Raw genomic sequence first — 60,948 nt, 5'->3', positions numbered from 1 at the left:
CAGCAAGGGTGGCCACAAAAGAAGGATTCTGTTCCAATGCCTTTCCACCCACAACAGCGGTTTGAGAGTGAACCGAGCGGCAGGTTGGAGAGGTTACAAGGCGACCAATCTACTTTCATGGATGACTGCTCTTGGGTTAGTTCATCGAGCTCGGTTATTGTTATGCATGTATTTAGTTCTATCTTTATTTGTTCTTCTCCTCGATTTTTTCGTTTCTCATCGCGAGGTTATTGGAGCGATCTACTACACTAAACACAATCTTCTATTTAGTACGAATCGAGTGTAAAGAATGGATTATAGGTTTAATTACCTTACCCTTACCAAGTCAAGCACCAGTCTTTGGATCACACGCAACCAACGAACCGAGGTATTACCGACTTCGGATCAAGTGAAAGGGGATCGCGACATTGTGTACTTCACCCAATCTGAGGGATGCATCATATCTTTACACCCACATAGCCGGATGCTTATCGGGGGTGAGGCTTTCTGTTTTTCCTATTTACTATTGTTATGCATGTATTTAGTTCTATCTTTCTTTGTCCTTCCGATTTTTTCGTTTCTCATCACAGGTTATTGGAGCGATGCAGAGCTTAACAACCGTGTTGTAAGGTCCGGTCCCTGCATGCTCGAGATGGAAAAACTACACTCTTCCTGAAAGTAAGCTTGAAAAACGATCTAACTTCGCTCGTGCTTCATTTGGAGCTCCGGGCAACCAAGTATGAGCACTCACAAATAGGCGGAGAAGATTCCTAATCAGACTCACTACCTTTAACGCATTTACGATTTCGCGTCGAGGCGGATAAAAAGAATTTGGAAGGCATAGGCTCCTATCTCTAGCTGAGTTTTTTTTCCTGATGTACAAGCTTCATTAATGGTAGGAGGAGTAAACATATTAGATTCCAGCATCGAGAAAAACCCCATTCTCAGAGACGTGGTTGTGGATATTTTCTGTATTCATGCTCATGAACTCGGCCAATTACAGTCAGCGATATTTTCTGTTTTGACTTTATTTACGATTCTTTAAAGGGACTTTTAGGTCATGATACAACTTCCGTCATGATACTTATGTTGGCCAACAACAACTTTTTACGTACCATTCCTAAGACGATCTCAAAAATTTATCGACTACTATTGTTAGACCTGTCACAAAACAAATTTTCTGGTAACACATTCCCAAGCTTTGGTCCAGATGCTTTACTTGCTTATGGACACGTCTCTTCCAAAAGATTGTCTGGTGAGGTTCCAGTAAACTTTAAATTAGAAACAAAGATACTTGCATTAGGTCAAAATGAGTTTTCAGCTCCGCTTACCTCGAATCTTAGCGACTGGCGAACTTCGAGCACCTCGATCTCCATAACAACAATATAATCGGAGAATAGCTAGAGTTCCTCTACCAAATGTCTAGCCTTCAAGTTCTTAATCTTAAAAATAATTCTCTTGAAGGTCGAATCACAAAGACGCCAAGGTGGAACCATATACAAGGGTCGAGCATCAATAGACGAAGGAAGAGTTGATTCCTTCCATGGGAGAGCACCCATTGTTAGCAGATTCTCTGCGAGAGGTCTCAGGACAGAATCCACACCTAAAGTTTTATCTTCCTTATGGTTGGATTTACAATGGGGCACTGGAATGACGAGTTATCAATTTAATCTAGAATACTTTTTTTTAGGTACCATTCCTAAGGCGATCTCAAAAATTTATCAACTACTATTGTTAGACACATGAAAACAAATTTTATGGTAACACATTCCCAAGCTTTGGTCCACATGCTTTACTTGCTTATGGAGACGTCTCTTCCAACAGATTGTCTGATGAGGTTCCAGTAAACTTTGCATTAGGAACAAAGATACTTGCATTAGGTCAAAATGAGTTTTCAGCTCCCTTACCTCAGAATCTTAGCAGCTTGAGCGAACTCGAGCACCTCGATCTCCATAACAACAATATAATCGGAGAATAGCCAGAGTTCCTCTACCAAATGTCTAGCCTTCAAGTTCTTAATCTTAATGGTTTGATATAGTCAGCTATGTAAGCTAGTCTTAACATTGAAAAAGATTAACGTTACGTAATTTATCTGTTTAACGAAGTCCCTAAACCTGTACCTATGAGCAGATACAGAACAAGAGGTGAAGATTGATAAGCACCCAAAACTGTATTATAAAAACCTGTAGAGACATAACATTTCGGTCAATTTTGTGCTTAATAATCATGAAATAATCGCATCTTCGTGCTTTTACGTGTTTGGAGCAACTAATGTAAAAATTATGATAAAGCCGAAGATTTAAGCACGGAATAGGGAGTATACACATGCCTTCCGATCAAGCCCATGTGAAGCCCAACAAATTCGGACTAAAGCCCAAAGACTCAAATAGTACGAGAATCCAATCGAAAAGCGATTACATGCGCGATGTAAGCATCAAACTTCGAAATATCTCTTGAACCAGGACTCCGAATGCGACGAGTGAGCTGCTCCGACGATCAGTGCGATGAACTCTACAAATAGGCGGGAAGTTGTAAAAATGCCAAAAGACCGGACTGCCACTAGACACTGTACGTGGACCCACTAGGCGGGCCCATAAGATTTGATGAGTCATCATGCAAGTCAAGACAAAGGTGCAAATAATTGGTGCAATTTTGACACCTTGCATGAAGTTAATGAGTTAGTTGGATTTAGGTGATGATTATCTAAAAAAATGAAAGGTGTCAAATGGGAGTTAGTTGTGGATAAGTGAAAAATAAATGAGAGGAGAGTGTTTCACGTGGGAGAATAGAAAAAGGCTCTCTTATGTAAAGGGGGGCTGATTTTGGGAGTTGGAAGCTTTTACTTCCTTGACTTTTACTTTTCATTTACATCCATGTATTTAATTTTGTTTTTTTAGTTCTTAGTTTTTAGAGAAAAGCTTGTAACTTGTTAATGGGGGAACTCTCTCTAGTTTTTAATAAACTCTTCTTCATTTAGGTAAACAGGTTGTAGTTTTCTTGTTTCATTCTCTTTCTTTTTCATTTCACATATCTTCTTGTAGTTTAATTCAATCCTAGGATCATGAGCTAAAACTCTCCCAAGGGGAGGGTTAATGATGCTCATGTGAGGATCATGCTACAAATTTAGGATTCCAAAATCACTACTTAAAAGACTTAGGTTCTATTTTTCATCCTGTCCCAAAATGACAGAGATTGACAATTATCTGATCAATTGTTGTAAAAGTAGAACTAGGAGTTGGAATGATATTTCAGAGATGAAATATCATTTCAATTCTACATGCTAGCATGATATGTTTAGAGATAGGTATATTATGTTAGGGATTTGAGATGGTAGTGACCTATTTCTAAAAGACTTGTAGCTAGGCCTTGCATGAGTAGGATTAATCCTTCCCTATCTCTCTCTCTCTTTCATTTAACTATAAACAAACTTACAAATTTTAGATAACTTGTGTAAAAAAAATCTATCTATAAAATCCTTCTCACTTAGTTCTCCAAAGTGTAGATTCCAAATTGTGATCATTTAAATTCTTGTCTTAGAAGTTGGAGCGAAATCCCTACTCGAACTAGACTGACATTCTCAAAGAAAAAAAAAAAACAATGAGTAAGGAATTATTGAGTTTTAGCACGTAGTAAGTCAACTTCTAAAAACACTGAAAAGTGCAAAGATCAAAGATCGAGCAGCTGCATTCCTCCAAATACATAAATTAAAACTGAAATCAAACTGTTAATGAATTTATCGATAACCCTGAAGATCGAAGAAATATGTTGTGTCTAGGCTTAAGCAAAAAGGCATGCCACTGCTTAATTAGTACATATGTCATCCCATATGTTAGAAAACATTGACATAATGTCTAAAGGGAACATTAATTCATTAGAACAAACATTTCTTGGCACAATATCTCCTCGGCAGTTTCTTTTCAATTGGAAGAGAAAATTATCTATATAATCATACATAGTGGAATCGTCTTTACTATAACCTTAAAATATATATTAGAGTTTGAGCTGTTCTAGCGAATCTCTGTACAAGTTTAAATTGTTGTTAACTCAGTTAGATTTGCACTAAATACGGGCCAAACTTGGATTGGTCCGGCCTTTACCATACTAAAATTAATTCTATTTTATATACTTATCCGTTTCTAATTCAGAGAAGTATTCCTTAATTCAACTTCTACCTACGTTCAGTTTCAAATTTAGATAAGTATTGCCTAATTAAACTTATACATACGGTACAAGTTCAAAGCAGGTATACTTCTAAAACTAGAACAACACCTTCAGAACTTATAAATACAACACAACCGATTAATATTATTTACAGAAAACTATAGAGCTACTACAGAGAAAAGGATACACATGACAATAATTTCTTTTTCAATCTTATTAGATTTTTTAATAGTATTAGTAAACTGTTGTTATTTTAATCCATGAACTTCGGCATAAATAATACATCTGTCCATGCATACATAGCAAAACAGTTGTATATTCATCATAATTGTGATAACAATTGTAATTCTAATAATTTGATATATTGTAAATGAACATTATGACTGGAAAATTCAATTTTTGGATGAGGTAAACGACAAATCGGCGGTTGGAAGGTTCGAAAGCACGATAAGCGAGAATGTGGGAAGTCTTGTTAATCTACAGGACAAGACACAATCATATGGTCTACACATGTTGCTACTTGACGAAAAAGGTAGAAACAGGACTCAAAAATTACTTCTTTTATATCAAAATAATTTTTGAATTTTAATCCACTTATATTACATTGTGCAGTCGAATCAAATTCATGCAAAGATTTCACTAGGAATCCAACACATGTTTGAAAAGAAACTGATAGAAGGAGACATATTTGTAATTGATAAATTTGAAGTCAAAGAAACAACCGGAAGATATCGTCCAGTAAGATCTAAGTACACTATTTCTTTGACAAAAGATACTATAGTATCTCCTTCGAAAGAAATTGGAACGACATTCAACAGATATAATTTTTCGTTTGTAGAATTTGAAGATCTTATGAAAACAAAGGATATCTCAGTTTTTCATACCAAAGGTGAGTTCTTTATACATACCATATTGTTTATTATAACTAATTTCTAACAATGTCTACAGATCAGATTTCATAGGAAAACTTATCAGAGTCGGGCCAAAGAAACCTCAAGGATTTAGGAAATCACAATACAAAAGCGAAAGGTAAACAAAATCTACATAAATTATTTTTTAACTTAATTTCTTACACAGCTAACTATGTAAATCGTGTCGGGAAGTGAGCTTACTATAGCTTTATGGGGTGACAACTCCGATGGTGGCAAATATCGACAATCAAGAAGAAGATATGATGCTCATCATCACATCATTATACCTAAAAATGATTGGAAGTAAGTATAATTATTAATCATCAATTATATAGAATGTTAAACATATATAATGGAAGTAAGTACAAATCTAATGTTTTGAATTTTCATATTTTACTGAGGGAATACAAACTTTGTTTAACATCTGCGACAAAGTTGTACTTGAATTTGGAACATTTTGGTCCGCGTCGACCGGATGAGAAACAGTGATATTAGTTAACAAAAGCATTACTATTCCTCACAAAAGCATTAACAAATATGACTTATCCCTAATTTGTTTTAAGTAGATATCAAATTAGAAATACAAGAGTTCAAATTGAACAAGCGTTGATGACGAGCCTACTTCAATGAAGGAACTAATGAATCAAGAGGAGTCTCAATTTTGAGACTAATTTCACTAGGAAAAGAAACACACAATTAGGTATACCAAGTAAATGCCTAAATAATACCGTGATGAAATTAATAAAAACTAAACTAATAAACATATATTTTGCAGGGAAAGCAATTCACTTGTAGGGCAAAGTTTGTGAAGATATTTGGAAACCAGTGGAGCTACAAATCATGCGAGAACTGCACTTATAAGCATGTTGACAAAGGATCGGAACCTTTTTGCACTAATTGTGAAACAACATACACGACTCCACAAGACAGGTAAAGAAATCACTAATAAATACTACATCTTCGGTTTTATAATTCATTACTAATTCCAACTTTAAAACATCAATAGGTACCTACTTAAACTATCTATACAAGATGAGAGGAGATCAAACGACTTTTGTTGTCTTTGGTAAAAGGCAGAAAAATAGTCGAGTTTCCTATCCAAAAAATAATGGAGCTGACTTCTGAGGCAAGTACATGACTAAATATGAAAAATTATTTTATAGAATGATACAAAGTTCGTAATTGAAACCGTACCTACATTTATTTTGTCAAAAAGCAGGGAAAAAGTACTGAAAAAATTAAGGAAAAGCTTGAAAAGAATGCGGGGAAGGAGTATATTTTCAAAGTTAAGCTGAATGAGTATAGTATAAAAGAAAAGTTCCCTTCATTCAGCGTTCCGAATATATTAGAACACGATGAAGACTTTGTTGAAGAAAATCGTCCATCAAAAAAACCCCGTAAAGATTCAGAAACAGAGGAAAATGAGGAAAACAAAGAGATCAAAGGATGAAAAATATCGCCTTAGGATGGAAGATTACTAGGAATTCTATTAGGATTTATTCATATTTCATCAACAACATCTGTACTTTGAGATACATTAATGATGTTTAGGTTTTAAACTATTTGAGCTATTTAGTAGTGTCTTTGGATTAATTTACTTTAATTCATTAATTCAATCTGAAATTTGTGAGTTCAATTTGAAATCTTTAGGATAATTTATTTGTCCAAGTTTGTGTACGCAAGTCCTACATCTTGCAATTGCTGCATGCCATGAAGTTGTGTCATGGGAAATTCTTAACATGATTTTCTGGAAGTTGTGTCATGAAAGTTGTGTCATGGCAAAATATGACTTTGTAATACCAGTTCCAGCTTGAAAATACAAAGTTTGAATACAATGATAAAACTATCGTCTCTCATCAGTCAATCGATTCTGAGCGAAGGAACAAGACAGTCCACTCACAGGTCAGTATATCTCTCGAGTCCAATTTACACAGCTATGTTACACAAGTCAGTACATTGCCAATAAATAATTCTAACAGAAACTGGTATCTGCAGTTCAGCGCCTCCTTTGGACAGTGGGTGATAGTTTCTCTAAAGGACCACATGGAAGCTTCTGCCCTGTCTTTTGCTCTATCCGACTTTTCAATTCCCTGAGAATGTGAATTTGGCTCAGCTTTGGCCTCATGACTAACATCACTTGCTCTCTATCGTTGTTTGTTGTCAGTCCTCCACTTCCTCAACTCCTGCTCAATTGCTAGCTTGCCTTCCTTGGTCATCTCATCCTTCTCCATTGCAATTCTCCTCTCTTCCAACTTTGTAGCCTTCTCTAGTTCCACTTCTTTTAATCTCTGTAGAGTTCTTAACTCAGATTCCTTGGCATCTTCTATCTGAGAGATGGCAGCTGCCACTTTTAGGTTTGTTTGCTCCTCCACGTTGTGAGCCTTTTTGCTCAGTGTGTAGTACTCCTCTAGAGTGTCACCCCGTTTGGTGCATTTTCATTACTCCCACTTCCAGCCAGTTCACTTTTTTGTAAGGTCCTGACTGCTGCTAAAGCTAACCTTTCTGATGCTAGGGAAGCTTCTATCTTCTTCTGAGTTGCATGTAATCTTTTATTCATGGTAAATGCACCTACCTTCAATAGCTCTCCGTCTTCCTTTGCCTTTAACATCGCTTCTCTTGAAGCCATCTCTTTCTCCAAATCCAAAGAAGAATACTCGACCTGCAAATTTTCCACTCTCCTTCCAAAAACTCTCCCACCAAAAATCTAATTGATTGCTACAGCTGCAACGGCAGCACTCACCACACTCGAACCCAAACCACTCCCTAACGGCAACCCTTTCTCAACAGAAAGCAAGCACTCTCTTCAAACACTGCTAGGTAAATTTGTAAAGGAACACAATCACTCTCTCAAGTATAGATCGAGAGTAAGACCAAATTGAAAGGAAACCTATTGTTAAGGCGATGTGTATCCAGAAGCAAAATTATGATCCCTCAAATTTAGTGTTTCTAACCTCAATAATGCCACTCTCTTTTCCAATCATTTGCATTTTGTTGCCATAACATATATAATATACAAGTATATTACACAATTGCGACAATTCAACAAAAATATTCTAACAAGTGTACCAGTCAAATAACTGAGGCCAAAAAAAGAATGCTCAACATTACTCAATTATATACTTTTCTAGAACATACAATGCAAATTAAACACTAATTAAGAAATTATAATCAAGAAAGCAAATTAATAATGCGAAAAAAGATACTAACCTGTGCAATCATTCTGTGTGAAACCTTTCTTAAGTAGACTACATCCGAAAACACATAACACTGAATCCATCGAAGCTGCATCATCATCATCATCGTCGTCTTAACTACTAATATTCTTCTCATAAAGTTTCAAATCTGGTTCTTGATTAAAAACTGCTGCCGTGGAAATATTCTTGGTTAAATCTTTGTCAATATCATAAACCCTTGAAAATAGATCACTATTGTTTTGCTCCTCTGTCACCAAGAATAGCATCACCATATTAGTTCATATATCTCAATAAAACTTAGTGCGTTATGGACCAAAATCAACAAAGTTAGATTATAACATTGTGAGATATCGGAAAATTGGGATCAGGTGTTAATGATTAGGCTCTCTATGGTATGTGTATGCAATATACATATACAGTTCACTGAATTTACCTGAAACTTTGGAGAAGGGAACACATTCCAAAACCTAAGTGTTTCATCTCCTGCTCCAGTGACAATGGTCTGAAAGAGGAAGATAGTTGAACATAAAAATCTTAAAGCCCCGAAAAAAAAATACAAAAAATGAGGTGAAGCTTGACTAAACCTCATCCAAGAAAAAAAAATATAAAGATAATGTAAAAGAAGGATAAGAGAAGGGGGAAAGAGTTACTAAATTACGACCATCCATCGTGATATGGCAAGATAGAGAACTCATGCGTATGGCGATAAGTGTCGCCAACTGAAATGGAGGATATATTAGTGCAAGAGATACGGACAACATAAACTTTTAGTTGTTTCAAAAGCTCAAGGGACAAAAAATCGAGTACCTTTGACATAGTTGGATATCTCCAAACTATTATTTGATTTTGGGAGTAGCCATGGGTGCTGACAAGTTCATTGACATTCTTGGACCACACAAGATTGCATACCTGTGTCATAAGTTACAAGAGTTAGAAACTGCGTGGGAAAAAGAGGTACCAATTCAAATTTGAATTGATATAGTATCCGATTAAAACATATGTTATAATTTGTTGGGCCAGGCCCAACAGTAATAGTATACTTATAGGTTTCTAAACCTGATAGCTTCTACCTAATTAAAAAAAAAAATCTAATTTAAAATAAGGTGATTTAGTGTTAGGTCGTCCCAATAATATGGGTATATGCATTGGACCCAAAGTTTTACGTTTCTTAGCTTTAGGTAACCCTATCGTTAGTTAACGATTCATTTACCAAGTTTGACCGTCTATTGTAGTGTGTATGGTGTTATGCCCTTTCAAAATGAAACAACGACCCCTCACATGTTTTGCACATGCCCACACTATAAAACTCAAAATTCAAATTTCAAAATACCCGACACGTGTCATAATCCATGCTCTTGATAGAGTGGAGGTTGCAAAAAAGGAGAAGCCCATTGTTCCAAAATATCAAAATTTAAGAGATATACAAAACTAAAAACGAAAATTGAACTTCCAATCACTTAGTAAAACATAATCTATTAACCTTAAAAAAACAATTTAACTACACATATCGAAAAACCAGGTAGCCTATTTTCTTCCTTTTCTCTATTATTTATAATTATTTATTGACTTCATTTTATTATGTATATTGCAGATAATCACGTATGAAAATTACAGCTTATGTTAAAAAAAAATGCTAAAGGAAATTCTAGAAGCAGGACTTAACATTCAACAAGATCCAGTCTACAACACAGAATTAGAGAGCGGACGATTCAAAAGCACTGTGATATTAAAGTTACCAAAAGATTTATTCTTTAACAGTGAAGACGTCATAGTTAAAGAAATTGATGGAAGCCCAACATATTACATTTGCAAAAGCGAGGATTCAAAGACTTTTCACGCAATCTGATTTTAAAAAGGATGAACGTGATATGGAAATTGAAGACTTCAATTTCAAAGAACTTATGAAGAAAAGAATAGAAGTTGAAGAGAAACATAATCAACTCGACATCCTCAAAAATATTATGCTAGATTGTTTGGTTGATGATAAACACAACAAAGATAAAATATATTATCTCGAAGAAAAAATTAAAGGAATGAAGGGCATGGAGAGTTCCATAATAAAGAAAAGAAAACCATGAGGATTAGTACTTTAATACCAAAACTTTATTATGTTGGTCACATAGTATTTTTTTAATGGCCGAGGTTTAACGCTTCTTATTTATGAAAGTTTGTCACTATAGAGTCCATTAATTTTTAGTTTAAATTTATAATATAAGCACGCTCACTTTTACAATTCTACTACTTCAAGTTATATTGTGTTCGATATCGAAAAAAGTATAAGTAATTTGTCACCTTTGGAGTAGGTATTCGTATCATAGCATTGTTTCGTTTGCTGACCTTCTAAAAGAAGTGAGTAATTGTAAATAAGTGGATGCCCTGAACATTCAACAATATAAATACTGGAAAGTGTCTTCCAAATATTAATTAGATAGTGGCACAATCGATTATGAAAATGGTGAAACCTAATGTCATCCCTCAACAATCTCTCTCCTCATAATCGAACGCACACCACACATCCACGTGTGTGGAAATCCTCACATAATCGAGGTTCTTTACAATCCTAATGGGGATTCCAGTGATCGTAGTAAATAGTCCAAATGATGTCCGTAAAAAGATCATCCAATGCTTCCTTCATTTCTTTAGACTTTGGGATGCGTAATGTCACCAACAAATTACTCATGTATAATCCCATCCGATGCTTCAATCAAGTCAGAGCTGTGGGTTCTTTATGACTCCTTTTTCTCTAATCAAGATTTCAATGGATCCGATTAGCACCAAAGAGTGCTCCACACACGCCTCAATAGGGATCATCGCTACAAGGTTTAAGGCTTCTTCCAAGTGTCCAGCACAACCAAGAAGATCTACCATTACTACGTCAAAAAAAACACCAATAAAATTAATATCTAGATTTTGGGCATATTCAGATTTTGGGCACTGCCTAGCAACATGACTCATTCGGACAGTCAAGACCCAGGTGGCCAATATTCCTGCAATTGTTGTATGCATTATCATTTGTGCAGTAAACACCTATATGGCCAGTCTTATAGCAGTTGTTGCAAACCCTAAGGTCACTAGCGGAATCTCTCGCAATGTGACCAGCCTTACCGAAAGTATGGCATATCACCTCATTTTGGAAGTCACTGCCCATGTGGTCAGGCTCACAACAATTCCAGCACAATGACTTGGTAGAACACTCAGCTGCAATGTGCTTGATAACAATGCCAAGGAAAGATAACATATCCATATTAAATTTTTTGGATGTAGATGGAGGAGGAAAACACAGGGTACAAAATCAAAATTATATGTTTCAAGTTTAAAATCCTTCTTGAGTGTGTGTGTGTATAAAAAAAAAGGTATAACTTGATAGTTCACTAAATTACTTTTAGATTACTTTTGCTTCGATAGCAAATATGACATGATAATTGTACTAGCAACTTTTTATGCATTGCATAGATAGGTTCGGATTCAAGACATAGAAATGCTCAAGTCTTGAAAAGTGTATGCCAAAGTTTCGGATTCAGAGCCATTAATTATATATGTGTACTATGTAGTCTTAAATTTTTTTTAATTTTGACAATAAGGAAGAATCAAGCTAAGTTGCACCAGTATGTCATTGTTTGCAAATTATTTACACATCTATTTTGAAAAATAATTATTGTTTAAAAAAATACCAAGGGCAACAAAACACATAATTATTATGTGAAAAAATCAGGTGCTATATTGTAGACATTGAAATGAGTAATTAATATAATTTTTCATTTCATAAATTTATCGATGGTTCTTAATATTTTTTAAAATAATTTAATATAACGGCACCCGTTCATAAGACGGGTTCGAAAACTAGTCTTTTATTAGTGTTTGTTTCAATTATAACTTAGTCCATGAGTTTTGATGTTTTGAGCTTAGCTTCAAATTGCCCAAAATTATTTGGATATGTAACTTGACAGCAGCCCAATCCGAACCAAATAACAAAACCGAAACCGAAACCAAACAATTAAATTGATTCGGTTTGCTGTTTCTATAGAAATCGGACCACAAACACTCCTGGTTAATAATCCAGCTTTACCGTGGCCCGTCATATTGAATGATACTAGCGCAGGAGTTTCATTCAGTAAACATGTGTATTTTAACGTGCCATATGCCGATCCGAAAGGGTCTTCTTGGCTAAGTCCACTTCAAAATTGGAACCGATAGAATTCCCATGGAAGTTCCATATGAGAGGCATCATCATCAGCAGTTTTCTAAAATCGTTGCAACACAGCAGCATATTTAGAAACAAAAAAAATGAGAAATCCTAGTTACGTTTCAACGGACAGAGAAGTCCGATTTTCTTACATTTTTAAAAGGATTTTTTATATATATACAATAATTTCCGGTTTTATCTTATTCGAAAAATTGGGGCGACTAAAGTTGTGCCCTTTCTATAATTTTGAGAGAAATGATTTCGATTTTAATAATTAAATGAGATTATAACATTGCATTGGAGGTCCGAATTGTCAAATAAATTACGACCTGACACATCAAAAAATGGGTTTTACCGGTGAGTTGATGCTCTAAGATACCAAGAAATAGGACATGTTATGGGTTGATGGCTTGAATTGTCGCCCGAGCATGATGTTGAATATATTGGGGATAGACAGTGACTAACGTTTCCCCGCTTGAATTGTAAGCCTTGTTGCGTGTAGACTTGTCATACCTTGGGCCCATAGACGACATAGTCTCATGGGAGGTATGTATGGTCGTTTTTATTCAATAAAACATGTGTGTGTGCCGCTCATGAAAACTTTCAACAATGACTCGATGAAAAAGAAAAATGCACAGATCGAACGAAGAATAAAGAGATGATATAGACACTCAATCTAGTGAAAATATTCCACATTAGTAACATTAGTAGGTCTAAGAAGTCCCCACATAAAGGCAAAAAGGATAAACTATTAAGTATTAACTGGTAATGATGAAAATTATGTAGTATTACTAGTATAACACATTAAACTAACACTAAAACTAAAGTTCTTTTTGACTTTAGTCATACCAAGTTAAAATACCTTATCGAAAAAAAAAAAAAAATACTGGGCAATGTCTGGTTCAAGGAAAAGAAAGAAAAAAAAAAGTGTTTTCATAGAAATTGAGCTCTCTAACTGTTTTGGTTCATCTGGGAAAATGAACAAATGGAAACAGATTCTTCAAATGGATTTAAAACGAAGAAAACTAAAGAAGTTGTTTTCTATCTTTGGTCCCCTCCCCTCCCCCTCCCCACCCCCACCCCCGAGAGCTGATACATGCTCCGCTGGTTTGAAAAGCAATTCAGCTAAGCTAAACTAATCCAGATTCTTATATAATCAATTCACGTAAAAACAAATCAAGAAGTCTAATTTCTTTTTGAATCAATTTTCAGCGAACCAAACACAGCCACTAAGTTAAGATAAGAGAACAACAGAAAAGAGAAATCAGACTTAAAGTCCTATTCTGAAGTGCAGTCCTCTGTTTAAGTCGTCTGCCCTTCTCCTACCCAGTCTTTGCTCTTACGGCTCTCATTTCTCTTGTGGTATAGTAGGTACACCCTTTTTGTACACTCCACAACAACGTCTACCTTAAGCACTTCCCTTCAGGGAAAATGAATATTACCAACACCCCTTTGGACCTGTCAACAAAATAATATTATCTTTTTGGTCATATAATTAAATTCATAACCATTGAGCTCATAAGAAATGCAAAAGAAAAAAAAAGGAAAAAAGAGGTTGGCATAATTAGTCCATCAGTTATCCCATGATGTGCACCGTGCTTCCAAGACAATATTTTCCACTGTGGCAATGCCACATCGTACTGAATCTCCCAAGCTAATTAAGGAGCCACCACTTATGCACAAAGGGTCAAAGAGATGTACTACTCCATAGTCCATACTGCGTTGTTTGTTGGTTCCTAAGCTTGTTGATGATCAATTCATGATGTTACAGTGGTGATGACATTTTCTTTTTGGTGCTAGCCCTTCCTTGTTTACAAATTAAGCATGTCTAGTGATGAGTTTTAAAAATTGTGTCAGTTACCATGTGTACGTAACAGTGTAAGCAACCGTAATAGTTAGTTGGAACTACCAATGTACCAACTTACAAAATAACTACATCTTTAAAGGAGGCCAGCCTAGCTATGATCCTTTATCAAGTTTTCCTATTATATATACTGATATCTTAATTCGTATGCAGCATATTTAGATTTCAGAGGTGTTTATCGATCAAGTGCGTTATGGAATTTATTGTAAGTTTGTAACAAGAACAAAGATGAACTCCTTTTAATTTGGTGATAAGATATAAGAAGTCGGTAGCCTATAATCTAGTCAATTCACCCAAATAAGCTTTTTGTATCTTTAGGCATAAAGAAAGCTTGGTAGGCCAACATTGTTCTAAGCACCTGCAATAGTAGAAAGAGTATCATCATTCTAAAGCAAAAGCAAAAGAAGAAAAAAAGACCAAGACAGGAGGTTCGCTGAGGAAGAGATCGATGCAAACACAGAACCAAACCATGGAGCAACAACGGACACAAGTTCAGAGAATTAAGAGCATGGACAGTATCAACTCCAGTGGGAACATGTCGTTTATGGAAGATAAGGATGAGGAGATATCGAAATCGGCCCTCGCTGCATTTCGAGCAAGGGAAGAAGAGATCGAAAGGAAGAAGATGGACGTGAGGGAGAAGGTTCATGCACGATTGGGTCGAGTGGAGGAAGAAACCAAGCGCTTGGCGGAGATCCGTGAAGTAAGTTGAAATTCTTTGTAGAATTCTATCATTTATGAATTCCAAATAGATACAATATGCCCAACTTATCCGTATCACTAGTCTAGCTTAAAATTTTCTGTTTATTTTTCTTTTGCATGGTTTACACTTTGTCCAACTGATTATTGTAATTGTATTAAAAAAACTAGTACATAATTTTATATATTGTTCTGATATAATTTAGATCCCAATTAGACATAATCCAACATGCCCACATCACTAAACATTAATAGTTCTACAGTCAAATTGAATCAGTGTGGTTTATGAATACGTATTACCATAATTAAGCAATTCCCCTTTAATGGATTTATCTCTTTTACATAGAAAATCATGAAAGCTTTGCTATGAAGTTTTGTACAATTGTAGGATACATCATTTAATGATACTTGGCTTAGAAGACAAGCTAGAAGGAACATTGTCTATATCTGTATCAATTTTCTTGACTTCGAAAATCAAGAACCACATTCTGATTCTCTGTACAATTGAGAATCAGGTTCCTCATGCTTCCAAAATCTTTTTGGAAAAAGGTATCCGAATTTCAACAATTCGAGGTGTGTTAGTTGGTCTTTCTTAACAAATGGTAACAATAAGATCATTATCTGAATTATGGTGATACATGATGAGTCTGCAATGCAATTATTCTGTTCAAGATGCATCATTCTGTTTCTCTTTACACATGGTATGTCATGCTTTTAGTATTCATAATACTATCTTTGTAATATTTGTTCTCCGCAAACTTTTCTAATTCCTTGTCATTAATTTTCACCAGTTTTGGCCTGTGGTTTCCAAATTCGGCTCTTGCCCAGTTATGGCCAAATCTGAACATCCTTAATGTCTTATACCAAGTGAACATTTTAGCCTGTGCACTAAAATGAAACATACTTGGATGGGAATATGGCTGAACCTAAAATATTTTTCTTCATGAAGTTCAGGTCATTAATTCGTTATGTATGTGTAGTTCTAGCTGTTGTTCAAAGATATTAAGGTACCTATGTCAGATCTGTTGACTAATTGATGTGCATGAGGCATGACTTTTGTTAATATTTTTCAACATTTTAGTTAGATCTAATGACAAATTTAATCTCTTACTTCACTTAAATGAAATTACAACGATTTTAGGAGCTAGAAGCCCTTGCAGACCCGATGAGGAAGGAAGTTTCAGTTGTGCGTAAGAAGATCGACACGATGAACAAAGAACTCAAACCACTAGGACAAAGCTGCCAGAAGAAGGTGAACTAGTTTAGTACTGTAGTCCTAGCTCTGTTGTTTCAATTCATTATCACTAGATCCTCTGAACCAAAACTTATTGAACGATGATTATCACAATTTATATTCTGTTTCGATGACACAGTATATCATGATTAGCACATAAAAGTGGGATTTTCATTTATCGCAGGAAAGGGAATACAAAGAAGCACTTGAGGCTTATAATGAAAAAAACAAGGAGAAAGCTCTGCTAGTCACCAGATTAATGGAGGTGATTACATCTATATATTCTCAACAATAGTATCAAGTGTTTTAACCTCATACTACATTCTAATTGTCGCTTCTAAGATCCCCCCTGTATGGTACTCTAAGCAGTTGGTAGCTGAAAGTGAGAGACTAAGAATGACAAAGCTGGAGGAACTGAGCAAGAATATTGAATCCCTACGCTAAGAAGCGCTAAATTGCTCTACTAATAAGGAACTGGCTTGCTTGGTTAATACAAAGATTCATCTTTTCCCTCTTCTCTGAGCCCTGAGTGTCTTATAGTTTGTGATTATGCTTTTTAGGTTGATGTATTTTATTATCTCTTGATGGAAAGTAATACTGATTTAGGATGGATTTACTCTCTAAACATGTTTGTAAATTTGACATGGTTTGACTTTGAAACCTCTCATTCCAATTTTCCTCTCTTCCTCTTTTGTTTTGTTAATAGTTGATACATTCATATATATTATACTAGTTTTTGAACCCATCCTACGAACGGGTTCCGTTATATTAAATTATTCTAAAAAATATTAGCAATTATGCAGAGCTATGAGATATATATGAAAATTATATTAATCGCTCATTCAAAATTCTTGCACCACTCTCAATAAAAAGAAAACACCAAATCTATCGATTTCTTTTAGTTGTTAGGTTTAATAATTAAAGTTTGATTGAAATTTTATGAGAATGCTCAATGTGGCCAAGATGATATTGAAACTACTTCAATAGCAAGACACTCTCAATCATAATAAAAGAATTATGATAAGCACTATTTAAAATGCAAAACTATACTTGTTGAGACATTATATTCCCCCTACAAATAATACAACTATATTTCGAGGTTAGTTCAATGTATTTGCATCAAGTTTCCAATTTTCTGTTAATTATTCATTGAGGTTAGTTAAATGTAGTTATTGCATCTAGTTTCCGATTTCCAATTAATTATTCTTTGAGGCTAGTTCAATGCAGTTGCATCAAGTTTTCGATTTCTCGTTAATTATTTATTGAGGTTAATTAAGTGCAGTTGCATCAAGTTTATGATTTCTCCTTAGTTATTAATTAAGGTTGATTTAGTGCAATTGCATCCAGTTTTCGATGTTTCATTAATTAGTTTTTTAGATTAATTCATTGCATTTCCATCCAGGTTCCAATTTCTCATTAATTACTCTTTCAGATTAGATCAATACATATGCATCCAATTTCTGATTTCAAGTTAATTATTTTTTGAGGTTAGTTCGATGTTCAATGTATTTGCATCTAGTTTCAAATTTCTGGTTATTTATGCTTTGAAGTTAGTTCAACCAGTTACATCTGATTTATGATTTCTAATTAACTATTTTTTGAGGTTATTTCAATGCATTTGTATCAAATTTCTGATTTCCCGTTAAATATTCCTCAAGATATTGCATCCAATTTCTGATTTACCATTAGTTAATCTTTGATTTTAGTTTAATGCAATTACATCCAATTTCTGATTTTCCGTTAATTATTCTGAGGTTAGCTCAATGTAGTTGCATCTAATTTTCAATTTCTAGTTAATTGTTCTTTGAGGTTAGTTCAATGCATTTGCATAAAGTATTTTCCGATTTTCGGTTAATTATTTTTTGAAGTTAGTTCAATGTAGTTGCATCAAATGTTTGATTTCTCGTTAATTATTCATTGAGATTAGTTCAGTGCAGTTGCATCCATTTTTCGATGTTTCGTTAATTAGACTTTGAGATTAGTTTATTGCATTTGCATAAAGTTTATGACTTCCCGTTAATAACTCTTTGAGGTTAGTTCAATATATCTGCATCTAGTTTTTTATTATTTATGCTTTGAGGTTAGTTCGATGCAATTACATCAGATTTCTGATTTTTCATTAACTATTCTTTAACGTTATTTCAATGCATTTGCATATAGTTTCTGATTTCCCGCCAATTATTCTATGGGGTTAGTTCAACGCAGTTACATTCGGTTTTTGATTTTATGTTAATTATTTTTTGAGATTAGTTAAGTGCATTTGCATCTAGTTTTCGATTTTCCGTTAATTATTATTTGAAGTTTGTTTGATGTATTTGCATACCGTTTCCAATTTTCCATTAAATATTTTTCAAAGATTTGCATCCAATTTCTAATTTCTCGTTAGTTATTCTCTGACGTTTGTTTAATGCAATTACATCCAGTTTCCGATTTTTAGTTAATTACTTTTTGAGTCTGGTTTATTGTATTTGCATAAAGTTTCAAATTTCATTTTAATTATCTAATGTGGTGTGTAATATCACTACAACAAAAGGGGTCTTTTGCAGCACACTCTTTTGCAATGCTAAAAACTTGTTGCTAAAGGTCACCTATTGCAACGCCATATGGGGCTGCTAAAAGTTTGTCGTGCTATTTGCTTTAGGGTACATGGATTTATTTATTGTGACGTCTCTAGTGTGGCAATTAGTTATAATTATATTTTCAGAAAAAAAAGAAAATGCAATTTATTTGGAGAGTTTTATCATTTACAACACTATTGTTGCGGCTAAAGTTAATTTTATCATTTGCAACGCCTTATTCGTTGAAACAAATCTTGTAAATGTAAATGTTGTATTTAGTGTAGTCTTTATTGGCGACGAGAGTAGTATTGCTATTGGGCTTTTTATGGGCGGGAGGTTTTTTTTCGGAATTCGGATGCAAAAACTTTCATGGGTGAGCCTATTTTTAATGTTGGCACTCTAACGAAAAAGTAAAAACGAAAAATGAAAACCCTGAAAGGGTTTTTCTCTTACTGATGCCGCCCCACCCCCCACAATGACCCCATTCCCACCACCACCAACCCATTCCCACCGGCAACGAATCTAACCACCGTGGTAAACTATCTGTCTCTCTCTCTTTTTATAACACATTTTTTACTCTTCTGATAATTTATTTTTTCTGTTACCCCGCCCATCGGTCAAGCTTCGATCTTCAGATTGCTTGGTTGCTTCTCTTATTCGGCTTAATTGATTTTGTTTCTCTTTGGGTTAACGTTTCTGGTTGGTTCTTTTATTTTACAGGTTAGAGATGGAGAAATCAATCAAACAGCTACGAAACTTGTAAGCCCTTGAAAATCTTGTATCTTACTTACGTTTAACTATGTGGAACTTTTTTTATACAATTGAAATGCAGTCAGATTTGGTTGAGCTTCGTGTCTATGAAGCATATGTTCGTTTTACATGCGACGGGATTGGGACAATTTGGGTTTGTTTCATTGCCATCCTCTAAATTTAATGCAAAAAGAATGTAGGAGCTTCCATTTGAATATTGTTTGCACACCAAGATAGATTTGCAAACACCATCTCACATTGTCTAGTAAATATTTATGTCTTTCAGGTTCTCGATGAGTAGAGTTTGAAGGAAACTTTTGGCTTAGACAATCGAGTGTTATATGTACGCAAAACAGAAAGCAATGGAGACCATTAAAAATTCATTAGAGACACAAAAATATTTGAATGGGTATTATTTTGGTATGACTTGTAGAACTTATAGTATGATGATACAATAACATGGTTACTAACTAAGCTTAGGTTCTCTGTTTTTATCTTCTTATTTTATGTTGAATCAAAGAGTTGAAATGTCCAGACTGGCTAGCTGAACACTGTAAACCACTTTGGTGCTACATTAGACAATGGATCTATGATCATGCTTTAATCTTAGTGCCAATTTCTGCGCTGGTGTGCCACTTCAAATGAAACTTTCAATAATTTCTTTGCAGTGGATATATGTCACATTCTATTCACACTTCTGAGATTTACATCTTGTAGGAATTATCTGATATTCTTAATTCGGATGATTCGCCGAAGTCGATATCTTTCAAGGAGAGCATAACAACTTTACGAGCAGGTATTTTACTTCTTTAGTTTCGTTCCCATTCATTGTATAAGGATTTATACCATATATTATGATCACCAAAAAGTTATGTTTCCTTTTTGTTTCTATAAGAGAATAGTTACATACGAAATTCTTATTTAGCAAATTGTCATATAGGCTGTAGCACTCAAGATTAATCCCATATGGAGTCAGTGTATTGACTTAAAAACCATACTTAGATACTATGAAGTGCGCACATGTTAACTTCTTGTGAGTATTATCTAAGTAAAACTCTATTGGTTCTATTGGTTCTTAGTTGTTTTGTTCTTCTCATCTTATTTATTTTATTGATACCATTTTATGTTTTCTGCCATGGGCAGAATATTGTAGACTGTAAAAGGCTGGGAACTTGACCAAATGTGGCAGGTTGTAGTCGTGTTTCTACATCCCATGTCCATATAGGTTTGACATATGGCAAATCTATTTTCATATGCATTGCTTACTTAAGTGTATTTTAGCTTTGTTTTCTTGGATATATGAGTTTACTTATGTTTTTTTTAATTTGTTTTTACCAGAGTGGTTGATTGGTTGCTGGTAGATTTACGAAAGAACTTGGGTTGATGCTATTCAAATCGGCAGACTTTGGGTGTTTGTGAATTTTGCTAAAAACAAGTTTTGGGATATTTGTCTAAATTAACTTGATAGTTGTGAAGATTATTGAGATGATATATTGGAAAAGACCTTTTTGGATGCTTGAATTACTTTTGTAATGGGTGATTTTAATTAATGAAATTTATTTTGATATGATTCTTGTGATGAAGTGTTGGTATATAAGACTTATTGTTAGCAACATAAATTGTATTTGGCAGGAGTAAAAAAAAAAAAAAAAAAAAAAACACTACACTATTTGCTAGGTAAAGTCATTGCTAGTAAAGGCAAGAAGCTGTTTAATCTAAAATTCCAAGAACTAGTCACAGTTGGCGCTTAATCAATTGCAATGGCAAAAAGCCAAAAAGTGCAACTAAAGCTCAATCTTTTGCAACGCTGAAGTGTGTAGCATGCAACGCCAATTGGTGTAGCTATGGGCACACCTTTTGCGACGCTCAGAGTGTTGGGAAAACCAAGTTATTGCAACGCCTTGCGTGGCAAATAGTTTGAAATGGCTTGGGAATTTATTTATTTTTGAAAATATAAGTAGCCACGGAAAAAAGTTGTACCAATGCTCCTAGGCATTGCAAAAGCTAAAATGTTTTTGCAACGCCATATAGTGTGTCACAGTTGAACTTTTGTGTCGCACTTTTTTGCAACGCCTTTGCGTCGCTTAGTTTGGCATTGTAATTAATCAATTGCAACGCATTTTAATACATTTAGTGACGGGGTATGGCGCTGCAAATGAGCCTTTCTGTTGTAGTGATATTAACTTCAAACAGGACATAAAAATAAATTATATTTGATTTACTATGTGGGATCATCAAAAATTATCCAGTTCCCGATTTTCCGTTAATTATTTTTTAAATTATACATGACTCACTATGTGAGATCTTCAAAGATTATCTACGAACGTGTGATGTTATATTAATTATTTTGAAAAATATTTGCAACTATATATGCAGAACTATTATATATGAATATTATATTGATCACTCATCCAAATTTCTTATAACGTGAAAACCCCACTATCCATTAAAAAAAAGAACTCACCCTTGATAAAACCCTTCAACTTTATTTTGTTGTTTAATAATAGAAGTTTGATTGAAGTTTTGTGAGATTGCCTAATAAGGTGAAGTTCATATTGAAGCTACTTAAATAGCAAGACGTTCCCAATCATACGAAAAGAGATAAGATAAACACTATTTTAAATGCAAAACTATACTTATCGAGACATTCCTACAACATATAACACAACTATGTTTTGAGGTTAGTTTAATGCATTTGCATCTAGTTTCTGATTTTCAATTCCGTTATTTATTTTTTTATGTTAGTTCAATGCAGTTGCATCTAGTTTCCGATTTCCCGTTATTTATTTTTTGAGGTTAGTTCAATGCATTTGCATCTAATTTCCAATTTCCTATTAATTGTTCTTCGAGGTCAGTTTAATGCATTTGTATTCAATTTCTGATTTCCCGTTAATTATTCTTTGAGATTATTTTAATGCATTTGCATCTAGTTTTTTATTTTTTATTTATTATTCAATAAGATTGCATTTGCATCTAGTTTCCGATTTTATGTTAATTATTGTTTGAGGTTACTTTAATTAATTTGTATCCAGTTTTCGATTTTTCGTTAATTATTTCTTGAGGTTAGTTCAATGCATTTGCATCCAGTTTATTTTTTGATATTAGTTCAATGCAGTTGCATCTGGTTTTCGATTTCCCATTAATTATTATTTAAAATTAGTTCTACGTATTTGCATCATGTTCCCAATTTATAGTTAATTTTTCTTTGATGTTAGTTCAATGCAGTTGCATCCAGTTTCTGATTTCCTATTAATTTAATCATTGAGGGTTAGTTCAATGCATTTCCAACCAGTTTTCGATTTCCTGACAATTATTTTTTTATGTTAATTCGTTGTATTTGCATCCAAGTTTTGATTTCCCGTTAATTATTATTTGAAGTTAGTTTAATGCAGTTGTATCCATAGTCCGATTTCTCATTAATTACTTTTTAAGATTAGTTTAATATTTGCATTTGCATCAAGTTTTCGATTTTCCGTTAAATACTATTTAAGGTTAGTTCGGTGCATTTGAATCCAGTTTTCGGTTTCCCATTAATTGTTCTTTGAACTTAGTTTCATGTAGTATTATATATATTTTAAAATATTTGTCATTATTGGTTTGCCGTTATTTTTTATTTTTTTTTATACATGTGAACTTGTATTAGAATGAATGCAAAATTTTCTATTATATGTTTTGTGATGTTATTTTTTGTATAATTTAATTTTCCACTGTAATTTGTTTTGGTTTGGTATATATATATTAAAATTGGAAATTACATTATAGTGTTGAATTTTTTTTTATAAATTCAGAAATTTAATTGGAATATGTCGTAATTATTGTGGTTTTTGAAATCCTTAACGATAACTAAATGTCTAAATCCCAAAGTGGATGATGATGCATTAAATCTATCCAACTTTATTTGTTTAGGCCCATATAGGCATATAGTGCATACAATACAATTTTATTTGTTGTCCACTTAGTTTTGAGTGTATACTGTTACTTATTTTATGATTAGTTTACTTTTGTTTTTCCTTTTTTGTCCCAGTCACATGTGTGGTTAACACATATAGAAAGTAAATGTTCAGGCAACTCAATTCATTTTTTCCTTCGTTATTTCATTGTCTTTTTCTATAAAGAAACTTTGTTATGTTAAACTTTACCAAGATTAGTGTGGAAACTATTCTTTGTGGCGTAAGTGTTTTAGGAAAATCGTTTTCGGTGGAAACTATTGTTTTTAGCAATTTAGTTTTTTGTCTCCTATTTTTTCGTAATTAGCTATAGTGTTTAGGAAAAGTTGGAGAATTTGTGAAACTCTAGATGAGATTGTTTCCTTCTTTATATCATTTTTTTTTTCTAATTAGTAATAGAGTTTAGAAAAAACTGGAGTCTCTATGAGTGCTCCAATTGTCTGATTTTTCCATATTAATCTCCTACTTTTTCATAATTAGTCAAAGAGTTTTACAAATATTGGAGACTCTGTGAATGCTCAAAAAATAGAGCCAAGAGGGTACAACTATAATATATATGTAAGGATCTAGGTCACATATTTTTCTCACGAGTTGTACTTTTGAGCAGATTGGTATAGATTTGTAGGTCGCTGATTCGTTAGGGTATTAAGTTAAGTATCATGATTGACAGAAAGTATAGTTGTACTGAAGCTAAGAACAGAAGATCCCATTTCTCAGTAACAGGAGTAGGCAGCATATTTCACCACTTTTCGTTGTATTCAGGAGTAGGCGGTGTGAGGGAGTAATATCTACATCCAATGGATATCAGACATGTGTCCAACACATACATAGCTATCAGCCGATCTTATTCGCTTACATTTGCAGGTTGCGTGGACTCGACCCGCGATCCCAGATTGCCTGACAGCAACTCGAACTAATGGCACGATCTCTCCGTAAAGATCGCCTCACCAGTTCGATTTAGGCAACAACCTCCAGAAGGTCCACACTAGCTCATACTTCAATGGATAGTAACGTATGCCCCAGCTGGCGTCATCAAGATCGGAGCTTTAGATGCGCATGCCATTACTTCACCATAACTCCCCATCATGGCTCATTAAATGACATCAAGTCCTGAACTTGACCTGACGTGTGAGAGGAGGAAGCGCGAGCATCTTGCCTATATTAAGAGAAGAGGAACTACGTCTGACTTGATTCAAGTTTGGCTAAAGAACTTGATACGTAGGCAGTTCACATCTAACCTGTTAAATTATGCTAGGAGATTCATATAGTGGTTAGCTGGTTAGGTTAAAGAGATGAAGTGGAGAAGAAGAAAGATGGAGGCACAAGAAGAAGGTAGGATTTAGAGTATGTTTAATCTAACCTACGATTTATATATTTATATTGGGTGATAGGTTTCACCGAAATAGAAACTACTAAATAAGATACGGTCTCACACTTATAGAATGTGTGAGACTATACATACTTCAACACCCCCATTCAAGTTGGAGCATAGATATCACTCATGCCCAACTTGTTACCAATATAATTCAAAACTGGACGAATAACTAGTTTGGTGAAGATATCAGCTAACTGATCTCGAGATGCCACATAAGGAGTACTTATCTCATTTGTTTCAACCTTATGTCTGACATAATTACAATCTACCTCTATGTGCTTAGTTCGCTCATGAAATACTGGATTAGAAGCGATATGAATGGCTGCCTAATTGTCACAATGAAGAGGGATCAGTAGCTATACCTTGAAACCTAACTCACGTAGTAGATTATGAATCCACATTAACTCACCAGTCCCCTGAGCCATAGCTCTATACTCAGCATCTGCACTAAACTTTGACACAACTGTTTGCTTTTTACTCTTCCATGTCACCAAATTTCCATAAAGGAAGGTACAATACCCAGTGGTGGATCGTCTATCTGAAACTGATCCTGCATAATCAGCATCTGAATATCCAACAACATCAAAATTTCCATTAGAACGATATACCAATCCACGACCAGGAGAACCTTTCAAATACCGCACAATACGAATAACTACCTGGTAATGAGGAATCTGTGGTGCATGCATATACTGAGATACTACACTGACTGCAAACGAGATATCTGGGCGAGTGATAGTAGCATAGATCAGCTTTCCCACCAGTCTACGATATCCCTCAATATCGGCATACAACTCTCCAACATTTGACTGGAGTTTGTCGTTCGAATCCATAGGAGTCTCTACTGGGCGAGCTCCTAAATTACCTGTCTCACTGAGCAGGTCTAATACATACTTTCTTTGTGAGAGATGAATTTCACCAGGGAACCTTCTAACTTCAATGCCTAATAAATACTTCAGTTCTCCTAGATCTTTGGTCTGGAACTGTCTTGAGAGATTGACTTTAAGTCGAGCAATAATACCCTGTTTGTCAGACCCTATGACAATGATATCATCAACATACACAACTACGACAATAATTCTTTATTGGGTCTTTCGGTAAAACACGGAATGATCATATTCACACCTAGTCATTCCATTAGCCATCAAAACCAAGCTAAAGTTCGCAAATCAAGCTCTAGGAGATTGCTTTAGCCCATAAAGAGACTTCTTTAACCGACAGGCTTTCCCCCCTTGAGCAACAAAACCAGGAGGTTGTACCATATAGATTTCCTCCAGGAGATCTCCATGTAAAAAGGCATTCTTCACATCTAACTGAAACAGAGGCCAGTGATGATGAACATCAATAGAAATAACAATACGCATAGAGGCTAACTTTGCAACAGGAGAAAACATCTTGGAGTAATCAATATATACCATAAGTCTGGGTAAAGCCTTTTGCAACCAGGAGAGCCTTTAAATGAGAAATAGTACCATCCGGATTATACTTTTAGTGAAAAACCACTTACAAGCAATCACTTTCTTCCTAGAAGGAAAATCTGTAAGGACCCAAGTGTCATTAGAACACAAGGCACTCAACTCCTCGTCCATTGCTTTCTTCCAGCCAGGATGGGATAGAGCTTCCCTGTAGTCAGAAGGGACAAAGACAGACAACAAGGACGTAGAAAAAGACTTGACAGATGGTGGTAAATGATCAGTAGAAACATACTGAGAAATAGAATACTGGGCATACTTACTAGGAAGACGCATATTGGCAGGTGGACGTTCAAGTTTCAGTAGGGCAATAGGAACATCGAGGTCAGACGGAATGGCAATAGGATCCACAGACATAGTGGGAAGAGGTGAAGGCAGCGGAGCATTTGAACTTTCGGCCTCAAACTCGCGAACATCAGCTGCAGGCAAGGGGCACGCACGCGCTCCGTCTTCTTCAGCTCTAGGCAAGGGGCGTGCACGCACTCCGTCTTCTTCAGCTACAGGTAAGGGGTGCGCACGCGCTCCTGTAAGGGCATCTATAGGGTGTGCACGTGCTCCGTCTGTTGGCTCTCCAACATCAGTAGCGAAAACCTGATCATTAGCTCCCCCATGAACACCAATAGTCACAAAAAGATTAACAACACTAGATGGCAGAACACAATCCTCAAATGGTTCAGAGGACACCTTCCCTACTGAAGAGTAAAACAGGACATCTTCAAAAAAAGTAACATCAGCACAGATAAAGGATTTGCGCAAATGAGGACTATAACACTTGTACCCTTTCTGTGTATGTGAATACCCAAGGAAAACACACTTACTAGCACGAGAGTCCAATTTATCATGACTCGGTTGAAGATTATGAACAAAGCATACAAGGGGGAAGATAGAAAGAATGTTGACCAGGAAAAAGAACAGAGTGTGCAGTGGTGTTTTTCCACCTAACACTGAAGAGGGCATACGATTAATTAAGTATGAGGCAGTAAGAACTGCCTCTCCCCAATAAAACTTTGGGAGATTTGTTTGAAACATTAAGCATCGGGCAACTTCAAGAATGGGTCTGTTCTTTCTCTCAACAACCCCATTTTGTTGAGGTGTATCCACACATGAGGTTTGATGTGTAATGCTATGGTCATCTAAAAAACACTTGAATATGGTAGAGGTATAGTCTTTGGCATTATCAGTTCGAAAAACATGCATGTGTGCAGAATACTGATTAGTAATCTCAGCATAGAATTTTTGAAAGACAGAGAATACTTGAGAATGATTTCCATAATATATACCCAACAAACATGAGAGAAATTATTGATAAAAGTAATAAAGTACTTGGCTCCAAAAAAGCCAGTGGTTCTACAAGGACCCCATATATCTGAATGAACTAACTGAAAAGGAGCACTAGAACACTTATTTAACCTATTTTTGTAACTAACACGACGATGTTTAGCTAACTCACAAACCTCACAACTTAAAGACTAAATACTAGAAGAAATACTGGGAACTAAACACGCAAACTAGCCAGAGAAAGATGACCAAGACGTCTATGCCATTGAACAGGAGAGACCGAGACTGTGAGAGCCTGCTTCTGGTGAGAGTGCCTATAAACATCTTGAAAGTAATAGATGTTGCCGTGATCATACCCACCACCAACTAGTGTCTTTGTCTGTAGATCCTGAAACACAACATGAGTGGAAGAAAACATGACATTACAGTGAAGAGATTGGGTGAGACGATGAACAGACAATATATTAAAGGGGAAATTTTGAATAAGCAAGATAGAGACAAGTGACACATAATGAGTTAACTGAATAGTACCCTGACCAAGAATATTAGCCTTAGCCCCATTTGCTAATATGACAGATGATGGTGTATGAGTATACTCAAGATTAGAAAATAGCTGGGGATTACCTGTCATATGATCAGAAGCTCCTGAGTCAATGACCTAAGAGTTGTTACCACTTATAAGAAAACATGTTTTACCTGAGTCAGCTAGGGTTGTAGTGGGTTGGTTGGATGAACTCGATGAATTGACTGAAATAGCTTGTATCCGCTTCATCAGGGCTGCAAGGTCTTCTTGAACTTGTTGAAAGTCGGTCACTTTCTGATCAACTACTGTGGCATTGTTAGCTTTGTGCAAAGGTGGGCGACCAGTTATATCCTAACAAAAATCAGAACTATGATTTGTGCGCCCACAATGCTCACAAGGATCAAAACCACCCATACTACGACCATGGCCACTCCCTTGGTTGCGACCACCTCCACGTCCACGAATGGCTCTACCCCTTCTACCTCCATTACCACGACCAGAGGAGGGATTGTTATAATTATTGCTGCTTTGAGGGATCAATAAAGGCATACTGTCATTGTGCTTTGGAGGAGGTGCAGTGATACGAGAAAGACGAGAATATGCTTCAGACAGAGTAGGGACCTTAGATTCAGCTTGAACTTGGGCTTTCACATTAGCAAACTCGGGAAGTAGCCCAGATAGGAATTTTGAGACTCGAAATTCCTCTTGTTGTTTCTTCAACTGATTTATGTTTGTAGTAAGTGAGTGATAAATATTCAGTTCTTCCCACTTGCTATGAAGATAATTATAATACTCACAGATAGACATATCGCCTTGAGTTAGATCAAAGATGTTCTCATACAACTGAAAGATACGTGAAGTATTCTGAGATTGAGAGTATGATTCTTGTAGATACTCCCAAATCTCCTTAGAGGTTTTGAAAAACCACACAATATTACAAACATCCTTCTCTATAGTATTCCACAGAAAATTCTTAACCAAGGCATCATCTTTCGTCCATGTTGTCTACTTTATCATCTGGGGAATCTATCAAATGACTTTCCTTACCTTTTCTAGTAAGATAAACATTAACTGCTTCTGCCCATTGAAGGTAATTGGCAACATCTTCTAATTTGATAGAGGTCATACTAACAGAGAACACAGACGTATTACCAAATTCATCGGATTTTAAAACAACTTCAGTCATTGTAAAGAGAAGGAAAACTCACTGTATGGAAAGGAAGATAGACTGTGAGATCTGAGGGCCTAGAGCTGGTGGGTATTTATCACACCCCAAATTTCGGCGAATTAATTCGAAAAACATTATTTGTTCCCCGACTCTTGATCTCAGGGTGTGATGCACTCTCCACTTCCAAAACCTATAAACGGTTTTAAATATCACGGATAATTAAAAACCAATAAAAATTTTAACTTAAACAAAAGTCCTCTTCATTACAAAAATTTACAAATGAAAATACAAATAACCTTGTCTAAATTGAAAATCTATATCATCTCAAGGGAAAACAAAGCCTATCTTGAAATGCGACGCTAACGCAAACTACAAGCAGCAACCAATCTTCTTCAACACTAAACCTGTCAAGACTTATCAACTATGTTCATTTAATGAACACACCCGATAAGCAAACATGCAAATCGGGTCAGCATTATAAAAATGCTGGTGTGAGTAGCTCTAAAACACAACGTATTCATATACAAATAAATACACAATCCATAAGGCCGTTAGTTCCTCCACCGAGGCGCCTTAACTTTCAACGACTAATACAACATCCTTAAGTACAATAACTAAGGCAGGTAGTTCCTCCACTGAGGCGCCTTAACTTCCCACTAACCACACAACAAACTATACGCATAATAAATAAGGCATGTAGTTCCTCCATCGAGGCGCCTTAGGTTCGAACTAAACAAATAACCAACCAAGCATATTCTATACTTACCTCATTTCATGCTCAATTACAAAGTGGGTCATCTCTGCCCAAGTAATTAGTTGGACCCACCCTTCTGCAAAGCCATATACAATCATATATTTAAAGGTATATCATTAACCAACATATTACCATAATTATATTAATTAAGGTTTTCTTTGCGTGTCCCTAAAATCACGTCGTATCTATGTCTTACCTAGTTTCCCTGGCTACCACAATCGCTTCCCCAACATGTATGTACATCCACATGCCTCCCCTTACATAATGAACCACTCCGGCGTGCGTAACTACCGAAAGGGATGTCGCACACCAGGTAACCCTCACACGAAAGCCATTATGTAAGTACTGCCACTATTCGGTATAAAATATCGCGCGTCTCATTCTATTTTGCGAATGGAATAATCAAGCCACTATTCGGCTATGCCAGAAGGGCCATTCAGCTTTACTGAAACGCCAGAAGGGCCAATCACATTACTTACGCCAGAAGGGCCATTCAGATTCACTGAAACGCCAGAAGGGCCAATCCAATTGAACACGCCCACACAGGGCAAATCACATGAGTTGTGGTAGCTAGGTTATAGGATTTTCATTACGTAATTTATTCAGGTGTCATACATTTATGACTCATAATAATTCCACTATATCACGTGCATGTCAAATACCTTATTGCACTAAGCCACAATATTTAAAAAATATCTCAATTATATCTCATAACTACTTTCATTCTGTCACGTGCCAATATATTATTGCACTAAGTCATAATCCCGTGGGAAAATATCCACACCTACTATACTACCTCATAGTAGCATCTCACATATAAAATAATGGAGCGTTTATACATTTATGCCTCCAAAACTATTGCATTTAATATATATATCCCAACATATTATATAAGGTCACAATATCAACGTCAAATCTTAATTAGATAATGACAACCAAATTTATACAAGCTTCCACAACATTTTAGCATTTGATTTGTCCATACAATTTAGAACATAAAATGTAGTACAATTAAACAGTTCACAGTCCACAATCAAAGTCCGTATATAATTTAATACTCATAAAAACATATATATCAAATTCTTATTATCAGAATTTCCCTCCAGTTACGTGCCAATATTTATATGCTTTACACACTACTTACGTCAAATCTTAATTAGATAATGACAAACAAGGTTATACAATGTTCGACAATATTTTATTACTACATTTGTCCATATTCTTAAATATGTGAAAAATCTAGAAAAAGTCAACCTTCCACAGTCAACGGTCAAAGACAATGATCAACGGTCAAAGTCAAAGTCAAAGTCAATACGTCATTGTCAAAGTCAACACGTCATGGTCAAAGTCAAACTGTCATTGTCAAAGTCAAAGTCAACACATCATTGTCGAAGTCAACACATCATGGTCGAAGTCAAACTGTCATTGTCAAAGTCAAACTGTCGTTTCCATGTTCGACAAGTTCAGGCCGGGTCATAGCCATGGTTCATGGCTAAGGTCAAAGGTGCATGGCTCATGGGCTCATGACTAAGGAAACGGTTCGGACCCAACTAGCCGAGCCCAAACCTTAGAACCCGAAAGTCTGAACATTTAAAGACCTAATTTGGATCTCCATCAAGTCCTAGGGACTGGCCCCAAACAATATTAGAAACTAGCCCAAAAACTTTAAACTGAACTGGTCCACAAATTAAAACAAAATTGGGCCCAACAACTAATAAGCGAAGGCCCAAAAACCGAAACCCATTGGCTTTGGCCCAAGCCCAAGCCCAAACCGATCAACAGTTCTTCTTCTCCCTCCACCAGCAGCCACCAATTTGGCCACCGCCAGTTCCGATCGTCCGCCCCTTTCAACCCCACGGTTTTGATCCAAATCGAAAACCTTATAACTTTACTAAAAACAAAATCCCCAAATCATTTGACCCCCCATCTTCCTCAAAACTAGATCTGATTTTTTGCCGCCATTAACGACTTCTCAAAGCTTCAATCTTACCTCTTTTACAGCCCTCACACACCCTACCTTACCCCACTACAACCACTCCTCAATCCACCAACACAAACAACCGAAACACAGTTTAAACTATTGTACTGGAGTGTTTGGGCGAGCTGCCATTAATGAACCATTTGGGAGCTTCGACAGCACCATTAACACCCTTCAAAAGCTCCCCACAGCACCAAACCTAAATTCCCCCCAACGCCACAACATCCTAACCATCCCAACAACGAGTTCCAACCAAACAATCGGGACGTTTTCTCGGTTTCGATTTGCCGACGCCATTACTACCGGATACAAAGCTTCGACAGCCTCATCCAATTTCAACCTTCCAACCTCCCACTACAACCCAACATCATTTCACCAAAACAAACAACATAATAAAAGGCAGTACAGTTCATGGAGCTCGCGCCTCCATTAACAAAGCTTCGAAGCTTGAACCATTCCAACAGTTTTAATGAAAGGCATCAACAGTTCAATAACATTCCGATATTTAACAAAGTTTAATAAATACGACACGCACGACGTCGAATAAAACAGGATAACGAACAATATCAATAGGCATAAATCTTAGGCAGTATACACCGATACCCGAAAAACTATAAATCCGGTGAAATAGCAAAAATAGCAACTCACTTGTATTAACAGCTCCTACGAATTCCTCCGAGTCCGAGTCGTCGCGCTCCAACGCTCGAGCAAACAAGCCGCCTCCATTTTTATTATTTTATTCTCTAAAAACCCTATTCTCTAGAATAATGTGATTATATACTTGAGTTTGAAACCCAAGCCCAACGCAAACTCGGGCCCAGAAACCAGGCCCACATATCCCAAATCCAATCCAATCAAATATTAAATAAATAATTAAATTAATAAATAAATAAATAAATACGTATTTTAAATACGGGCGTTACACGCGCCTTGGCAAAGAAGAAATTGAGCGTGTGCGTGCTTGCAACTAGAAACTGCGAGATACAGACCCAGAGCACGTGTGCGCTTTGGCAAAGGAGAAACGGAGCGCGTGCATGCCTGCACTTAGAAACTGAGAGATACAGAGAGATGGCGATACCATGCCTTCCCCCTCTGAAAACTTGACGAACTCTTCTTTATCAATACTGAGAGATTGTGGAAGCGAAACAATACTAAGACGGCAATTGATACTAAAATTACAACCTTGAAATTGCGGATCTTTCTCCTAGCATTATCTAAACAGAGTCGGCTCCGATACCATGTTAAATTATGCTAGGAGATTCATATAGTGTTTAGCTAATTAGGTTAAAGAGATGAAGTGGAGAAGAAGAAGGATGGAGGCACAAGAAGAAGGTAGGGTTTAGAGTATGTTTACTCTAACCTACGACTCATATATTTATATTGGGTGATAGGCTTCACCAAAATAGAAACTACTAAATAAGATACGGTCTCACACTTATAGAATGTGTGACACTCTACATACTTCAACATAACCGAACTCAGTCAAAATCATATACAACTCACACTCCCCTCACCAATCAAGGCCTGTAAAGATTCACACCGGCACTGTCTGTGGCTCGATTTCTTGAGAAAACCACAGTTCATACTATAACATCCCTATTTTTATTTCCCTTTGTAATTAAATATATGAAGTTAAGTAATAATAATAAGAAAAGAAGATAAAAATAAAAGAAGAGAGAGAAAACGTGGGGAGAGAGAGAAAAAGGGTTTAGTTACAACCGAACCCTCTTTTGCTCCCTCTTGGATATTTTCAGAGGTTTCAAAAAAAAAAAAAAAAGAAAAGAAAAGAAAAGGAAAGTTAAGAAAATAAAAAGAGATGTAAACAGTGAAAAGAGAGAGATAGAGTGCTACTGCCTTGAGAGTGGTAAAGAGAAGATTTCGAAGAAGAGAGACTATCTTAAAGCCGATTTTCGAGTTCGCCTGATTTTGAGTTTGTTACGTAAACTAACGTTTTCGTTTTTCGATTAATTTCGGTGAGTAGTCTAAACTTGCTTATTTCTTTTGAAATTTTATTGTTTGATTATCACATAATTTGTAGTAGTTATGCATTTTATTTAATGGATTTGAAGATTAAAAATGTATTAATTAATTTTATCAAATTCATATATTATATGTTATATGTTATTTAGCAAGGTTGACAATTTGACATACTGTGCTTCTATCGCAAGGTTCACAGTTGCTAGATAAAGATTTTTCACGGATTGTTAAGTGGTCTTTGGTAGTCTGCAAGATGTTGATTGCTTTGAATGGTTTATTAGAACCTTTGGATTGTTTAAAAGGTTGTCTAAAGCTACGTTAAAAACCTTATAGATTACTATTTTAACTAAAGGGTATTGTTTGATTTTGATGCATGAGATAAGTACAGACGCCAAGATTCCCTTGTTGATATATGTGTTTTGATGGGTATTTTCCATGTTAGTTCCTGTTAGCAAATTTCACATGCTAGTTTCTGGTGGTGGGTTCTCTAACTTATTTTTTGTTATATATATATATACTAGGTGTAACCCGTGCCGTCAGCACGGAGTAATATAGTCATTTGTAGTATATCAATTTCAATTGAAGAATTTGCACTAAATAAGTTAGTGGATATAATTAATTGACTGTGAGATAGTTAAATTAGTCAAAATTAATTTGTCGTAAAGTTGTCAGAGACAAACTATACGTTGAAATTAGTAAATTTGTTGAGATTATAGAACATGATGCTAAGCAATACAAAATTGTTTGAAGTGATGAACTCAGTAGGATGAGAGAAGGCTTTAAGAAATTTTGAAGTTTTGAGGATAAAGAAGTTTCCTATTTTTTTTCTCGTTTGAAATGTATGTTATGTGGATCATTCGAGATTTTGTATAATTATTACATTTTTTTTTTAATGGAGTAATCTAAATTGGTTGAACTTGTGCAGTATTAATAAAACAATGCTGGGTAGACATTTTTTTTAATATTTTTTAATGGAGGTTACACAATGTTGGATGTATAGTTAGATGAACCTGTTGTTAGGAGTACATTAATTCTCTTAGAAGATGTGGATCTTGTCCATGGCTGAATGCAGGTATTTGTAAGTCTGGAACAACATATTGGGTCGACTGTATTTGGGAGTTTTTCTTTGTCATAAAGGTACCCAAAGGAAAACAAAAATTGAAAGTCCCATTCGAGTTGAAAAGGCAACAACAATGTTGAAAAAACAATAAAATTATATTCCTTTGTTTTTCGGAAAAAACGAAACAAAAATGTATAGCTTGGTAGAGTTTGCATAAGATCTATTGAAATTCAGTGCCGATGTTGATGTAGTGAGGCTATATGGAGTAAAAATCAGTTCGATAACCGGGTTGTTTACCATTTATGGCTGTTAATGTGAAGGTCAGTAATAGCTTTAATTGAATGAGGTACAGTAGAAGTATGATGAGCAAGAGCTTTTGAAAGTGTACAATGAGGAAACTATATTTTATGCTAGAGAGGTCTTCAAGATCCAATTCAATTGCGGTAGTTTAAAAATAATTTGAGTGAGAATATGTGAGTGGCAACGTCTGAATTATTAAGTGTAGATTATATTATTCCCACGACATCAAGTATCAAAACCTTACAAAAAGAAGCACTTTAAAAAATCAATGGGAACTCTCATAGCCCTTTTTGTTTAATAAAAATATGAAGACCAGCTCAAGAGCACTCTAATTAACACCTTATAAGGGAGTAAATAGTTGTGGTTGGGTTTTTTGCTACCGTTGAACATATATCAAGTAACCTTGAAATGCATATTTGGGATTGCAGAGCCCACATGGAATACAACAAAATGCATATTTGTTATTATACATCCATACTTTGAAAACATGTTTCTTAACTCTAATTTCTCAACAAAACTGACTAAGAGCAGTATCATCACGTGTGTTCTCCAACCTAATATATCAGCAAACTATATCATTATATTCTGCCGCATCTTTGTGAACTTTGTTCTAAACCGTTTGCTCTTCACACTATTATAATCACCACTCCCACCGAATTCTTCTAACATTTGATCATCATGTTCTTCTAACAGTGGTGCTTGATTACTTCCAACTGGACCAGAGAGCTCTTGAGGGTGAAAATTATATTCCTATGGCACCCACACACGACACATTTAAGATAAAAATATCTATTTTCAACAATACGACCACCATGACTTATAGGTATGTAGTGACTAGTGACCACATCCATCTTTAGCATGCCTGCCAATTGAAGCAACATGATTTCTCATGCACTCTTTATAACTCACAACATTGAGTTATGATGTAACAATCGATCCACTGTTGTTTGACACGGTTGTTGTATTCGTGAACGGAACTACGCTTAATTCTAGAACCCCCTCTTTCATGATCTTCAAAGATAAATGAAAATTTTTTGCTGGGAAAAAAAAGTGTCTATGATGAAATGAAATATCCTCATTTTATAGCCGCAACGTGCTAGGGTTTTAAAAGTTGAACCCACATTACTTTATTATAGTGATATATCTACCAACAATTCTAATTATTTATGTACATCAACGATCTAATTTTTTAACACAGAAACGTCAATCTGTCAAACAAATATTTTATTTTCACGGGGCACATAAAGAGAAATTTTTGTCTATAGCCTTTAAGTGCTATGTATGGGTCCCACTTTGTCAATTGCTAGAGGAAAAAACTTCATTGAGTGCTTCACTTTTTCCCCTATATGGGCCCTATTATACGCTTACTCGAGCCCAACGCAATCCTAACTCTAGTCAAACAGAATGAAGTTGAAGTTTCTTTCATTGCGTCAGATTACATTGAAACCCAAATTTCAAATAATGAAATATGTATTATTGTTTAAGTAAATTATGTTAACTTAACGTTACATGAGAAAAGTAAATAAAAATTAATAGTTAATAGTAATTAAATAATAACAAAATAAAATATCCCCTTTATTATGACATGTTTTTTTGGGTTGGTTTAATATAGAATTTAGATGTAGAGAATTGAATGTGTGCATCCGTTAAAAAATGTCATGGATCAGAGACTCGTGGTTCCATTTTATTAAAATATTTTGGTCCCTTGGGGTGACATAGTGGTCATAGATATTAAATGCACTTTGACGCCGTAACCTTCTTAAATTTCGCCAAAGACATTCAACATTCTTCTGACCTTAAAAACACCTCTTCTACTCTAGCATCTACCGAGTTCCATCTATTAGAACAATATTTTCTTCTAACTATTCTACATAATTAAGTGTATTTTTTAAAATCTTTTGATAATCGAAAAAATTAGGTGTTTTTATATTTTGTTTTCAAAGTCTTAATGCAAGAGATAGGATGATACACTATTTTGAAATGCTACTGTGATGTTGGCTAAGTTCAGTCAGACATGGCATATATCAATGTATGGAGAAAAATGATATACCGATTGAGCTGCGCCAATATCTTGGTAATCTTTCTTCACAAACTTTATTTTTTCTTGGAAATGTAATTTGGAAAATAGAACGCGATAATTTGTAAGTTAGTTGAAAGCTGAATCACATTGACGTAGAAATATGACGTGGTTTTATAGTAACTAACACGTACGATTCCAGGAGAGCTTTAATTATTTCTGACATGCGTTAAACGAATGGATGTTAACATGTAAGTTTTGAAGAGGCATTTTACAGTAGTTGCAATAAGTTAGCAAGCAAAATGTTTATATCCACAGAATAATATAAGAAAATTATCAATAATAATAAAAAAAATATATTTTTAACTAAATCTATTAACATGATACAATTTATGTATTTAAAAAAAATTAAAATAAAACCGACGTTCGTTGAACATTCACATACATTTATTTAGGTCTAGACACCTAATACTACCTTTCATAATAGTAAAACAACACAAATAAATGTAGTTAATATGACGACACTTTTTGCATCTTCGATCTCCTTTTCATAAATATCAACTTCGTAGTATATGGTTGAAGTTAACTGTTTATTTAAACAAATAGTTACCAATATAAAATTATTAATGTGTCTAATTGTTCACATAAAAAAACAAATAAACATATAAAAAATCACACAATACAACAAATAAAGGAACAACATAATAATCTTGTATAATAAGCACTCATGATTGTAATCAAAGGAATTACTTTAAACAATTGGGAAAAAAAATAAAACAACTTATTCATTTTTTTTTAGCAACTATGAAGACCTATAATATCCAAATTTGTTATATATATATTGGAGGTCTTTGAAAAACGATATACCAGAAATATTGTTTTTTATTGGAAATATCCATATTTATTGATTACCAATGTAGATATTTTTTTGCACTGACATTTATTAGAAGATATTTTATATATTGCAACATTATATTGCTATAGTCCAAAATTATCATAAATACTCAAAAAAAAAAAAAAAACTTTAAAAAATAGTTTAAGTTAAACGATATATATTGAAAACTCGGTATATATAATGGATTTGAAATGATTTAATATTCAGCACTAATTTAATGCATTTATTCATATTATGTAGATGATTTTCCTATATATGCTAAGTATATTAATAAATAGTTAAAGAAATTACATTAAACATTTGGAACAAGCTAAGACATACGATTCATTATTACTATTGTTTTTCATTTGTTTGTTTTGGTTTTTGTTTTTTTTTTAAAAATTGTTTTTGTAACTATAAAGCCTTAAAATATCCAAGTTAAAATTGGCCCGAAATAGGAAATATATAAATAAGACAAAGGAGCGAAAATAATGATGCATAAATTGAGAAAAATTAGATCATGAAGGAGAAGTAAATAGTAACCTGATGGGGCTGAGAGTTGCTTGTAGTCGAGGAGATGCGAGAAATAAACCTAGTTGTTCAGGAGCTTTTAAAGAAAATCAGGAATTGGAGAGAGCATCTGAGCAAAGATGGGAGGGAGAGAACAAGCGTAGAAAACAAAGTAGATAATATATTTTTCTTTGGGTGTTATTGGGCCTTCTTATGTTCTGCCTATAATCAAGTTAAATATTTTAGATTTAACTTTTGCAATTAGCTTAACCATTTAAGAGTTTAAGCTAGCTTTTATTTTGAACAAAAAAAAAAACATTTGTAATCATTCACTGTTAAATTCAATAAATATATGAAATGTTAGATATATGTCATTGCATCAAAATTTTCTTAACAATAAGGTATATATACCAACTAATTATATACGAAAATAATCCAGCTTTATGAAGTTGTTTTTGTTGGTTTATATTTGTTGAAAGAATAAACTAACTGCGAAAGATGTAAGGGTCAAATGCACATCCACTGTTGTTGTAATGAAAGCTCTGTAGATGCGTAATAAACACCATTATGTCTTTTTCAATTGTCTAGAATTGAAGCAGAGAAATCAATTGTATAAACCCCAACTTACCATTTTTTTAACGGATATAATCAATTGTTTTCAATAAACTAACAAAATTATAATTTTGGATAAGTAAGAAAAATGGTGGTGTAATTAAAAAATGTAAAATAATAACATAATATTCAATTTTGTCAATTAACTTATTACTTTTGATTTTTGGATATGGAAAAGAAAAATGCCTAAAAAGAAATTTAACTCATAAACTTAATAGGTTGTATAGTTGTTAATGGGTGGCAAAATTCTTTGAACAATTAATGGTAAAAAGTGAGTTTTTTCTGGAAGGGATGCTTTTCCAGCTTCGATTTTCATTACCGTCTTAATGAGCAAAGGAACAGAGTCCTTTGTATGTTTAACACCGCTTTTCATGGTTGCCACATTCGAAACTCCAAACTAACGATAAAAAAAAAAAGATGGGTTTTATAAAGTTGAGTATTTGATGAAGGGGTGGTGGAAATAATTATTGGGTAGGGGGGAAGGATCCAAGGATACATGTGGGGTTGCTGTGAATAGGATATGCTAATTATGCTTCGAATGTTGAGAGTGGAAGGAAATATACACTTGGTTGTGACCGAATATAATATGGTTTTTCTTGAATTATTTGCTAACTTTGTATAGAGAGTAATGCAAGGAGACATACATTTGTAACCGAGACCAATCGATAAGTTCTGCAACAATACTGTTTTGAGTCACATGTCGTGTATTCAATACACAACACAAAATCAAAGATAATAATAACTATTTGACACTATTTTGCACAGAGCGGGATTTAGGGGTTGATTTTTGTATATTAATTAAAATTTAACAAATTGAACTAAATTAGTTAGTATAAACAGTTGGTTGATTATAAGACGGTTAAGTGTGTCGAGGGGTGTGTTTTTTTTTTTAATAGAGTCCCTTTTTTTTGTTTAATATGGGGTTATATTTACTTTCACTTGGATGACGTGGGAAATTTGATACCGCACGATAATATGTTTTGAATTTTAAACGATCAACATATTTGATGTGTTTGGGATGAGGTAGTGGGGAGGCAGAATTAGTTAGGTATGTAATTGATGTTAATGATAAAATATATCAGAATCAAAGAACTTTAAATAGTCGTCCGACTGAATTGTCTATTAAATTAAATATAGAATGTTAAAAGCAAACGTGATATATATAAATGTTTTGTTAAGAAATTGTTGGGGCCAAACACTATTTGCCTATATTTTATTTATTTAATAATAACAAAGTTGGGTATCCTTTTCATTCTGAAGGTTGGTTCACATATTATTTATATGTGTTGTGCGTCAGGAAAATTGTATTATTTTCGAGTTGTCTTGGCAGTTCTAAAATGGATCTTCCAGATGTAGTAAGGTCGGTTTCTCTTGACAACGATGAAGTTATGGGTAATGTTGGTGCGTTGGCTGATGGCACTGTTATTGTTCAAACCGATGTAGTAACATCTGCTGTTATGGAGAAAGGCAAGTGTAAATATATTGATGAGTCTAATAAGCGAAAGGCCGTTGAAGAGGTTCTCACACGTTTTCAGCGTACCTGCGTCGGTAGTAGGTGTGGTCGAAGTAGTGTATCTACTTCAGAATCAAACATCAATCAAGAGAGGATGTTATTTACTAATGGAGTTGGTGTGGGGCGTGGAGCAAGCGCTAATAATGTTATTTTGAAATTTGTTGATGCTCTTAGTGGATTGAACCTTGTAAGTTTAATTTAAATGCCTATTTTGTTTTAAATATTTTTCCGATGAGAAATGATTTTATTTTTCGTTAATTACCAATTTTATTTAGGTGCAACTGATTCTTCATGGTGTAGGTCGTCTTTATAAATAATCGTCAGATTTTCAAAGTGACTGGCTTGTTACTTTAAAGACTGAAAACGAAATGCTAGATGTCGAAACCAATGTTTGTAGCACCATTACGAAAGAAATTGAAGAAACGACCATGAAAGATACCGAAGAAGAGGCAACACTGAGGGTTGAAGATGCTCATTTGGAGAAAATGAATCGTCGCATGGCAAGTTAGAGGAAGCACTAACTCATTATCATATGCGTGTGGAGGAGATGGAAGAAGTTTTGACGACTATGAAAGCTGAGACTGAGGCATATGAGTATGATCTCAGATGGTATGATGAATATTGCTCACGGGGGGAAGAGCAGATTCATAAATTGGAGTCAGAGATAGGGTGGTTAGAGGCTGAGATAGTCCATCTTAAGGGACAATATGATCTCTCAGTTGCTCGGCTGGGGAACAAAGATATCGAGGTTGTTACAGGCTTGAAGTAATTGGAAAAATTAAAGGCAAGCAGGAATCGTACCATTGTGACATACAACCGGCTGTTTGAGTTGTATTGGAAAAATATGGGGATGGATCCAGACGGTTTTGCCCCAATTATTGTCAAAGGTAAAAATGATTAATGACTATTTGTTAACAGTTGCTATGATGTTTTTGTTAGTCACATGTTTTTATCATTTTGTAAGTTTGGAATTTTATTGTCAAAATCTTGGTTTCCATATATGCATGTGGATTGAGTTAGAACCAATGAAATTTCTATATATCAAGGACCACTTAATACGTTGAGATGTATGACTTTGATAATTTTTAGAGCATAATGTGCAATGTTTGAAGCACTTTTCGTTCAAAAACATATATTGTATAAGTCTGTAACATAATAATGTGTGTTGGTGTTTTAAATTTGGGCACCGTAACAGTGATGTCTTGTACTATAGCTAATAAGGAAGATTCGTCAACTATCCAAAGAGCAAATAGTAGTTAAAATATTTCATTCCAAAAAATATATTTTATCATTTGTGTTACAATTCAACTTTGTCAACACACTGTTCATTTGGTTGCAAACTATGGTCACGTGGGGTTATGATGCGACGTTTGTAAATTATGTATTGTTAAACCTAACATTCACTTTATAAAGGAGTGAATGTTAGGTTTATAAAGGACCTTGTCAAAGATGAAGAAGCAGATATAAAGCAAAAAAGTAATGAGGAGTGGATGATGGGGGGTGACAAATGTACAACATACTTTTCAATGCCATCAAAGAAAGGAAAGCCAGAGGGGGGATTTGGAGTATACAGAATGAGCAAGGTATCGCAGTAGCTGGGCACAGTGAGGCTTCTGAGATCATAGTGCAGTATTACAAGACTCTTCTTGGATCTGGTTCTGGCCCAATCAGTGATAGTAGCTACTACAATTCATTGAAAGTTAAAGGAGTGATTCAGAATGAACAGAAGAAGCGGACATTTCTAAAGAAGAGATCAAAGTTGCCCTTTTTGAGATGAAGGATAATTCTGCTCTAGGACCAGATGGATTTAATTCATTCTTTTTCAAAAGTTGCTGGGAAACAGTAGGTATGGATTTTATTAAAGCTATTAGAAATGCTTTCCATACATGCAACATGCCTAGAGGAATTAACTCTACCTTTCTCTGTCTTATCCCTAAGACTTTAAATCCCACTAAGGTAGAGGACTTCAGACCCATTGCCCTCTGTAACATTATTTATAAATGTGTATCCAAAGTGATTACAAATAGGCTCATGAAGGTGATAGATTATCTGGTCTTTTCTAATCAATCTGCTTTTATCCCTGGTAGAATGATCCAAGATAATATTCTGCTTTCTCATGAATTACTCTGAGGTTACGACAGGAAATATGGCACCCCGAGATGCTCCATAAAGCTTGATATCAAAAAAGCCTATGACACGGTGAGCTGGGATGCAATTAGAGCCATGCTTATCACATTCCATATTCCAGCTTCTATGCAGAAATGGATTGAGATGTGCATTTCTACTCCATCATTTTTTGTGTTAATTAATGGTGCTCCAAAAGGGTTTTTTCAAAGCAACAGAGGTCTAAGACAAGGAGATCCTCTGTCTCTGTACATCTTTGTTATGGTGATGGAAATCCTGACATGCATTCTGAAGGAGAGATTGGAGTAAAAAATGATCAAATACCACTCCAAATGCCTAAAAAGCCAATTGTCACATTTTCCATTTGCAGATGATGTTTTGATTTTTTGTAGGGGTGACATTGATTCCATCTCAGTTTTAAGGGATGGGTTGAATGAGTTTGGTATGGCCACTGGGTTACAGATCAACACTTATAAAACCTCGTTGTTAACCGGAGCAGTAAATCAGCAAGATGGAATAGCTTTAGCCCAAATTCTGGGTGTATAGCTAATCAAACCCCTAGTGAGGTACTTGGGGTTACCTCTCATTTCGGCAAGAATGGGCATTAGAGAATGCCAACTGCTCATAGAAAAGGTCACAACCAGAATCACTAACTAGAAATCAAGATTTCTGTCACATGCCGGGAGACTTCAACTAATTCACTCGGTGCTGATGGCCTTTCACGCATACTGGTCAAGAACATTCATCCTCCCTAAAACTTGTTTAGAGAGTGTTGAAAGAATTTGTGCTCAGTTTCTTTGGAGGGGTGCGACTATGAAAAGGACAATTCATCAAGCTAGTTTCAGTACAATCAGCAAACTCAAGGATGAAAGAGGGCTTGGTATTATGAATCTACAATGTTGGAATCGAGGAGCTTATTGTGGGTTGGTACATAAGATAGCTTCGAGGGATAACAATGTTTGGGTTCAGTGGACTTGGATACAACACATCAAGGATAATTATTTTTGGACTATGAAGGTTCCAAAAGATTGCTCCTGGACATGGCGACATGTGCTTCAAGCGAGGACTGATGCCAGAAAATTGATCACATACAGCATCGCAAATGGTGAGAATACTCTTTTGTGGCACGACATATGGTGTGGTAACTCTCCTCTGCTGGAAAATCCCTTGGCTATGGCTGAATGGTAGTTTCCACTTGATACCAAAGTAAGCCATATTAGAAATGGTCCAGGTCATAGAGGTGTCATTAGAAATAATGAAGGAAGGGTATTGGCTGCGTTCTGTGGAAGTGGAGGACTTGCGTCAGTTTTATTCCAAGAACTAAAAGCGATAGAGGTATGTATAGAGAGATGTTTGGCAGAAGGCTTTTTAGAAGTTGAAATTGAATCAGACTCCTTAAGAGCCATCAAAGCGATAAATAAAGAAGAGAAACCACCTTGGTACTGTCGAGATGTGATGGCAGCGATTGAAAGGAAGAAAGATGGATTCAGATTCATAACCTTTACTCATGTGTTTCGTGAAGTGAATAGGGTAGCGGATTATTTTGCTAGTTTGCATGGAAATGGTGAATTTTCTACGGTTCACTTTGCACATCCATTAGATTTTCCCAATGCGTGGAAATTGTAAAAGAGGATGCGAGTGGTAACATCTATGTAAGGAAAAGTTAATTTAATGCAGGTGGGGGTCTGCCTAACCCTAGCTTATTTGGAAAAAAAAAAAAATAAGCCATATTATTGAGAATGGAGTTTGGGTGGATGCGGTGCACAACATCCAGAGCAGACAACTGAAAGAACTAATTTTTGGGGTCTACATAAATAGGAATCTTGATCAAGATAGAGTCATTTGGACTCCACACCAATCAGGTCAGTTTACTTCCAATAGCGCGTACATGGCTCTAAGATCAATCTCTCCTAAGGTGAAATGGAGCAAAGTAGTTTAGGGAAAATGGGTGATTCCCAAGCACTCATTCACTTGCTGGCAACTCCTTTCGAATAGTTTGTCCACACAAGATTGTCTGATACAAAAGAAAATTCTCACCCAATCATCATGCTGCTTATGTAATCGAAGTAGGGAATTCTCTAAACATCTCTTTTTCGAATGTGAGTATTCCAAGGAATTGTTTTGCAGCATCAAGAGGTTGATCGGTTTCACAACTGACGATAGGAATTCAAACCGTGAATGGTCATCAATTATCAGGTTATGTCAAAGATCGGGATCTTTGGCTGAAGTGTACAAGGTATACATTTGTGCTGGTGTTGATGCTATTTGGAAGGAGAGGAATGCGAGACGATTTCAAAACACTAAAAGACCAGTGGCAGTGGTGTTAGGAAAGCTATGCAGAGAATTAAAAAGCTATTTGCAGGTCACCCTTCGAGATTTGATAGATTCTCCTGACTTAAGGAGGGTTATCGCAAGCATTGGCATACATGTACAATTTAAAGAGCCAGTCCAAAAGTTTTATGCATGGAAGTGTCCTGAAGAAGGAAAGGTTAAACTAAATGCAGATGGATCAGTGGTTGCAAAAGGGTGCGGACATGGAGGCATCATTCGAGATGATCATGGTAATGTGGTTTCTGCTTATATTGGGAGTGGTGGACCAGACTCAGTATTACATCAAGAGCTAAAGGCAATTGAAGTGGGGATTGTTCAATGCGCTAGATTGTAGCTCAAACATGTCCAAGTTGAATCTGATTCCAAGAGAGCAATACAACTTATCAACAAGCTGGAGAAGCCACCCTGGTATTGTGAGGATGTTGTCAAGGCTATACATAACCATATGTATGCATTTGAAGATGTGTATTTTCATCATATTTTTAGGGAGTGTAATAGGGCAGTTGACTCTTTTCATTTAAAGAGTTGTACCTTTTGTATCTTTTTAAGTCCACCACTAGATTCTCACTTGAGTGTAATAGTGAAGGAAGACGCTTCTGGAAAATTGCACAACAGAGTATAGGGTTTTTTAATACAGGTAAGGGTATGCCCAACCCTAGCTTATTCTCGGAAAAAAAAACATTCACTTTATAGAAATTGTTTTTATGTTATGGTTACTTTAGTTGAATTATATATTGATTGCTATTAAGATAATACTTAAGTATGACAATTTTTTTAGATTATAGACAAAATTACTTTATGAAGTTCTACAAATTGGAGATAACTTTTATTTTTGAACAACTTATAATAGGGCATAATACAATTTAACGGCAATGAAAATACAGTACATTGGAAGGATGATTTATTTTTGTGCAGCCAACAATTGGGCATAATATTATTTTATAGTTCAAAAACCACATTCTAGTTGTGTGCAATAGCAACATTGTTGGTTGACGCCTTGCTTTATTGGTAGATTCTCCTTTGATGCATCCATAACGTCTCCTTTCTGCTTATGGGAAAAACGATACATTAGGAATTTGGTTAGCGGCAAAAATGAAATATGTATTACACATACCAAGTGGCTCAATTGTATCAGATTAATTTGATTTTCCATCATCAAATCCCGTTGTGCTTCTGGATCCATATGAGGATGGCTGCACAGTGCTCTAAAAGTTTTACATATATAAGTGTTAGATTACATAAAAGTTTAGAAAATTAGGATTAATTTGGGACTTACGTTTTCGACCTCGGGCAACACTTTTGAAAGAGTTAGGTATTTGTTTTTCTGTCGTTTGTTGAAGTCTATGACTTTGATTTGAAATGTAGTTTTATATCCTGCTATTTTGTCAAAAACTTGCAACGCTTTTTCTGTACCATTTTCCTACACAATTATATATATAGTTGTTTAATTGATGGGGGAGTATAAATTATGCATAGGAAGCATATGAAAAAAATGATTGTATCTCCAAATCCATATTCATCAGTTCTTGTGCGGGTAGTTGCAATAGTAATGTTGCCTCACGATCCAGTGCAATAACTCGTGCAGAACATGTATCATCTTCTATTTCCATCATTAGTTGATACCTACAAACATTATATAATTTAAAATATGTAAGTTAACTTGTCAAGAAATATTTGGTCTGTAACGGATTTAACCTTTTATTTGGGTCGACAGCGCCGTGTTTTGCACATTCGTAGTTGTTCTCCTCAGTTATTTTTCTTTGGCAATGTGGACATGCATCGTAATACCACCCATAGTCATGAAGCATGTTGGAAATTGTTGCTTTGCAAGTAAACTCCATCACCTGTGAGTATACATACGTGAAGGTTATATGTAGGGTGTTCAATAATTGAGATGGAAGAACTGGAAATAATTTTTTTTAAAAGCATTATACTTGTGAGGAAATTTCGTTTGTTGCTGCAAGAATTTCAGACAAACTTTTTCTGTTTATGTCTGACACTTCTTCAATGTTTTGTAGGTCCCTTTCTGTGGTATCTCGTAATCTAATTGCATTTCGAATTGGACTGTTGATAAAAAAATTGTTTTTAACAATGTTTGTTGTTCACATATTTGGATGTTTTTGTAAAACTTTTTTTTAGTTGAGTGTTACTTGTTTAGAACATCCAACACTTCTGGAATTTGAAGATTTAGATAAATTCTTGTAGCAGCTGTCGACAAAATTGTGTATTCAGCTGCATCATAGTGTTTTTTTTAAAATTATTATATTGAAAATGGTTCAAATATAAGGAATAATGTCAAATTTTTTTTCTTAAATAATCATATACCATTAAAACTTTTAACAGTTGCAGACGACGTCACGATGAGGACTGTCTTATTGACATGATTGTTGATCGTTTAGTCATCGAATTGTACCGCACAATTTCCCTATAAGGTCACTTTCAGGACATAACCCCTATAAAATTTCGAAAATCAATTGCGTATATCAAAAGTAAGGGCATTTAAAAGTAAGTGATATATTTTAACTCACTCTTCATCTTGGAGCTCCATTTCTCTTAATTCAGTTTCTTTTCCATTTTTCTTCATTATATTTTGTAGTTCACTACATGCGTAGAGACGCCCGACGCATCTAGAAAACAATATTTACAAAAGACAAACAAACGTATGTAAAAGGATTTGAAGTAAGAGTTAATGAATTTTTTGTAAATAGTCGGGTATGTTGTTACCTATGAGGTACTTGTTATCAACTCTCGTTGACAATTGACTGAAATTGCTAAATGAAAATCCAAATTTTGGAAATTCTATGCATCCGGATTCTACAATTTTTGGCATTGTATTGTGCTCCATTTGAAGTAAATGATATAGCCATGAGATGTTAGGCCATATATTCCTTTGAATTTGGATGGAGAAAATCGTTCAATTTGATAAATCTTCATCTCTACTAACTGCCGACTGAATTTTGATATCAATTGTTTAGGCACTCTTGCATGTATTTGATGTCCTTGTTATACACAACAATCTTAGTGACTAAAAAATTGTTATGAATCATCTAAGAACTATAAAAGTTTGGTGATATGTGATATATACTTATGTGTTGGTCGATGAGTAACATGTCTAAAGACTTTAATTCATCTGTGGAGTAATTAGTTACTTCCCATATTCTACTCACCCTAACAATAATTTTCCAACTTCCATCAGTGGCAGTTATATCATTAATGCAATGTCGTGGAACCGTTGCCATTTGTGCGGTCACTTGAGGTTTATACCGTCTGTATAAGCGTGGGGGAAATGTGCTGAAATTGCAGAAATGATGATATGTAATTGTTTAAACAGATAGTGAGAGTCATTGGAAGGCTAAATCTTTTCCACAAAAGAAGTTTTTTATATTTACCACTTTGACCCTCTTATTTTTTATTCAATTATACAACATAAATCACAAATAGACTCAGTTAATTCAATTAATTAATGGCAAGGTCAAAAAAAAAAAAAAAAAAAAAATCTCGCAATTGACTTCTTAAACTATCCTCAGCCAAATATGCAAATAGTCATCTAAGAAACATTATGTTTTCCAAAGTCAATTTCATTATTAATTCTAAAAAACCCCACTTACACCAAAGACACAACATTAAATTGCATTTAAAAAATGGAGACATAGTCAACACGACTCAACTGGGTGTGATCATCAAAAGGAGAAAAAGTAGTCTTCAAAATTTGCTATTTTTATTTTTATGAATATATGTGTATTAAAAGCTAAAGAAATGAAAGCAAGTGGACAAAAAATAAACACTTCTTTCGATGTTCTCTAATTCTCTTGTTTGTCGATCTGGTTGTTTCTCACTATTCTCTCATTAACCACTTTATTTATGTCAGCATCTTTTGCGTTCGTAGAATCGATAATCCATAAATGGAATTTGTTTCAATAATTGCATAAGCAATTAAACCTAAAAAACAAAATTCGTAAGTTCTAAAATGGGGTTTTGCATATATACCTTTAATTATCTATAGAATGATATGGAAATCTTGCTTTTTGAATTATATGGGAACCTTGGTAGGAGGGATAAGGCAATATTTATAGCCGGATAAAACTGCAGCGAGAAATCGAGTTGGAAAAAGTGGGGTCTAATGTGGAAGATGTTCCAAATGACACAGGGCAACTTCTGTCTTCTTTCCTGTCAACCACTTTGTAAGTGGGAACAAAGTAACTGAAAAGTTTATCTTCTCCGTATATAATGTAAAATCAGGAAGCCTATGCACCTTTCTTTTCACTACCGATTGTTCTGCCCTACAGTCTAATATATACCATGTTCCAAATGACGTAGGGGACCGCCTATCTTCTTTCTTGTCAACCACTCTCCAAGGGGGAACAAAGAAATTAAAAAAATTATCTTCTACATATACAATGCAATATCAAAAAGCCCGTGCGCTTTTCTTTGTACAATCTATTGTTCTCCCGGACAACTATCATTGCAGAAAAATGAGGGCACTACGTGCTTAACTTATAATTAATCTCAAATTCATTTGTGTCTCTCAACTAATATTCAATTTGCTATTTATATAGTTAACCAAATTTTGTCATCCGAAGATTTGAATTACCTTATTTGTAAATGTTGAGTTTGCCAGACAATGGGTTATTTCATAACAGTGTCATTTTTTTTTATGTGTATTATATTGATTTGTACTCTTTTCTTTTCATATCAATAGTGGGCTCAACTTTTTCGTATAGTTAGTTTGACTATTAACTTTAGAATTTGAATTCTTTTGATGTTTTCTACTTCTCTTGTTTCTCGATCTGGTTGCTTCTAATTATCCTCTCATTAACCACTTTATTTATGTCAGCATACTACTACAGAAAAACCCATATACCATGTTATTTACAGTGGTAAAAAGCCTTTTAGCCACTGTTTTCATACCGTGGTAACAACCACCCTGACAAATACTTCTAACAAAACTGTGGGGAAAAATATCTCTTATATACCACGGTTTTTAGTAAAACAGTGGTATTAGAATTTACAAACCGTGGTTAATAGCCCGAAAAGTCTGCTATATTCGATGTGAACCGTGGGAAATATGATGATATATACCACGGTTGGATACAAACCGTGGGTTATATAAACTGATATATACCACGGTGGGAGAAATAAATATGATATATACCACAGTTGGATACTTGGATACAAACCGTGGGTTATATAAACTGATATATACCACGGTTGGATACAAACCGTGGGAAATAAATATGATATATACGACGGTTGGATACAAACCGTGGTTTATAGTTTTTTTTTTTTTTTTTTTTTTTTTTTTTTTTTTTTTTTTTTTTTTAAAAATAAAAGCCCCTAATTATTTGATTCTAATCATATTCATTCAACCTGCAACCTGCCCATTTTCACCATATATATCCACACTGGATTTAAAAACACATTGCTCAAATGAACAATTCATAGTGCAACACAAACAAAAGAAATAAATTTAGACATCCAACACGAAGACATTGAATTGCTAAAAGAGTTTTGAACTTTTTTGAGTCATCAATAATGAAAGAAACATCCAAATTTACTTGTTCTATTAAAATAATAATGACCTAACTTGTTGCATCAATCAAAAAGCAATCTATTTGTTCTATCTAAAATATAAAAAAATGGTGAGACCAAGCACCACACCTTAAACTGGAATATATGGGTCAAAACCTAGCTAAGACTTCGGCGCTTGGCTCAAACACTCCATTATCTTTGGATGAATCTAAGAATTTCAAGTCGAACAACATCAAGTTCCTCTTGTGTGTATGTAGCTTTGAGAGATAGATTTGTCATCACTGCGATCAAAAATCAAAAAGTATATAATAACTAAAAAGGAAGAGTAACACAAAATATAGAATACTAGTGTATGACCAATTATACCTTATTTTCAAAAAGAATTATCTGAACAAGCTTCTATTATTTCTCTCATAAACTTCATTACGTAATACCCACACTCTTTACTACCAGGTTGGTAGTGCGGGCCCTAAGTACAAACATGGAAAATATTCATAAGTATATATTTTTCCAAACACACAAGATATGTATGTATAAGAATTTAATTTGTTTATTACCATAATATTTTCCCACTTTACATTGGACCTTTACTTCCTTTCCCTTCAAGTCTTTCTATTTTCATGACCGCACTTCAAAATAAGATCAATGTAAAACCTAATTAGCAAGTAAAAGATAAGCACATAATGATCTAATTATTTTATATACATACACACTCATGACAAACCCGTTAAAATAGATATCCATATCATTAGAGGGCAGATTATGCATCGAATCCAACCAATTAAAAGTCATCCGCGATAAATTAATGGCAATCAAAACCCAATGTCCACTACAAAAAGATCAGAGGCATGTGTGGTTAAAAAAGAAAAATTAGACATTAAAACTACAATATACATTTCAATGAAAATGATAAAACATGGATAGTATTAAAAATATAAGACAATATCCTTACCCTAGATTATAAGGGATAAGAACAACTCTTTTTCCACTTGTATTCTGCAAGCTCTCCACGATAATTTGAGTTTTCTCATTCCCATTAGCTCTTGTGAAAGATAAAGGGTTTACAAATCTGACGACATCACGACAACTCACAAATTCGTCATAAAGAATCCTAGAGAAAAAAAAATAAAACAATCATAATTACTAAAACTAAAAATGAATATCTAAGATTTACGATAACTGATAAGTGCTCAAAAAGTGCTATTTAACCCTCGATTATGCCTCTTGTTTAGCCATCTTAGTGGACTAATAGTGTTTATAAGTTGTGTTTTAAGATTCTACAGGTGAAAAAGAGAGTTTTGTAGAATATTAGAGAAAATGGGGTAAAACGAAGCAATTCGGAGCATCAATGATCACATGGGAGGTCCGTGGACAATCATGGAGAAGGCCAAGGAATTGGAGCTATTAAATATGCGACTTGGACCTATTTTAAAGTCTATTTGGAAGCCCAAGGCCAAAGGATTCGTTGCTTGGACCAAAGCCCGCAAAAGAGGATAGAAGGATAGAAGCGAGAGAGAAAAAATGCGGCTTATGCGTGCGGGACGATGGATCGGCGTCGACGCATTGATTGCATCACGGGGCGATAGATCGAGCGTCCCGCACGCATTGATTAAGTATGGGATGCATGGATAATGCGTCCCGGGACGCATGAATCGACATCGTGTAGCCAATTCGCTTCTCGGTTTTGAAGGCGAAGTCGGGACTCACGAAAAGAAACCTATTTGTATTAGGAAACAAATGACGGTTTGGAATGCTTCTAGAACTCATTGTAACCCCTATAAATAGAGGACCTAAGTGCCTCATGTAAAAGGCCAATTCACTTATATTCTTGTCTCCAGAACTTGAGGCAGAGAGTCTTAATAAATTAGTCTTTCTAGTCTTATGTTCTTCAACTCTTCTTCTTCTCGTTCTTAGTGTTCTTCCTTCTTTATGGAAGGCTAATCTTCTCCTTCAAGGGAGGAGATGAAGCCCGATCTTAAGGGTTAATGATTCTTCGGTTCATGGTGTTCTTCAATCAGGTTAGTTCTTTATGTTTTTAGTTATTAGTTCCATTGCCCACACCAGGGCATGGAAGTATAGATTAAGGTTTTTATTTATTACAATTGAATATCATGCTAGTTTAGGGTTTTATTTATTGCAATTGAATATTTGCTAGTAACATGCTTTTATTTATTGCAATTGAATATAATGCTAGAATAGAGTTTTATTTATTGTAATTGAATATTATACTATTACTCTCTACTTTTCTTCTAATTGTGTAGTGTTTTAGAGTAAGGGAAGTATTCCTTGTGTTTGCCTTAGATGGTGATTCATTGAATAGCTGCCCAAGCTCACATAAAAGGAAAGAAGATACTAGTAACATGAACATAGGAACAACCTTAAGTAGAGTTAATTGTTTAACGATGTTTCACCCAAAAGGCATCAACACTTGCTTGATTGCCCGATTGTAGTCTACTTGGAGAACAACATGAAGCAAAAGGTCATTGAATCAAAAACATTGGTGGATTCTAATCTCTTGAATTCCCTCTCTTATAAATTCTCAATAGTTTAGTTAGTTTAACTTAGTTTAGTATCTACAATCTCTACAATATTAGTTTTTAATCCCTCAAACCCCCTTTCCAGTCCTGTTCTTCACATAACATACACTTAAAAGTGGAACGATACCCTACTCATCCTTTACTTATTGAGGGATAATTAGGTTTTGATACGTTCTCTTTTGTTCAACGACCATCATCTCATCTACATACACAAAAAGAGGAAGTGTCAAATGGCCACTAAGATGGCTAAACAAGAGGCATAATCGAGGGTTAAATAGCACTTTTTGAGCACTTATCACAACTCCCATCCATATACCACATCTATCTACATCATCCATATACCACATCTCACACACAAAAAGGAGCAAGTGTCAATGGCGCCGCTGCCGTTTTAAGTTGTTTATGTTTAACGTTTTCTTTCAAGATTAGAATTTTGGATCTTGAGGTAATTTTAGCCACATCATCCATCCTTTTGAAAAAGAAAGAAGCTTGAAGGACATCTCGAAGACAAGATCTACCATCCAGGTTAGTCGAATCTTCATTCTATTTATTTTTCTTAGTATAGTTGCATCGTAGTTTAGTTTTATTGCTTTCTTAGTATAGTTGCATCATAGTTTTATTGCTTTATAGTATAATTGCATTTAGGACCTTTTCAACAATTGAAGTTGTAAGCCAACACAGCGAAACATCAAACTCTAGTGTTTCTTGTCGAATCTTGACAAACGGACTATCGCCGTGGGCGGACGTGTACTTAAGCAATCCAAGTGATTCACCATAACCCTAGAAGAGATGACTTTAGACAACGGGCGAGATACTAGTCTGTAAAGCCCAACCCAGTTGAAGGAAAGTAGTTTTGCATATTAGTATAATTTAGAATAGTTGCATATTAGTTTAATTGCATTCAAGCATAGTAGGATAGTTTTCATCATCTTCGCATAGCAAGAATACTAGAGCGGGATTGATATAATGGCCGCCTTGAATGATGGAGGTGTTATGGACACCAATAATCCTCGAAGCTATCACACCCATGCAAGCCTGTAAAGAGGAAGAAGAAGCCGAGCGATTTTTATTCGCCAATCATTGGAGACCCACCCAAAGAAAGATATTGTTTTCGAAAACAAAAGCTAACCAGTTTGAGCTTAGAGCATCAGTAATCTCAATGCTTCCAAAGTTCAATGGTTCAGACAATGTTCAGCCATATGTTCACATGAACAGATTTCTATTAGTCCTCAAAACTTTCAAGAACCAGAATATCAAAGATGAGAGTATCAAGTTGATTCTTTTTCCGCTCTCACTCGAAGGAAAAAGCCCTCCGAATGGTTAACCGCCGCGACCCGATCAATTCAATAGATAATTGGGAGAAGTTGAGAACAAAGTTTATGAACAAGTTCTACCCACCCCGAAGAGCGGATGCCATGCGACCAAGCCATTAGCAATTTCAAAGGAAAAGTGAGTGAAGAATATCATCAAAGCCGAGAAATTTAATAATCTGCTAGTCTCATGTCCACATCATGGTTATGATAAGAGCACACTTGCTCATTTTTTTCTATCGAGGACTCTCGATGATGAACAAGCAGATGATACAGTCAATGCACAAAGGCAAGTTTACATCAATGGATGGAGAGGAAGCTTACAACTTTCTCGAGAATTTAGCTGAAGAAACACAACAATGGACTACTAGCAACGAGGATGTCGCTAGCATGGAGGGGGAGCCAAAGCAATTTGGCTACCAAGCACATGAACAAGCAGATCAAGAACTGAAGTCTACATTGGCCAGCCTGGCCACCAGCATTGAAACTTTGAGTAAGAAATTCAACCAGTTCTCCATGAATCCCTCCAAGATAAACAAGTCTCAAGCTAAATCTTTTCCAGTCATGCAAGCTAGCCAATGCTGTGAAGTCTGTTCAGACACTTCTCATGCAACTCTAGAATGTCCTGGTTACTATCAACATGCATCAGTTGGAGAGTACAATGTGAACTCATTTCAAAGGCCCAACCAAGGTGGTAATAACTTTCAAGGTAATTATTGGAGACAGAACGCTGGACCCCCAGGTTCTCAAGATCAAAGTTATATTCCACAGACAAGTCAAGCTTCACAGTTGGTTCCTCAACAACAGTTATACTCTCAGCAAAATTCCAATACAAGTGGAGAGTTAGTGCCTGATCCTAGGAGAAATTATGCCGCACCTGCCAACCTGGAGAATGCAATTACTTTGCTATCACAGAAAAATCAGAAGTTTGAAAGTGTTCTAGAGCTTCTTGCACAGTCTCAGCTCAATCTCCAACAATCTCAGGCAAGTCAATGTTCTAGAATGGAGTCTCTAGAGGCTAAGGTCGACCAACTCACCACTGCTTTGTCTGTAAAGACACAAGCCACTCAAACTAGCTTATTGGAACCAATATTGAAGAGTGAAGATGTATGCCACATTGGGACAACTTCTAGTATTGATCACCTCCATGATCATGTTAGCTTAGTTACTACTCTCAGACCAGAATTGAAGATAGACAACAAGGTTGACTTACCTTCTCATGATGATATTGCTACAGAGCAATCGGTCAAGATTTCAAATGAAGTTCAAAAGGAAGTGGGGGAAATCCTTTCCACTCCCATTTGTCAAGACAACCAAGACAAGATATGCAAGAATGCCGAAGAGAAAGAAGAGCGGATTACATCTTGATGTGTTTGTACCGAAGGCACCTTTTCCTATATTTTTTGCTCAAAGCAAAAAGGACAAGCAATTTTCAGAGATGAAGGAGGCATTTGAGAAAGATAACATCAATATCCCCTTTCTCAAAGTGATCAAGCAGTTGCCATCATATGCCAAATTCTTGAAGGATGCATGCAACATAAAGAGAAGTACTCATGTTCCAAAGCGAGCGTTTCTAGCTGGACAAACAACATCTATTATCCATCAGCAAGCTCCAATCAAGCTCAAAGATCCAGGAAGTCCTACAATATCATGCAAGATAGGAGAAAAATTCACGGGTAATGCTCTCTTAGACCTTGGTGCTAGTGTTAATCTCTTGCCATATCATGTGTACCAAAGCGTTGGGCACGGAGAACCTAAAGCCTACACAAGTCAAATTGAAGTTAGTCACCGTTCTACCAAGATTCCAAGAGGCATAGTTGAGGATGTTCTTGTTCAAGTAGCCGATTTCTACTATCCGATGGATTTCATTGTGATAGACACCCAGGAAGCCTTTGATAAAATACCAATTATTCTAGGCCGACCTTTTCTCGCTACCACAAAAGCTTTGATAAATTGTCACAACGGTGAAATGAAGATCAACTTTGGTAAGATGTCCATGGATATAAATATCTTTCACCTGTTGCATAAGGATTGTGATGAAGCCGAAGGTGGAGAGGTGTACTTCCTTGATAGTATGATACAAGAATTCGTCCCATTCGAAGATACAATTGAAAGTGCTAAATCTACAGAAAAATGTGATGAACCTGAGAACCCCACCACAGAGGCGTTACTAGCCATGTTATTGGAATCTCTGCAGAAAATTCAGAATTTAAGTGAGCATAATGGAAAATTGACAGAGAGAGTATCATATCTTGAGAAGATGAACTCTATATTTCAGGATGAACAACAGACTTCTGCCCAGAAAAATCAGTTACTAGAAAATCAGCTTAAAGAAGTTTTGGAAAAACAACAGAATCTAGAAACTGAAATGAGTCTTCTAAAGCAGAAAGTGGACCATATTGATAAGAAGAATTGCACTGTTGAAGCCTCTTCTACACCATTATTGTCTGAACGAGAGAAGTATGTTAACCAGTCTACTGCCCACCCTGAGAGTAGTCAGCCAGACATCCATTATCATCACTGTGGTGGTAAAGGGCACATCAGATACTATTGTCCTATTAGAAAGAAAGATTTTCATCAATCTTCTACACAGAGGAACCACAAGGCCTATCACACAATCATCATACCTGAAATAGTTCAAGGTAGAGAAGCAACTTCACCAGTAATCTTTCCAGCATTTCAAGGAGTATTTTTAACAACCCACAAGGTGAGACCTCCTCGTCCTCCAAACATTAAATCGATTTGGGTAAGAAAATCTGATCTCCTCACTCCAAATTGATAATACATTACGTCTTGGGGATCTGACGTAAAAAGACCTAAAAATTCGGCATCAATGGTAATATCCTACCTTTTTCTCATCCATTTCATTTACTTCTTTATACATTGAGGTCAATGCATGCATAAGTAGGGGGAGGGTGTACTTGAGAAATGAATTTTGAAAATTAGTTTTCAAAAACTAAAATATTTTTGTTTCTATATCAGCAGCATGAGAAAAATGAATTTTAATGATGAGTCTGGGATATAGATTCTATACTGCTTAGTGTAGTGTTGAGTTTGATAGATAGTTGATATTATTGATTTCATTACCGCTTAGACTATTTATTATGCTCGGACATAGTTCTTATTGATAGAATTCTTTATCAAGGCACCACCATAATACTTGGTCAGTTTTGTGTACTTTTGCTAGAAGAGAGATTTAAACCCCTAGTAAACTGGAAGTAGAATTTTTAGACTTAGCCCGTAAGACTTGAGCTTTATACCCATTCTTTGGAGAGTTCTTACGAAAAATCCGAGTCTTAGTGACTCAACATCTTTCAGTTCTTTATGTCGTTGTAATATAGTCTCATTATTTTGTTGATTTGGTTAATCACGAAGTGACATCAATTGGGGAGATAGCCATTAGGTCTTGTAGTCTATTCAAAACAGTATCATCTTGATAAGTCAAGTAGTGAACCCATTCAGCCTTTATCCCACCTAGTAGGACCATCATGTTAAACCCTATTGAGCCTTACAATAAGTCATTTTTTTTTTAAAACCCTCTACCATTCACCCTTCACCCAACTCCAGACAAGAAGTATAGCCAAAATCTTTATCACCATACCCATATGTTTTACGAGAATACGAGGGGCACAAGGAGGAAGAAAGACCAAAAAAGGAAGATTACAAGGAAATACCAGAGAGATACAATGAATCCCATCATTCTGTTCAAAGTGAAAGAAGCTAGTGGAAAACAAGCATATCCAGTACTAATCAAGGATATACCACTGAAAAAAAAAAAAAAAAAAAAAAAAAAGTTGAACAGAATGGATGGAAAAGCTAAGATAAAGGAAGAATTTTCTCTGCAATACAGAATTTGAAGAAATCTTCCAAAGAAAGAAGCAAAACCCTTAGTGTTTTCAGAAACAACCTTAGAATCCTTTTTACCTTTCCTTCATAAACCAATACCCAAGCCAAGTTACAACCCATGACTTATCATTACAGTATGGTACGAAGTCTAGAATAGGTGAGAGGATGCTAAAGTGAAGGACCCGACACTTCATATGTGATTGACATTCTTTCCATGAGACTAATTTTATTCAGAAGTCTGTTTTTCAAGGTAGTATGTGGGATGTTCGTATGCATTATTCTTTTCCCCACATACATGAGGTAAAATAGTAGACCATCTTCTGAGAGTATGACCGGTGAGGATTGAAAGTCGAGATTATCTACCTATGGTAAACTAGGGATTCCGTTTCTTGGATAGGAGAGTATAGGAGATTGACTAAATACACACATAAGCCTTGATTGAGAATTTTGTCAATTTTTACTATCTCCCATCATAATCTATGAGTCTTTGCAGAAATGTAGTTAGCAATGGAGACTGTCTATTGGGGTAAGCACTAAGTAGGTAAGGAATTTCTCTCTCTGAAAAATACTATCATTCTTGAACATGCTATTGATTGATTTTGTGGGTATATCACCTGAAAACCCTCACGAGACTATAACTCGTCCTTTTTGGGGAACTTAAAGGTTTAAAGCCTTGTTGCATATGGTAAATGCAATCGCGATGCCTGCAAAAATGAGTTAGGATTTTATTTTTGTTATTAGGATGTGATTTTGATCACTTATCTATTTTTTATCTTATTTGCTAAGAGACTAGCAAAAGGCTAGTTGGGAGTTGTGATAAGTGCTCAAAAAGTGCTATTTAACCCTCGATTATGCCTCTTGTTTAGCCATCTTAGTGGACTAATAGTGTTTATAAGTTGTGTTTTAAGATTCTACAGGTGAAAAAGAGAGTTTTGTAGAATATTAGAGAAAATGGGATAAAACGAAGCAATTCGGAGCATCAATGATCACATGGGAGGTCCGTGGACAATCATGGAGAAGGCCAAGGAATTAGAGCTATTAAATATGCGACTTGGACCTATTTTAAAGTCTATTTGGAAGCCCAAGGCCAAAGGATTCGTTGCTTGGACCAAAGCCCGCAAAAGAGGATAGAAGGATAGAGCAAAAGAGAGAAAATCGGCTTATGCGTCTGGGACGCATGGATCGAGTGTCCAGATGCATTGATTGCATCTGGGATGCATAGATCGAGCTTCCAGACGCATTGATTAAGTCTGGGATGCATGGATAATGCGTCCAGACGCATGAATCGACACTGTAGCCAATTCCTTCTCAGTTTTGAAGACGAAGTCGGACTCTGAAAGAAACCTATTTGTATTAGGAAACAAATGACGGTTTGGAATGCTTCTAGAACTCATTGTAACCCCTATAAATAGAGGACCTAAGTGCCTCATGTAATTTGGCAATTCACTTATATTCTTGTCTCCAGAACTTGAGGCAGAGAGTCTTAATAAATTAGTCTTTCTAGTCTTATGTTCTTCAACTCTTCTTCTTCTCGTTCTTCGTGTTCTTCCTTCTTTATGGAAGGCTAATCTTCTCCTTGAAGGGAGGAGATGAAGCCAGTGCTTAAGGGTTAATGATTCTTCTAGTTCGTGGTGTTCTTCAATCAGGTTAGTTCTTTATGTTTTTAGTTATTAGTTCCATTGCCCACACCAGGGGATGGAAGTATAGATTAAGGTTTTTATTTATTATAATTGAATATCATGCTAGTTTAGGGTTTTATTTATTGCAATTGAATATTTGCTAGTAACATGCTTTTATTTATTGCAATTGAATATAATGCTAGAATAGAGTTTTATTTATTGTAATTGAATATTATACTATTACTCTCTACTTTTCTTCTAATTGTGTAGTGTTTTAGAGTAAGGGAAGTATTCCTTGTGTTTGCCTTAGATGGTGATTCATTGAATAGCTGCCCAAGCTCACATAAAAGGAAAGAAGATACTAGTAACATGAACATAGGAACAACCTTAAGTAGAGTTAATTGTTTAACGATGTTTCACCCAAAAAGGCATCAACACTTGCTTGATTGCCCGATTGTAGTCTACTTGGAGAACAACATGAAGCAAAAGGTCATTGAATCAAAAACATTGGTGGATTCTAATCTCTTGAATTCCCTCTCTTATAAATTCTCAATAGTTTAGTTAGTTTAACTTAGTTTAGTATCTACAATCTCTATAATATTAGTTTTTAATCCCTCAAACCCCCTTTCCAGTCCTGTTCTTCACATAACATACACTTAAAAGTGGAACGATACCCTACTCATCCTTTACTTATTGAGGGATAATTAGGTTTTGATACGCTTCTCTTTTTTCAACGACCATCATCTCATCTACATACACTT

At 35.2% G+C, this 60,948-nt stretch overlaps 1 protein-coding gene and 1 long non-coding RNA gene across 5 annotated transcripts; both read left to right on the top strand.

Moving 5' to 3' along the window:
- Nucleotides 1-14,226: 14,226 nt before the first annotated feature.
- LOC147482784 (uncharacterized) lies at nt 14,227-16,909 on the top strand. 3 transcript variants are annotated; one of them, XM_086577541.1, is made up of 5 exons: nt 14,231-14,497; nt 14,611-14,995; nt 16,133-16,243; nt 16,410-16,490; nt 16,595-16,909. In XM_086577541.1, the coding sequence occupies exons 2-5, from the start codon at nt 14,741-14,743 to the stop codon at nt 16,667-16,669; spliced, it is 522 nt and encodes a 173-aa protein (XP_086433667.1). In that variant the 5' UTR covers nt 14,231-14,497; nt 14,611-14,740; the 3' UTR covers nt 16,670-16,909. The 3 variants fall into 3 exon arrangements, with proteins under 3 accessions (XP_086433668.1, XP_086433667.1, XP_086433670.1); XM_086577542.1 differs by having other exon boundaries at nt 14,227-14,995; XM_086577544.1 differs by lacking the exons at nt 14,231-14,497; nt 14,611-14,995 and adding an exon at nt 15,056-15,692.
- Nucleotides 16,910-18,641: 1,732 nt separating this feature from the next.
- LOC147482783 (uncharacterized) lies at nt 18,642-21,100 on the top strand. 2 transcript variants are annotated; one of them, XR_015205229.1, is made up of 5 exons: nt 18,642-19,317; nt 19,504-19,542; nt 20,251-20,329; nt 20,677-20,758; nt 20,872-21,100. It is a non-coding gene; the product is annotated as an uncharacterized LOC147482783 (long non-coding RNA). The 2 variants fall into 2 exon arrangements; XR_015205230.1 differs by having other exon boundaries at nt 19,504-19,687.
- Nucleotides 21,101-60,948: the final 39,848 nt, after the last annotated feature.

The sequence above is a fragment of the Coptis chinensis genome, chromosome 8, assembly GCF_015680905.1.
Source record: "Coptis chinensis isolate HL-2020 chromosome 8, ASM1568090v1, whole genome shotgun sequence".
Taxonomy (NCBI): domain Eukaryota; kingdom Viridiplantae; phylum Streptophyta; class Magnoliopsida; order Ranunculales; family Ranunculaceae; genus Coptis; species Coptis chinensis.
This window is presented reverse-complemented; position numbering and strand designations above follow the sequence as displayed.

Excerpts from the sequence above, each read along its gene's own strand:
- LOC147482784 (XM_086577542.1), top strand. The coding sequence starts at position 14,741 with ATGCAAACACAGAACCAAACCATGGAGCAACAACGGACACAAGTTCAG. Across the intron at positions 14,996-16,132 it reads GCTTGGCGGAGATCCGTGAA|GAGCTAGAAGCCCTTGCAGA; the intron begins GTAAGTTGAAAT and ends CAACGATTTTAG. Across the intron at positions 16,244-16,409 it reads GACAAAGCTGCCAGAAGAAG|GAAAGGGAATACAAAGAAGC; the intron begins GTGAACTAGTTT and ends CATTTATCGCAG.